Source organism: Pholcus phalangioides, unplaced genomic scaffold (genome assembly GCF_987345545.1).
Source record: "Pholcus phalangioides strain wild (caught in Gottingen) unplaced genomic scaffold, Ppha-v1.0 ptg000017l_1, whole genome shotgun sequence".
Classification (NCBI taxonomy): Eukaryota; Metazoa; Arthropoda; class Arachnida; order Araneae; family Pholcidae; genus Pholcus; species Pholcus phalangioides.
This window is the reverse complement of record NW_028301610.1, coordinates 15,721,183-15,793,271: the sequence shown is the minus strand read 5'-3', so window position 1 is coordinate 15,793,271 and position 72,089 is coordinate 15,721,183. Positions and strand designations below refer to the sequence as shown.

General features: G+C 37.8%; 1 protein-coding gene across 2 annotated transcripts; it reads right to left on the bottom strand.

The window, feature by feature from the left end:
- Positions 1-32,709: 32,709 nt before the first annotated feature.
- On the bottom strand, positions 32,710-52,740 carry LOC149072445 (acetylcholinesterase-1-like). 2 transcript variants are annotated; one of them, XM_089246976.1, is made up of 3 exons: positions 52,564-52,740; positions 36,466-37,960; positions 32,710-33,114 (listed from the first exon to the last, which is right to left on the bottom strand). In XM_089246976.1, exons 1-3 carry the CDS (start codon positions 52,616-52,618, stop codon positions 32,931-32,933), a joined length of 1,734 nt encoding a protein of 577 aa, XP_089103102.1. In that variant the 5' UTR covers positions 52,619-52,740; the 3' UTR covers positions 32,710-32,930. The 2 variants fall into 2 exon arrangements, with proteins under 2 accessions (XP_089103102.1, XP_089103103.1); XM_089246977.1 differs by lacking the exon at positions 52,564-52,740 and adding an exon at positions 48,327-48,545.
- Positions 52,741-72,089: the final 19,349 nt, after the last annotated feature.

The following is a 72,089-nucleotide window of genomic DNA, read 5'->3' as shown; positions in this document are numbered from 1 at the left end:
CCAGAGATCAAAAGATGACGATGATATAATCGTCACAGAGGGTATTTGAAGAGATAGACAATCGCCATAATTAGACAAACAATATTTCAAGATAAAATATTGAAAATTACAATCCTAAATACTCCGGCAATATTTAGTATTGTAATTATTAATATTTGATTGGGGGTTTTTGGCATCTTTTTGTCGATTGACCTGATTTTTGTTTATGAAAGTATGGTCATTATGTTTTTAGAGTCTGCGATGCCTTTCATGACGTCATCTGCAATAACATGATGTTTCACGTGACGTCAATACGGGTGACATTGGAGAGGAAGAGGATAGTGTCGCATGTTTTTGATGGTGCTCTATCCAGAAAATTTTGGCTGATTTTCAGTACTTGGCAGCTGAATGGTTGATACAACAGCATTTAGTAGTGCAGATCAAGATCGAGAATGTATTTTGGGAATGAATGTATATGTGCAGCAATTGAAATTCGGCTTTAATAGGTCCTGAGATCAAAAGATGACCATGATATAATCGTCACAGAGGGTATTTGAAGAGATAGACAATCGCCATAATTAGACTGACAATATTTCAAGATAAAATATTGAAAATTACAATCCTAAATACTCCGAGAATATTCAGTATTGTAATTATTAATATTTTATTGGGGGTTTTTGGCATCTTTTTGTCGAATGACCTGATTTTTGTTTATCAATGTATGGTCATTGAGTTATTAGAGTCTCCGAAGACGCTCATGACGTCAAATGCAATAACATGATGTTTCACGTGACGTCATAACGGGTGACATTGGAGGGGAAGAGGATAGAGTCGCCTGTTTTTGATGGTGCTCTATCCAGACAAATATGGCTGATTTCCACTACTTGGCAGCTGAATGGTTGTTACAACAGCATTTAGCAGTGCAGATCAAGATCGAGAATGTATTTTGGGAATGAATGTATTTGTGCAGCGATTCAAATTCGGCTTTAATAGGTCCTGAGATCAAAAGATGACCATGATATAATCGTCACAGAGGGTATTTGAAGAGATAGACAATCGCCATAATTAGACTGACAATATTTAAAGATAAAATATTGAAAATTACAATCCTAAGTACTCCGAGAATATTTAGTATTGTAATTTTTAATATTTTATTGGGGGTTTTTGGCATCTTTTTGTCGAATGACCTGATTTTTTTTATGAAAGTATGGTCATTGAGTTTTTAGAGTCTGCGATGCCTCTCATGACGTCATATGCAATAACATGATGTTTCACGTGACGTCATAACGGGTGACTTTGAAGGGGAAGAGGATAGAGTTTTTTTTTTTTGATTGTGCCCTAGCCAGACAAATATGGCTGATTTTGACTAATTGGCAGCTGAATGTTTGATACAACAGCATTTAGCAGTGCAGATCAAGATCGAGAATGTATTTTGGGAATGAATGTATTTGTGCAGCGATTGAAATTCGGCTTTAATAGGTCCTGAGATCAAAAGATGACCATGATATAATCGTCACAGAGGGTATTTGGAGAGATAGACAATCGCCATAATTAGACTGACAATATTTCAAGATAAAATATTGAAAATTACAATCCTAAGTACTCCGAGAACATGTAGTATTGTAATTTTTAATATTTTATTGGGGGTTTTTGGCATCTTTTTGTCGAATGACATGATTTTTTTTATGAAAGAATGGTCATTGAGTTTTTAGAGTCTGCGATGCCTCTCACTACCAAACATGCAATAACATGATGTTTCACGTGACGTGAATACGGTTGACAGTGGAGGGGAAGAGGATAGAGTCGCCTGTTTTTGATGGTGCTCTATCCAGACAAATATGGCTGATTTTCACTACTTGGCAGCTGAATGGTTGATACAACAGCATTTAGCAGTGCAGATCAAGATCGAGAATGTATTTTGGGAATGAATGTATTTGTGCAGCGATTCAAATTCCGCTTTAATAGGTCCAGAGATCAAAAGATGACGATGATATAATCGTCACAGAGGGTATTTGAAGAGATAGACAATCGCCATAATTAGACAAACAATATTTCAAGATAAAATATTGAAAATTACAATCCTAAATACTCCGGCAATATTTAGTATTGTAATTATTAATATTTGATTGGGGGTTTTTGGCATCTTTTTGTCGATTGACCTGATTTTTGTTTATGAAAGTATGGTCATTATGTTTTTAGAGTCTGCGATGCCTTTCATGACGTCATCTGCAATAACATGATGTTTCACGTGACGTCAATACGGGTGACATTGGAGAGGAAGAGGATAGTGTCGCATGTTTTTGATGGTGCTCTATCCAGAAAATTTTGGCTGATTTTCAGTACTTGGCAGCTGAATGGTTGATACAACAGCATTTAGTAGTGCAGATCAAGATCGAGAATGTATTTTGGGAATGAATGTATATGTGCAGCAATTGAAATTCGGCTTTAATAGGTCCTGAGATCAAAAGATGACCATGATATAATCGTCACAGAGGGTATTTGAAGAGATAGACAATCGCCATAATTAGACTGACAATATTTCAAGATAAAATATTGAAAATTACAATCATAAATACTCCGACAATATTTAGGATTGTAGTTTTTAATATTTTATTGGCGGTTATCGGCATCTTTTTGTCGAATGACCTGATTTTTGTTTATCAATGTATGGTCATTAAGTTATTAGAGTCTCCGATGCCGCTCACGACGTCACATGCAATAACATGATGTTTCACGTGACGTCAATACGGGTGACATTGGAGGGGAAGAGGATAGAGTCGCGTGTTTTTGATTGTACCCTATCCAGACAAATATGGCTGATTTTCACTACTTGGCAGCTGAATGGTTGATGCAACAGCATTTAGCAGTGCAGATCTAGATCGAGAACGTATTTTGGGAATGAATGTATTTGTGCAGCGGTTTAAATTCGGCTTTAATACGTCCTGAGATCGACGATGCAGGATCGACATTTCGTCAAAAAAAATGTTATATTCAAGTCTATTTTTACAGATTTTCTTGGTGATAAACCTGCGGGAACCATCGACTCTACTCTACTGTACACTTCTGGGAGGAAAAAATACTCGTCATGCCGTCTCTGGGTTTTTCTCCGCCATCTCCTCCCGATACAAGAGCCGTATCACGTCACCATTCGATTCGGAACGTAGCCGCCAAACCACCCCTCCCCAAGAATGGTCTCGTCTCGCAGCCGTCTCTGGGTTTTTCTCCGCCATCTCCTCCCGATACAAGAGCCGTATGACGTCACCATTCGATTCGGAACGTAGCCGCCAAACCACCCCTCCCCGAGAGTGGTCTCGTCTCGCAACTACTGCTGCCACCTGGATTTCGCTGTCGAAGTGGGCGTTTCACCGCTTGTATTTAAGTGTCGCTACCCATGGACTTTCACGATGCAGGATCGACATTTCGTCAAAAAAATGTTATATTCAAGTCTATTTTTACAGATTTTCTTGGTGATAAACCTGCGGGAACCATCGACTCTACTCTACTGTACACTTCTGGGAGGAAAAAATACTCGTCATGCCGTCTCTGGGTTTTTCTCCGCCATCTCCTCCCGATACAAGAGCCGTATCACGTCACCATTCGATTCGGAACGTAGCCGCCAAACCACCCCTCCCCAAGAATGGTCTCGTCTCGCAGCCGTCTCTGGGTTTTTCTCCGCCATCTCCTCCCGATACAAGAGCCGTATGACGTCGCCATTCGATTCGGAACGTAGCCGCCAAACCACCCCTCCCCGAGAGTGGTCTCGTCTCGCAACTACTGCTGCCACCTGGATTTCGCTGTCGAAGTGGGCGTTTCACCGCTTGTATTTAAGTGTCGCTACCCATGGACTTTCACGATGCAGGATCGACATTTCGTCAAAAAAAATGTTATATTCAAGTCTATTTTTACAGATTTTCTTGGTGATAAACCTGCGGGAACCATCGACTCTACTCTACTGTACACTTCTGGGAGGAAAAAATACTCGTCATGCCGTCTCTGGGTTTTTCTCCGCCATCTCCTCCCGATACAAGAGCCGTATCACGTCACCATTCGATTCGGAACGTAGCCGCCAAACCACCCCTCCCCAAGAATGGTCTCGTCTCGCAGCCGTCTCTGGGTTTTTCTCCGCCATCTCCTCCCGATACAAGAGCCGTATGACGTCACCATTCGATTCGGAACGTAGCCGCCAAACCACCCCTCCCCGAGAGTGGTCTCGTCTCGCAACTACTGCTGCCACCTGGATTTCGCTGTCGAAGTGGGCGTTTCACCGCTTGTATTTAAGTGTCGCTACCCATGGACTTTCACGATGCAGGATCGACATTTCGTCAAAAAAAATGTTATATTCAAGTCTATTTTTACAGGTTAGTTCGCTTCACATTTTCATACCAACTTATTTAATCTTTATAAATTTAATATTCTTTGTGTCGATCCTGCATCCGACGTTTAAAATTATTAGTTACTGTGTGTTTCTATTTTTTGCTCAACCATCAATTTTTTACTTAAAATATATGTGTGCTTTAAAGAAAAACCCTTTTCGCTCCGGTCCTTGTTACCACCATTCAAAATTGCTCCATTCAAAACCTCTTCCCTTTTTCCCTCTTGTCCTTTTTACCCACTTGGCTAGCTTGCTTCTACTGGCGGGAGATATCGAATCCAACCCTGGGCCTAGGGTCAGCCACTCCCCAACACGCTCTCAAAATAGATCAAATCCTTCATCTGAATCTTCGACTCTTTCGGATAACTCATCCATTCTCCGTAATATTCAAGACACCCAAGTAGCCATTCTTGACAAACTTACCCTCCTCACCCAAAAACAGGACTCATTCAGTCATCAGCTAAGTGATCTATCCCACCGTCTTAGTGCAGTTGAGGAAAAACTTTCCCCAGTAGAGGAACTCCAAAGCCAAGTCTACGACCTCTCCTCTAATCTCTCTGAACTCCAATCCTCCCTTACCAATAAAGTCATCGATCTTGAGGATCGTTCTCGACGGGATAACTTGATTTTCCGAAACATTCCTGAAGAATCTGACTTCGAGTCCTCCTCCACCCTCGAATCCAAAATCATCCAATGCTGTTCTGATCACCTTGACGTAAATATTACAGCTAGTGAGATAGACCGCTGTCACAGATTAGGTTCCAAAAAGACCCACGGATCCAGACTTACCATAATAAAATTCAACAAATTTAAAATAAAAAGTGAGATTCTAAAAAATGCCTCGAAACTTAAAAACAGCAACATATCTATCTCAGAAGATTTCTCTTTCGATACACGCAAGCTTCGTGGTCAAATTTGGAGAGCCAGTCAAAAATACCGTGACGAAGGCATTAAAGTAAAACTTATCCACAATTTTGCACTCATAAATAATACCAAATATGTCTGGGATCCCGATATTAATGATATCCGCCCCATCTTCCCCGCTCATACTGCTTCGAACCTTTCTATGCCCTCCCTCTCCTCCCATATTTCCTCGGTACCCCCTTTAGGCTACTCCCCCCGAGCAACCCTTCCATCTACACAACCTCCAAATTAAAAAATACCTACCAGTTGGGAACTATTAACACTCGCAGCCTGAAAAACAAAACTGATTTTCTAGAATCATTCTTACTCATCCATAATCCCCATTTTCTTGGTGTTACAGAGTCATGGCTAAATAATACAATCTCTAATTCCGAAATTTTGCCACCCGATTACAATGCTTTTCGAAAGGATAGAAACTCTCGGGGGGGGGCGGGGTCTTACTTATTTTCAAAAAATCTATCCCTTTAACTGAAATTCTATTAGATTCCGAACTCGAAATTGTTGGAGCCGAATGGCTTCAACCCAACTGTCCCCCACTTGCCATCTTTTCTGTCTATTTCCCTCCCTCTCCTGATTTCCACCTTTTTGAACAACTGGAAATTATTCTTGAAAAATTTTATAAAACACATTCTATTCTTATCTCCGGAGACTGGAATCTTCCCGGCATTGACTGGAAAAATATGGAATCCCTGTCCGGCAATCACGGAATTAATAACAAAGTCCTAGATATCTTCCTTAAATTTAACTTGGTCCAATCCATTTTTGAACCCACAAGAACCACCCTCTACTCCAGCTCTACCTTAGATCTCATTGCTACCTCCAATCGAATTTCAGTCCTTTCCACCTCCATCTTTGAGGGTTGCTCCGACCATAATATCCCAGTCATTAACTTTTCCCTCCGCCACTCTATCCCATCCTACAAACTCGCCCCTAAACGTAATTTCAACAAGGCAAATTATCCACTTATGCAAAATATTTTTCGCTCTCACTTCAATGATTTCTTATCCATATCCTCTTCTAACAATATCCACACCCTCTGGACCTCTTTTAAATGTATTATAGACAAATGCTTAACTACAGTTCCAATTAAAAATGTTTCTCCTAAGTCTTTTTTTAATCCATGGATCACCAGAGATATTATTCATTTAAAGAGGAAAATCCGCCGAATCGCCTTCAAATATAAAACTAACAAATCCAATTCACTCAAATCCATAATTTCAGCCTCCACCCGAGACCTCAGAAACCTCATTTCCGTCCAAAAGTCCAGATACCTCTCTCATTCTCTACCCCATTACTTAAAAACCAATCCAACAAAATTCTGGAGTTATCTTAGACCTAAATCTGTTGGTCCCACTTCCCTGAGAAGTTCAAATAAATATACATTTTCTCCTTCAGAGATGGCTACCGAATTCAATTTAGCTTTCTGCTCGGTTTTCTCAATAGACCCCTCTCCTCCCCAATACTCTTTTTTTGATTCTATCCACAACTCACCCCCTATATCCTTCTCCAAACAAGGTATCCTAAAACTTTTGAAAAAACTGAAACCCCATTCTGTTGGCCCTGACGACATCCCAAATTCTATTCTTAAATTCTGTGCTGATGAAGTCGCCGACTATCTTTTAATCCTGTTCAATGTTTCACTAAATTCTGCTACCCTCCCGAACGACTGGAAAATCAATAAAATTATTCCTATCCACAAAACGGGTTCACTTTCCAATCCCCTTAACTTCAGGCCAATAGCAATCACTTCCTCCTGCTGTAAAATCTTCGAGCATATTGTAGCAAAAGAAATCCGTATCCACTTAGACTCCATCAGCTTCTTTTTCCCCAACCAACACGGCTTTAGACAATCTCTCTCTACTACCTCTCAACTGGCCCTCTTCATCCACGACCTCTCTGAAGCCATTGATAAAAACCTACAAACTGATGTCGTATTCCTAGATTTCTCTAAAGCCTTTGATAAAGTTCCCCACGATAAACTTCTTCTCAAACTCTCCCGCCTTGGCCTTAACGTTCAATTACTTAATTGGGTGGAGGCTTTCCTAAAACACCGTAAACAGTTTGTTCATTTTAATGATCATAACTCGTCATCCGCCTCCGTAAAGTCTGGGACCCCTCAAGGATCGGTCCTCTCCCCGTTACTTTTCCTAATTTATATCAATGACCTTCCTCAATCCCTCAACTGCACCACTAGACTTTTTGCTGATGACTGTGTAATTTACCGTATCATTCTCCATCAATCTGATCAAGAACTTCTCCAACATAACCTGGCTTCCATCGCCGACTGGTGTTCCGTATGGTAAATGCCAATGAATATCTCAAAAACGGTTCACATGAAAGTTACCCGTAAACTTCTTCCTCTTGAATACTCCTACTCCATCAATCATTTACCGTTATCCCAAGTTTCACATATCAAATACCTTGGTGTCATTATTTCAGCCGACCTACGTTGGAACAAACACATCGACTACATTTACCAGAAGTGTCTTAACAAACTTTTCTTCCTCCGCCGCAATCTTAAACACTCTACTCGGGATATCAGACTTCTCTGTTACCAAACTTATATATCCCCCGTCCTCTCCTACGCCGCTGAAATCTGGGACCCTTACACCTCCAGTAATATAGACAAACTTGAATCTATTCAAAATAAATCCGCCCGATTTGTTCACGACTGCTGGTCATCTTTCATTTCTGTGTCCGAACTTAAAAATGAACTTCATCTCCTCCCTCTCTCTACTCTTCGTTTCATCTCTCGATTAACATTGCTTTATAAAATTTTCCATGGTCAGTTCAACATGGATACTTCTGGTATCTTAGCCAAACCATCCTACATCTCTAGAAGACTCGACCATTCCCTTAAAATAAAACCTATTTTTGCTTCCACTGACTGCTTTAAATACAGCTTCTTTCCTCATACCATTGGTGAATGGAACAAACTCCCAAGCTCTATTGTTGAATCTCCCTCTATCACTAGTTTTTTATCCAACATCAAACAATATCTTTGTCATTCTCAATCGCATCCTCTTGTATAGGCCCAAGGGCCAACAATATTGTATAAATAAATAAATAAAGATGACCATGATATAATCGTCACAGGGGGTATTTGAAGAGATAGACCAATCGCCATAATTAGACTGACTATATTTCAAGATAAAATATTGAAAATTACCATCATAAATACTCCGACAATATTTAGGATTGTAATTTTTAATATTTTATTGGGGGTTATTGGCATCTTTTTGTCGAATGACCTGATTTTTGTTTATTAAAGTATGGTCATTATGTTTTTAGAGTTTTCGATGCTGCTCACGACGTAAGATGCAATAACATGATGTTTCACGTGACGTCATAACGGGTGACATTGGAGGGGAAGAGGATAGCGTCTCCTGTTTTTGATGGTGCTCTATCCAGACAAATATGGCTGATTTTCACTACTTGGCAGCTGAATGGTTTATACAACAGCATTTAGAGGTGCAGATCTAGATCGAGAACTTATTTTGGGAATGAATGTATTTGTGCAGCGGTTCAAATTCGGCTTTAATAGGTCCTGAGATCAAAAGATGACCATGATATAATCGTCACAGAGGGTATTTGGAGAGATAGACAATCGCCATAATTAGACTGACAATATTTCAAGATAAAATATTGAAAATTACAATCCTAAGTACTCCGAGAACATGTAGTATTGTAATTTTTAATATTTTATTGGGGGTTTTTGGCATCTTTTTGTCGAATGACATGATTTTTTTTATGAAAGAATGGTCATTGAGTTTTTAGAGTCTGCGATGCCTCTCACTACCAAACATGCAATAACATGATGTTTCACGTGACGTGAATACGGTTGACAGTGGAGGGGAAGAGGATAGAGTCGCCTGTTTTTGATGGTGCTCTATCCAGACAAATATGGCTGATTTTCACTACTTGGCAGCTGAATGGTTGATACAACAGCATTTAGCAGTGCAGATCAAGATCGAGAATGTATTTTGGGAATGAATGTATTTGTGCAGCGATTCAAATTCCGCTTTAATAGGTCCAGAGATCAAAAGATGACGATGATATAATCGTCACAGAGGGTATTTGAAGAGATAGACAATCGCCATAATTAGACAAACAATATTTCAAGATAAAATATTGAAAATTACAATCCTAAATACTCCGGCAATATTTAGTATTGTAATTATTAATATTTGATTGGGGGTTTTTGGCATCTTTTTGTCGATTGACCTGATTTTTGTTTATGAAAGTATGGTCATTATGTTTTTAGAGTCTGCGATGCCTTTCATGACGTCATCTGCAATAACATGATGTTTCACGTGACGTCAATACGGGTGACATTGGAGAGGAAGAGGATAGTGTCGCATGTTTTTGATGGTGCTCTATCCAGAAAATTTTGGCTGATTTTCAGTACTTGGCAGCTGAATGGTTGATACAACAGCATTTAGTAGTGCAGATCAAGATCGAGAATGTATTTTGGGAATGAATGTATATGTGCAGCAATTGAAATTCGGCTTTAATAGGTCCTGAGATCAAAAGATGACCATGATATAATCGTCACAGAGGGTATTTGAAGAGATAGACAATCGCCATAATTAGACTGACAATATTTCAAGATAAAATATTGAAAATTACAATCCTAAATACTCCGAGAATATTCAGTATTGTAATTATTAATATTTTATTGGGGGTTTTTGGCATCTTTTTGTCGAATGACCTGATTTTTGTTTATCAATGTATGGTCATTGAGTTATTAGAGTCTCCGAAGACGCTCATGACGTCAAATGCAATAACATGATGTTTCACGTGACGTCATAACGGGTGACATTGGAGGGGAAGAGGATAGAGTCGCCTGTTTTTGATGGTGCTCTATCCAGACAAATATGGCTGATTTCCACTACTTGGCAGCTGAATGGTTGTTACAACAGCATTTAGCAGTGCAGATCAAGATCGAGAATGTATTTTGGGAATGAATGTATTTGTGCAGCGATTCAAATTCGGCTTTAATAGGTCCTGAGATCAAAAGATGACCATGATATAATCGTCACAGAGGGTATTTGAAGAGATAGACAATCGCCATAATTAGACTGACAATATTTAAAGATAAAATATTGAAAATTACAATCCTAAGTACTCCGAGAATATTTAGTATTGTAATTTTTAATATTTTATTGGGGGTTTTTGGCATCTTTTTGTCGAATGACCTGATTTTTTTTATGAAAGTATGGTCATTGAGTTTTTAGAGTCTGCGATGCCTCTCATGACGTCATATGCAATAACATGATGTTTCACGTGACGTCATAACGGGTGACTTTGAAGGGGAAGAGGATAGAGTTTTTTTTTTTTGATTGTGCCCTAGCCAGACAAATATGGCTGATTTTGACTAATTGGCAGCTGAATGTTTGATACAACAGCATTTAGCAGTGCAGATCAAGATCGAGAATGTATTTTGGGAATGAATGTATTTGTGCAGCGATTGAAATTCGGCTTTAATAGGTCCTGAGATCAAAAGATGACCATGATATAATCGTCACAGAGGGTATTTGGAGAGATAGACAATCGCCATAATTAGACTGACAATATTTCAAGATAAAATATTGAAAATTACAATCCTAAGTACTCCGAGAACATGTAGTATTGTAATTTTTAATATTTTATTGGGGGTTTTTGGCATCTTTTTGTCGAATGACATGATTTTTTTTATGAAAGAATGGTCATTGAGTTTTTAGAGTCTGCGATGCCTCTCACTACCAAACATGCAATAACATGATGTTTCACGTGACGTGAATACGGTTGACAGTGGAGGGGAAGAGGATAGAGTCGCCTGTTTTTGATGGTGCTCTATCCAGACAAATATGGCTGATTTTCACTACTTGGCAGCTGAATGGTTGATACAACAGCATTTAGCAGTGCAGATCAAGATCGAGAATGTATTTTGGGAATGAATGTATTTGTGCAGCGATTCAAATTCCGCTTTAATAGGTCCAGAGATCAAAAGATGACGATGATATAATCGTCACAGAGGGTATTTGAAGAGATAGACAATCGCCATAATTAGACAAACAATATTTCAAGATAAAATATTGAAAATTACAATCCTAAATACTCCGGCAATATTTAGTATTGTAATTATTAATATTTGATTGGGGGTTTTTGGCATCTTTTTGTCGATTGACCTGATTTTTGTTTATGAAAGTATGGTCATTATGTTTTTAGAGTCTGCGATGCCTTTCATGACGTCATCTGCAATAACATGATGTTTCACGTGACGTCAATACGGGTGACATTGGAGAGGAAGAGGATAGTGTCGCATGTTTTTGATGGTGCTCTATCCAGAAAATTTTGGCTGATTTTCAGTACTTGGCAGCTGAATGGTTGATACAACAGCATTTAGTAGTGCAGATCAAGATCGAGAATGTATTTTGGGAATGAATGTATATGTGCAGCAATTGAAATTCGGCTTTAATAGGTCCTGAGATCAAAAGATGACCATGATATAATCGTCACAGAGGGTATTTGAAGAGATAGACAATCGCCATAATTAGACTGACAATATTTCAAGATAAAATATTGAAAATTACAATCCTAAATACTCCGAGAATATTCAGTATTGTAATTATTAATATTTTATTGGGGGTTTTTGGCATCTTTTTGTCGAATGACCTGATTTTTGTTTATCAATGTATGGTCATTGAGTTATTAGAGTCTCCGAAGACGCTCATGACGTCAAATGCAATAACATGATGTTTCACGTGACGTCATAACGGGTGACATTGGAGGGGAAGAGGATAGAGTCGCCTGTTTTTGATGGTGCTCTATCCAGACAAATATGGCTGATTTCCACTACTTGGCAGCTGAATGGTTGTTACAACAGCATTTAGCAGTGCAGATCAAGATCGAGAATGTATTTTGGGAATGAATGTATTTGTGCAGCGATTCAAATTCGGCTTTAATAGGTCCTGAGATCAAAAGATGACCATGATATAATCGTCACAGAGGGTATTTGAAGAGATAGACAATCGCCATAATTAGACTGACAATATTTAAAGATAAAATATTGAAAATTACAATCCTAAGTACTCCGAGAATATTTAGTATTGTAATTTTTAATATTTTATTGGGGGTTTTTGGCATCTTTTTGTCGAATGACCTGATTTTTTTTATGAAAGTATGGTCATTGAGTTTTTAGAGTCTGCGATGCCTCTCATGACATCATATGCAATAACATGATGTTTCACGTGACGTCATAACGGGTGACTTTGAAGGGGAAGAGGATAGAGTTTTTTTTTTTTGATTGTGCCCTAGCCAGACAAATATGGCTGATTTTGACTAATTGGCAGCTGAATGTTTGATACAACAGCATTTAGCAGTGCAGATCAAGATGGAGAATGTATTTTGGGAATGAATGTATTTGTGCAGCGATTGAAATTCGGCTTTAATAGGTCCTGAGATCAAAAGATGACCATGATATAATCGTCACAGAGGGTATTTGAAGAGATAGACAATCGCCATAATTAGACTGACAATATTTCAAGATAAAATATTGAAAATTACAATCCTAAATACTCCGAGAATATTCAGTATTGTAATTTTTAATATTTTATTGGGGGTTATTGGCATCTTTTTGTCGAATGACCTGATTTTTGTTTATTAAAGTATGGTCATTATGTTTTTAGAGTCTTCGATGCCGCTCACGACGTCAGATGCAATAACATGATGTTTCACGTGACGTCATAACGGGTGACATTGGAGGGGAAGAGGATAGAGTCGCCTGTTTTTGATGCTGCTCTATCCAGACAAATATGGCTGATTTTCAGTACTTGGCAGCTGAATGGTTAACAACAGCATTTAGCAGTGCAGATCTAGATCGAGAATGTATTTTGGGAATGAATGTATTTGTGCAGCGTTTTAAATTCGGCTTTAATAGGTCCTGAGATCAAAAGATGACGATGATATAATCGTCACAGAGGGTATTTGAAAAGATAGACAATCGACATAATTGCTTTTTTTTTCAAGATAAAATATTGTAAATTACCATCATAAATACTCCAACAATATTTAGGATTGTAATTTTTAATATTTTATTGGGAGTTATTGGCATCTTTTCATCGAATGACCTGATTTTTGTTTATTAAAGTATGGTCATTATGTTTTTAGAGTCTTCGATGCCGCTCAAGACGTCAGATGCAATAACATGATGTTTCACGTGACGTCATAACGGGTGACATTGGAGGGGAAGAGGATTGAGTTTTTTTTTTGATTGTGCCCTAGCCAGACAAATATGGCTGATTTTGACTAATTGGCAGCTGAATGGTTGATACAACAGCATTTAGCAGTGCAGATCTAGATCGAGAATGTATTTTGGGAATGAATGTATTTGTGCAGCGATTGAAATTCAGCTTTAAAAGGTCCTGAGATCAAAAGATGACCATGATATAATCGTCACAGAGGGTATTTGAAGAGATAGACAATCGCCATAATTAGACTGACAATATTTAAAGATAAAATATTGAAAATTACAATCCTAAATAACCCGACAATACTTAGGATGGTAATTTTTAATATTTGATTGGGGGTTTTTGGCATCTGTTTGTGGATTGGCCCGATTTTTGTTTATGAAAGTATGGTCATGGAGTTTTCAGAGTCTTCGATGCCTCTCATGACGTCATATGCAATAACATGATGTTTCACGTGACGTCATAACGGGTGACATTGGAGGGGAAGAGGATAGAATCGCCTGTTTTTGATGGTGCTCCATCCAGACAAATATGGCTGATTTTCAGTACTTGGCAGCTGAATGGTTAACAACAGCATTTAGCAGTGCAGATCTAGATCGAGAATGTATTTTGGGAATGAATGTATTTGTGCAGCGGTTTAAATTCGGCTTTAATAGGTCCTGAGATCAAAAGATGACGATGATATAATCGTCACAGAGGGTATTTGAAAAGATAGACAATCGACATAATTGCTTTTTTTTTTCAAGATAAAATATTGTAAATTACCATCATAAATACTCCAACAATATTTAGGATTGTAATTTTTAATATTTTATTGGGAGTTATTGGCATCTTTTCATCGAATGACCTGATTTTTGTTTATTAAAGTATGGTCATTATGTTTTTAGAGTCTTCGATGCCGCTCAAGACGTCAGATGCAATAACATGATGTTTCACGTGACGTCATAACGGGTGACATTGGAGGGGAAGAGGATAGAGTCGCCTGTTTTTGATGGTGCTCTATCCAGACAAATATGGCTGATTTTCAGCACTTGGCAGCTGAATGGTTGATACAACAGCATTTAGCAGTGCAGATCTAGATCGAGAATGTATTTTGGGAATGAATGTATTTGTGCAGCGATTGAAATTCAGCTTTAATAGGTCCTGAGATCAAAAGATGACCATGATATAATCGTCACAGAGGGTATTTGAAGAGATAGACAATCGCCATAATTAGACTGACAATATTTCAAGATAAAATATTGAAAATTACAATCCTAAATAACCCGACAATACTTAGGATGGTAATTTTTAATATTTGATTGGGGGTTTTTGGCATCTGTTTGTGGATTGGCCCGATTTTTGTTTATGAAAGTATGGTCATGGAGTTTTCAGAGTCTTCGATGCCTCTCATGACGTCATATGCAATAACATGATGTTTCACGTGACGTCATAACGGGTGACTTTGAAGGGGAAGAGGATAGAGTTTTTTTTTTTTGATTGTGCCCTAGCCAGACAAATATGGCTGATTTTGACTAATTGGCAGCTGAATGTTTGATACAACAGCATTTAGCAGTGCAGATCAAGATCGAGAATGTATTTTGGGAATGAATGTATTTGTGCAGCGATTGAAATTCGGCTTTAATAGGTCCTGAGATCAAAAGATGACCATGATAAAATCGTCACAGAGGGTATTTGAAGAGATAGACAATCGCCATAATTAGACTGACAATATTTCAAGATAAAATATTGAAAATTACAATCCTAAATACTCCGAGAATATTCAGTATTGTAATTTTTAATATTTTATTGGGGGTTATTGGCATCTTTTTGTCGAATGACCTGATTTTTGTTTATTAAAGTATGGTCATTATGTTTTTAGAGTCTTCGATGCCGCTCACGACGTCAGATGCAATAACATGATGTTTCACGTGACGTCATAACGGGTGACATTGGAGGGGAAGAGGATAGAGTCGCCTGTTTTTGATGCTGCTCTATCCAGACAAATATGGCTGATTTTCAGTACTTGGCAGCTGAATGGTTAACAACAGCATTTAGCAGTGCAGATCTAGATCGAGAATGTATTTTGGGAATGAATGTATTTGTGCAGCGTTTTAAATTCGGCTTTAATAGGTCCTGAGATCAAAAGATGACGATGATATAATCGTCACAGAGGGTATTTGAAAAGATAGACAATCGACATAATTGCTTTTTTTTTCAAGATAAAATATTGTAAATTACCATCATAAATACTCCAACAATATTTAGGATTGTAATTTTTAATATTTTATTGGGAGTTATTGGCATCTTTTCATCGAATGACCTGATTTTTGTTTATTAAAGTATGGTCATTATGTTTTTAGAGTCTTCGATGCCGCTCAAGACGTCAGATGCAATAACATGATGTTTCACGTGACGTCATAACGGGTGACATTGGAGGGGAAGAGGATAGAGTTTTTTTTTTGATTGTGCCCTAGCCAGACAAATATGGCTGATTTTGACTAATTGGCAGCTGAATGGTTGATACAACAGCATTTAGCAGTGCAGATCTAGATCGAGAATGTATTTTGGGAATGAATGTATTTGTGCAGCGATTGAAATTCAGCTTTAAAAGGTCCTGAGATCAAAAGATGACCATGATATAATCGTCACAGAGGGTATTTGAAGAGATAGACAATCGCCATAATTAGACTGACAATATTTAAAGATAAAATATTGAAAATTACAATCCTAAATACTCCGACAATACTTAGGATGGTAATTTTTAATATTTGATTGGGGGTTTTTGGCATCTTTTTGTCGATTGACCTGATTTTTGTTTATGAAAGTATGGTCATGGAGTTTTTAGAGTCTTCGATGCCTCTCATGACGTCATATGCAATAACATGATGTTTCACGTGACGTCATAACGGGTGACTTTGAAGGGGAAGAGGATAGAGTTTTTTTTTTTGATTGTGCCCTAGCCAGACAAATATGGCTGATTTTGACTAATTGGCAGCTGAATGTTTGATACAACAGTATTTAGCAGTGCAGATCAAGATCGAGAATGTATTTTGGGAATGAATGTATTTGTGCAGCGATTGAAATTCGGCTTTAATAGGTCCTGAGATCAAAAGATGACCATGATATAATCGTCACAGAGGGTATTTGAAGAGATAGACAATCGCCATAATTAGACTGACAATATTTCAAGATAAAATATTGAAAATTACAATCCTAAATACTCCGACAATATTTAGTATTGTAATTATTAATATTTGATTGGGGGTTTTTGGCATCTTTTTGTCGATTGACCTGATTTTTGTTTATGAAAGTATGGTCATGGAGTTTTTAGAGTCTTCGATGCCTCTCATGAAGTCATATGCAATAACATGATGTTTCACGTGACGTCATAACGGGTGACTTTGAAGGGGAAGAGGATAGAGTTTTTTTTTTTTGATTGTGCCCTAGCCAGACAAATATGGCTGATTTTGACTAATTGGCAGCTGAATGTTTGATACAACAGCATTTAGCAGTGCAGATCAAGATCGAGAATGTATTTTGGGAATGAATGTATTTGTGCAGCGATTGAAATTCGGCTTTAATAGGTCCTGAGATCAAAAGATGACCATGATATAATCGTCACAGAGGGTATTTGAAGAGATAGACAATCGCCATAATTAGACTGACAATATTTCAAGATAAAATATTGAAAATTACAATCCTAAATACTCCGAGAATATTCAGTATTGTAATTTTTAATATTTTATTGGGGGTTATTGGCATCTTTTTGTCGAATGACCTGATTATTGTTTATTAAAGTATGGTCATTATGTTTTTAGAGTCTTCGATGCCGCTCACGACGTCAGATGCAATAACATGATGTTTCACGTGACGTCATAACGGGTGACATTGGAGGGGAAGAGGATAGCGTCGCCTGTTTTTGATGGTGCTCTATCCAGACAAATATGGCTGATTTTCAGTACTTGGCAGCTGAATGGTTAACAACAGCATTTAGCAGTGCAGATCTAGATTGAGAATGTATTTTGGGAATGAATGTATTTGTGCAGCGGTTTGAATTCGGCTTTAATAGGTCCTGAGATCAAAAGATGACGATGATATAATCGTCACAGAGGGTATTTGAAAAGATAGACAATCGACATAATTGTTTTTTTTTCAAGATAAAATATTGAAAATTACAATCCTAAATACTCCGGCAATATTTAGGATTGTAATTTTTAATATTTTATTGGGGGTTTTTGGCATCTTTCTGTCGAATGACCTGATTTTTGTTTATGAAAATATGGTCATTGAGTTATTAGAGTCTTCGATGCCGCTCACGACGTCAGATGCAATAACATGATGTTTCACGTGACGTCATAACGGGTGACATTGGAGGGGAAGAGGATAGAGTCGCCTGTTTTTGATGGTGCTCTATCCAGACAAATATGGCTGATCTTCAGTACTTGGCAGCTGAATGGTTAACAACAGCATTTAGCAGTGCAGATCTAGATCGAGAATGTATTTTGGGAATGAATGTATTTGTGCAGCGGTTTAAATTCGGCTTTAATAGGTCCTCAGATCAAAAGATGACGATGATATAATCGTCACAGAGGGTATTTGAAAAGATAGACAATCGACATAATTGTTTTTTTTTTCAAGATAAAATATTGAAAATTACCATCATAAATACTCCAACAATATTTAGGATTGTAATTTTTAATAATTTATTGGGAGTTATTGACATCTTTTCGTCGAATGACCTGATTTTTGTTTATTAAAGTATGGTCATTATGTGTTTAGAGTCTTCGATGCCGCTCAAGAAGTCAGATGCAATAACATGATGTTTCACGTGACGTCATAACGGGTGACATTGGAGGGGAAGAGGATAGAGTCGCCTATTTTTGATGGTGCTCTATCCAGACAAATATGGATGGTCATGGAGTTTTCAGAGTCTGCGATGCCTCTCATGACGTCATATGCAATAACATGATTGTTCACGTGACGTCAATACGGGTGACTTTGAAGGGGAAGAGGATAGAGTTTTTTTTTTTGATTGTGCCCTAGCCAGACAAATATGGCTGATTTTGACTAATTGGCAGCTGAATGTTTGATACAACAGCATTTAGCAGTGCAGATCAAGATCGAGAATGTATTTTGGGAATGAATGTATTTGTGCAGCGATTGAAATTCGGCTTTAATAGGTCCTGAGATCAAAAGATGACCATGATATAATCGTCACAGAGGGTATTTGAAAAGATAGACAATCGACATAATTGGTTTTTTTTTTCAACATAAAATATTGAAAATTACCATGATAAATACTCCAACAATATTTAGGATTGTAATTTTTAATATTTTATTGGGGGTTATTGGCATCTTTTTGTCGAATGACCTGATTTTTGTTTATTAATGTATGGTCATTATGTTTTTAGAGTCTTCGATGCCGCTCACGACGTCAGATGCAATAACATGATGTTTCACGTGACGTCATAACGGGTGACATTGGAGGGGAAGAGGATAGAGTTTTTTTTTTGATTGTGCCCTAGCCAGACAAATATGGCTGATTTTGACTAATTGGCAGCTGAATGTTTGATACAACAGCATTTAGCAGTGCAGATCAAGATCGAGAATGTATTTTGGGAATGAATGTATTTGTGCAGCGATTGAAATTCGGCTTTAATAGGTCCTGAGATCAAAAGATGACCATGATATAATCGTCACAGAGGGTATTTGAAGAGATAGACAATCGACATAATTGGTTTTTTTTTTCAACATAAAATATTGAAAATTACCATGATAAATACTCCAACAATATTTAGGATTGTAATTTTTAATATTTTATTGGGGGTTATTGGCATCTTTTTGTCGAATGACCTGATTTTTGTTTATTAAAGTATGGTCATTATGTTTTTAGAGTCTTCGATGCCGCTCACGACGTCAGATGCAATAACATGATGTTTCACGTGACGTCATAACGGGTGACATTGGAGGGGAAGAGGATAGAGTCGCCTGTTTTTGATGGTGCTCTATCCAGACAAATATGGCTGATTTTCAGCACTTGGCAGCTGAATGGTTGATACAACAGCATTTAGCAGTGCAGATCTAGATCGAGAATGTATTTTGGGAATGAATGTATTTGTGCAGCGATTGAAATTCAGCTTTAATAGGTCCTGAGATCAAAAGATGACCATGATATAATCGTCACAGAGGGTATTTGAAGAGATAGACAATCGCCATAATTAGACTGACAATATTTCAAGATAAAATATTGAAAATTACAATCCTAAATACTCCGACAATACTTAGGATGGTAATTTTTAATATTTGATTGGGGGTTTTTGGCATCTGTTTGTGGATTGGCCCGATTTTTGTTTATGAAAGTATGGTCATGGAGTTTTCAGAGTCTGCGATGCCTCTCATGACGTCATATGCAATAACATGATTGTTCACGTGACGTCAATACGGGTGACTTTGAAGGGGAAGAGGATAGAGTTTTTTTTTTTGATTGTGCCCTAGCCAGACAAATATGGCTGATTTTGACTAATTGGCAGCTGAATGTTTGATACAACAGCATTTAGCAGTGCAGATCAAGATCGAGAATGTATTTTGGGAATGAATGTATTTGTGCAGCGATTGAAATTCGGCTTTAATAGGTCCTGAGATCAAAAGATGACCATGATATAATCGTCACAGAGGGTATTTGAAGAGATAGACAATCGCCATAATTAGACTGACAATATTTAAAGATAAAATATTGAAAATTACAATCCTAAATACTCCGACAATATTTAGTATTGTAATTATTAATATTTGATTGGGGGTTTTTGGCATCTTTTTGTCGATTGACCTGATTTTTGTTTATGAAAGTATGGTCATGGAGTTTTTAGAGTCTTCGATGCCTCTCATGACGTCATATGCAATAACATGATGTTTCACGTGACGTCATAACGGGTGACTTTGAAGGGGAAGAGGATAGAATTTTTTTTTTTGATTGTGCCCTAGCCAGACAAATATGGCTGATTTTGACTAATTGGCAGCTGAATGTTTGATACAACAGTATTTAGCAGTGCAGATCAAGATCGAGAATGTATTTTGGGAATGAATGTATTTGTGCAGCGATTGAAATTCGGCTTTAATAGGTCCTGAGATCAAAAGATGACCATGATATAATCGTCACAGAGGGTATTTGAAGAGATAGACAATCGCCATAATTAGACTGACAATATTTCAAGATAAAATATTGAAAATTACAATCCTAAATACTCCGAGAATATTCAGTATTGTAATTTTTAATATTTTATTGGGGGTTATTGGCATCTTTTTGTCGAATGACCTGATTTTTGTTTATTAAAGTATGGTCATTATGTTTTTAGAGTCTTCGATGCCGCTCATGACGTCAGATGCAATAACATGATGTTTCACGTGACGTCATAACGGGTGACATTGGAGGGGAAGAGGATAGAGTCGCCTGTTTTTGATGGTGCTCTATCCAGACAAATATGGCTGATTTTGACTAATTGGCAGCTGAATGTTTGATACAACAGCATTTAGCAGTGCAGATCAAGATCGAGAATGTATTTTGGGAATGAATGTATTTGTGCAGCGATTGAAATTCGGCTTTAATAGGTCCTGAGATCAAAAGATGACCATGATATAATCGTCACAGAGTGTATTTGAAGAGATAGACAATCGCCATAATTAGACTGACAATATTTCAAGATAAAATATTGAAAATTACAATCCTAAGTACTCCGAGAATATTTAGTATTGTAATTTTTAATATTTTATTGGGGGTTTTTGGCATCTTTTTGTCGAATGACCTGATTTTTTCTATGAAAGTATGGTCATTGAGTTTTTAGAGTCTGCGATGCCTCTCACTACCAAACATGCAATAACATGATGTTTCACGTGACGTGAATACGGTTGACATTGGAGGGGAAGAGGATAGAGTCGCATGTTTTTGATGGTGCTCTATCCAGACAAATATGGCTGATTTTCACTACTTGGCAGCTGAATGGTTGATACAACAGCATTTAGCGGTGCAGATCAAGATCGAGAATGTATTTTGGGAATGAATGTATTTGTGCAGCGATTGAAATTCGGCTTTAATAGGTCCTGAGAACAAAAGATGACCATGACATAATCGTCACAGAGGGTATTTGAATGATAAACAATCGCCATAATTAGACTGACCATATATCAAGATAAAATATTGAAAATTACAATCCTAAATACTCCGGCAATATTTAGGATTGTAATTTTTAATATTTTATTGGGGGTTTTTGGCATCTTTCTGTCGAATGACCTGATTTTTTTTATGAAAATATGGTCATTAAGTTTTTAGAGTCTCCTATGCCTCTCATGACGTCACATGCAATAACATGATGGTTCACGTGACGTCTATACTAGGCTGACCATATTTCCTCGAGAGAAATACGGGACATCGCGATTCCAAATACGGGAAAATACGGGACTTCGCCAATTATCGCCAAAAACGACGCTAAAACCAAACAAAGTTGCCAAATATTGTTGAAATTACGGAAAAATCACAATGGCGGGAAATGATGCATTACTGCAAATTGCAGTGGATTAAAATGTATTCCACGGAAAAAAAACGTTTGCCAAGGCAAATGTGGGACATTAATATCCCATATATAGTTGTAACTATCATAAAATAATTTGAGTTGAAAAATAATTTCAATCTTCGACTTTAATAAAGAATAAAAATTCAAGTAGGCTTCGTGTGAAATAAGGGAAAAACCGGGACACTTTTGCCAAAAAGTCGGGACGGCCAAAAAAAGAGAAAATACCGGGACTGTCCCGGGAAATACGGGACGTATGGTCACCCTAGTCTATACGGGTGACATTGGAGGGGCGGGTGACATTGGAGGGGAAGAGGATAGAGTCGCGTGTTTTTGATTGTGCCCTATCCAGACAAATATGGCTGATTTTGACTAATTGGCAGCTGAATGTTTGATACAACATCATTTAGCGGTGCAGATTTGGATCGAGAACATATTTTGGGATTGAATGTATTTGTGGAGCGGTTCAAATTCGGCATTAATAGGTCCTGAGATCAAAAGATGACGATGATATAATCGTCACAGAGGGTATTTGAAGAGATAGATAATCGCCATAATTAGACTGACCATATTTCAAGATAAAATATTGAAAATTACAATCCTAAATACTGGAAATCACAAATAATTGGAGATTTCCAAAAATATTTTGCTTACTTTTGGTGACAATTGTTGTCGCCAAAGGTAAGAAAAGTTGTTATAATTTCAAAAACTCGCCAGTCGTGGGAAATAAAGCACTGCTGCAAATCGCAGTTGATTTAAAAGAATTCAATTAATGAATTAATTGAATGAATTAATGTCTCTACTGGAATCGAACCCAAGTCCTCTTGCAAACTGGGAATCTACGATATACACCATTAGATAAGGCTGGGGGGGACCAGTCTCCATCCGAAATGTGAAAAAATGGCTGAAAAAAGAAAAAAGTTGACAAAAGCTATTGTCCTATTACTTTGGTCGCCTTCCAAACAAAATTTCTGGTTACGGGCCTGTGCCACTGGAGACCGCATCTCTCATCTGGTCCCACCTGAGAGGGGGGGGGGGGGTCAGTTGTTGAAGTTGAAGGAGGCTACTAATTCCTCTACTTCAGAATCTCCTGCCACAGGGCATGAAATATGATAGGCAGAGTAGTGTCTCTAGTGCCGTATATGGTCCGCAGTAGTGGCTGACTGGTCATAGTGATTGACTCACATCATAAGGACACGGAGAACCAAACTTTAACAATTCCACAGTGGTGGTCAGGTGAAATTGGTTTTTCTGTGGTTCCTAACTTTGAGAAGCGAATGTGAGTCGATCTCCCCATTAAAAGTCAGGCCACAGCGAACAATAGGCTCACAACGATACACATATTCAATCATTACACTTCACTCATAATTTGAAATACAGATGACAGCAATAAAAAATCAGACACAACACTAGATACACACTCAGACTGTTAGATTAACACACATTGTTCTAGACACTCTGCCACGAAGAGATCTCGGCAATGGGTAAAGTCTGGTGGCAGAGTAATTTTTTGTTCATTCAGGGCGGATGGATAAGAGATCAACACATAGATTGGGTAAAAACCTGATTTTAACCAATCCGTGTTGATCTCCTATCAAAAAACTGACTAGTTCAAATTATGTCAGTGAATACCGCCCTCAGTGGTGTATAAGGTGACACATTTGCCCGGTTTGCAAGAGGATTCGATACTTGGCAGAGACCAGATGACTTGTTTCCAAGTTCACCTCAGCATAATTTACAAAAAATTGTCCTTTCCTTGATCTTAAAATAATGTGTACATGGTCTGACATGTAATTGGTTTAATGTAATTTTATTAAGCAGGTTTTTTTAGCCTCTTTTTTCCAATTCAATGATTGAAGCTAAAATAAAATGATGAAATAGGAGAGAAATGAAATTTCATCTGGGAACAAGCTAGAAAGGGATGATGAGTCAAGAACTCACAGAGATACATCCATTGATGGTTATTTTAGTCTTTTTGAGCCATGGTTGTTGACCATTGTGAAAAGAATAGATCGATTATGTGAGCGCATTTTATCTTCCCTTATTCAATAGATAGCCATCAGCTGGCCGAATCGGGAAATAAACACAAGCAAGGAGAGCGACCTGTCAATTTTAGAAAGTTCTAGATGCAAGTGAGTGATAAGGAGATGAGAAAATGAAAGAAAAACCAATATAAAACTATATGATTGATTTTAAATAAAAAAAATACATCCCGTTTTAAACGGGACTGTCCCGTTTTTATAACCAAATTTGTGACATTCATAGAGCAGTTTTGTAGTATGATGAATATTCAATTCTAGTATGATAAATATGAAGTAAATATACAGTTATATATTACTGCTTGCAATTTAACCCACTGTCAGTGGTTATTGGCATCTTTTTGTCGAATGACCTGATTTTTTTGTTTATCAAAGTATAGTCATTTAGTTTTTAGAGTCTCCGATGCCTCTCGTGACGTCACATGCAATAACATGATGTTTTACGTGACGTCTATATGGGTGACATTGGAGGAGAAGAGGATAGAGTCGCGTGTTTTTGATGGTGCTCTATCCAGACAAATATGGCTGATTTTCACTACTTGGCAGCTGAACGGTTTATACAACAGCATTTAGCGATGCAGATCTAGATCGAGAACCTATTTTGGTAATGAATGTATTTGTGCAGCGGTTTAAATTCGGCTTTAATAGGTCCTGAGATCAAAAGATGACCATGAATAATCGTCACAGAGGGTATTTGAATGATAAACAATCGCCATAATTAGACTGACCATATATCAAGATAAAATATTGAAAATTACAATCCTAAATACTCCGGCAATATTTAGGATTGTAATTTTTAATATTTTATTGGGGGTTTTTGGCATCTTTCTGTCGAATGACCTGATTTTTGTTTATGAAAATATGGTCATTGAGTTATTAGAGTTTTCGAAGACGCTCATGACGTCACATGCAATAACATGATGGTTCACGTGACGTCTATACGGGTGACATTGGAGGGGAAGAGAATAGAGTCGCGTGTTTTTGATGGTGCTCTATCCAGACAAATATGGCTGATTTTCACTACTTGGCAGCTGAACGGTTGATACAACAGCATTTAGCGGTGCAGATCTAGATCGAGAACCTATTTTGGTAATGAATGTATTTGTGCAGCGGTTTAAATTCGGCTTTAATAGGTCCTGAGATCAAAAGATGACCATGACATAATCGTCACAGAGGGTATTTGAATAATAAACAATCGCCATAATTAGACTGACCATATTTCAAGATAAAATATTGAAAATTACAATCCTAAATACTGGAAATCACAAATAATTGGAGATTTCCAAAAATATTTTGCTTACTTTTGGTGACAATTGTTGTCGCCAAAGGTAAGAAAAGTTGTTATAATTTCAAAAACTCGCCAGTCGTGGGAAATAAAGCACTGCCGCAAATCACAGTTGATTAAAATGAATTCAACGAAAAAAACATGATTTTTTTTACATGACAAATATGTGAGACGAATATTTATGTTTATTGTCATAATTATCATAATATTATATAAAAATTTAATCCTTGATTTCTTTCCATGAGGAATAAAAATTCATGTTGGTTTCGCTGAAAATAGGGAAATAGCGGGACTTTTTTACAAAAGAAGTCAAAGATGGGCCAAGACTCTTAAAAGAGGCTTCTATCCCTCCTCCATGGATGGAGATACGAGGGGGGGGGCGAGGGAGCATTGCTCCCCTAGCGCCAAAGGTGCAGTTGACTGATCTAATGTATATATGCATATATGAATTCACATCATCATCATCGTGCCTCCCCAGACTTCCAAGTCTATCTCCGCGTATGTCCTCCTGTAAGCCAAAACTATGGAAAAATAGGGAATGCCCGATAAATACGGGTCATATCATAACCCTAGCCGTATAATAATACAAATACAAAGGCCATAACAGACAAAATGCCCAACGAGGGAGCAAAAAAAAGATGCCCATAAAAAATATGGATGCCGAATACATATCTAAACTATATCATATGAACAGCAACCTAATAAGAGCAATAAAAAGCGAATAACTATGATAAAATATAAATATGCTACCCATAAAAAATTATGGTTGCATCAACCAAGGGTGGATAGCTTCTCGATTCATCTATGTCTATCGTACTTCTTTTTAAATGTATTAATTGTGATAGAATTCACAACCCCCGGAGGTAAGATATTCCATGTATTGACAACCCTATTAGAGAAAGACTCTAACACTTGACTAATATAACACCATAACTTGGAATTGTCCCTTAATAAACGATACTGGGGTTTTGCCTTGTCGAAGCAGTTGATTGACGGTGTATTAATAACGCATGTGGTGCATCCTATTCATCCTGTTGAAAATTTTAAACTTTTTTACCACATCCCCCGACACCTGCGTTCCTCCAATGTAAACATATTCAAGCAATCAAGTCTTTCTTCATAGCTCAGACTTATGTGCCCAAGAAGAGCACGTGTAGTTCTTCTCTGCACCCCCTCAACCAAGACTGTGTCCCTCTCTAGGCATGGTCTTCAAAACTTGACGGCATACTCCATACCAGGACGAACTAAACCCAGTGGAAGGAACACTTTAGGAGAACGCAAAGAGACCTTTTTGAGAATGAAACCGAATGAAACCGAAAAAACCAAAAAACTATTTGATTTTTTGACCACCGCTGAACAATGTTCAGAAAACCTAAACCGCTCGTTCATGAGAATTCTCAAATCGGTGACCCTAGTTGCATCCGGAATAATAACACCATTCAACTCATTGCCATTACACAATTAATCGTCTGGTGTTTTTGAAAATTCCAAATATACCAACCATACATCATAAAAAACTGCAAGTGTAAAACAAAATTAAAACTCTAAATTAAAAAAAGTTTAAATCTATTACAGCAAAATTAAGGAGCAAAATCTGCATTGAATTGTAATGTATATAATAAGAAAAATTAAATATATTCGTATTTGTAGTTATGAAGGTATACATGAAAATTCAAGCGTTCACCACCTTCACTTCAAAACAAAGACAGATGGTAGCACCAGCAAGAACACGAAACAAGCACAACTCTGGCAACATAAATACGTTAGAGACAACACACACACACATACATACGCACGCACAAAAGAAAACCCGTTCCTACATATACCGATTCATCGGAAATTCCGCAGAGGAATGTGTACGAGTTGCATATAAGGGTGAGTAGTAGTCATAAAGTTATGCAAATTATCTTTATTCAGTATTTCATTGAAAATAGTGAATGCAAAATGTGTTCGTTGAAAAAATAGAGAGAGAGGACAATTCCTTGTTTAAAAAGTTATATAGAACGGCTGAAAAAAGTGAAGTATACAGTGCATATGGTCATCCGATGCTTGCATGAGATTTGGGTTTGAAATGTCACATTCGTAGATAGCTGGTTTTTCTTCTTTTTCTTTTGAAATCATATGCAAATATTTTAGTCTGCCCAAGATGTTGGTGTACCGATACCGTATAAATTTTCAATAAAACTCTTGTGTGCATACGAATACGATATGTGTTTTTCTGAACACGCCGAATTGCGTGAATTCTCACACTCTACTGAGGTCCCTAAATTATTATTTATTTTTACATTTGCCCAGTGACATCGGAAGTTCTTTAGACGTCCAGGTGCTCGGTTTAAGCTATATGGAGGATATTTTGAATTCTGAATTAATTCTGGGTGTTCGGCCCAGTGATAAAAAGTATTGAGTGTGGTCCATTACTCACTCTCTGCCACCATTTCTAACAATTTAAATTTGACGTGCGTGAACCTGTTTCTTCTGTGCGCGGAATGGCAATACGCCATATGCACTTATGGTATATACGAAGGCCATTTAAGTATCTCGTAAGCACCCCTTCCCCCATGGGTATTGATTTTTCATGACAAGGCGGCAGGAGGGGTTCGAATGATGATTACGTGAGTAGCAGTAGCAATATGGTTATGAACAGTGAGATTTTAACTCATGGGCCCGGGAGCCTCAATTGAATGAAGGACCCCCATGATAATGAAATCTGGTGCTATGATTTTCGAGAGAAAGTGTAGAAATTTATAAGCAGTTACTTATCCAGCTAATTAGGGGCCTCAAGATATCACTTTGACTGAGTCACTGGGAACCCATAGTTAAGACGGCTGTGGGTATGAATATATGAAATTGGGAAATGAGATTTCGGTTCCGAAAGTATGTACGTGAATTTGTGTGGAAGGCCTTATCCTTCTGGTTCTTGCGATCAGGTAGAGGGGCCCTAGAACATCACTTGGTCTGGGGACCATATGGTGCTGTTAAGTTTTACGGACGGGGGTTATAGCATGATCGGGGCTAGACGGGGGTAATGAAGATTACACATTGTGCGTGGCAATCTTGAGAAGAAAAATTTTAGGAAACGGGGTTATTTTAAAGTTTTTCTTTGGGGAAGGGGCACAATGGTGAACCGAAGGTTTTTTTTTGGGGGGGGGATAGGTAAATCTTCCAGAGAAGTTTCAAGTTATTCGACTATCTCGGTGAATATAATTATCATTATTGAAAAAGAATATTGCACTTATAGAAACATGACATTTTTTTCTTGTCCTCAAGAGAGACAGAGCAACAACTTTCTAATTGGAAGTCAGAAGACACAGGGACTGTATAAAAATTTAGATTTTTTAGATTTTTTACTGTATTTTCACCCTCGAAACTGTTACACAGTGTTTTCTGACCACATTTTGAGCATTTTTTAAATTAGAACCATACCTCTACGACGAACGGTTGATGAAATAGAGGCCGAATCAGGATTTACAGGACACCCTGCATAGTATAAAGACACATTGAATATTTGTGGGCGGGGAAATCACTAAACAGGAGTATAGAAAGAACAGGGAGGGGGGAAGAACAACTAATGATCATAGGGTTACAATTAAAATTTGCGATGATGAGAAAAGAGGTAGAAAAATAAAAAAAAGGGAGAGCGAGAATGAATTTCTTGCATTTGCGTTAGGATGAGATATCTCGTCCCTGATAGTACAGGAGCTAAAATGTGAGTATTAATCTAAAGCCATTCAAAAGATATGTAATAGATTCGCCAGTAGAACCAAGCGTCAAATTGATTTAAACTGGGCCTAATCCTATAAGCTTATGTAATATTTCTCCTCCCCCATCCACCGCCAACCTCATAGTAAGCATGAAAACTAGGTGATTTAAAGATATAAAAGGCATTGTCATTTTATAGATGAGGAGAAAAAATTGTGGATGTGTTTATTGAGAAATTTCTTTTTTTCTTTTCCCCCTTTCTTTTCTTTCTTCCGTCGTTGTTCACGGCAGTCATCATTGATTCACTCGATGTCCTCGCGATACGCTCGGTTACTACGAGTGGGATATAGATCAGGACCAAGCATGGAAGAAGAGAATGTATATGCTACTGTCAAAGCCCGAAATTGGCCAATTCGCGAACTGGCCAGCCAGTTGAACCAGCCAGTGTCCGAAATTCGGGCTGTTGAAGGGCTTTAGCAATATCTCCTAGATAGCTTAGACGTAGTATCTAGGAGGTATTGGTTTTGCCTTTTGCGAGATGGCTGGAGATCCCTGACCAAAGAAAACACCTAAATCAGGGTCATCGTCAATTTGGCGTATTTTTTGTGATAATTATGGCCACACAAAGGTTTTTAAGAGCTGGCTGATGTGAAGATATATTTTGGAAAGAGAAAATTCAACTGCCCCTGCGGGGGGAATCAAACCCACGTCCTTTCACTTTCCGGGTGAAAGCCCTCTAGACTACAGAGGCAACGAATATCTCAATCTTTCCTTGGAGCTCGTGAGACATCATTCTCGGATAATTATGGCCGTTTATAATTATGTGGGCTATGGCAACTCTAAAGATCAAAGAAATCGGAATAACGTCCGAAATTCCCCAAAATTTCGGACATTGGCCAGGTCGAATGGTTGGCCAGTTCGAGAACTGGCCAGTTTTGGGCTTTGGCAGTAATATATTCATATTTCCACGAGGACTAGAGGAACAAGCAAAAAGAAAGTATTCATGCTTATAGAAAAAGTTGGGGCTTTTTATGAAAAATATTCAAATCCAACCACACTAATTTGATACATCTTTCCCGAAATGTTACTCCAGGAGCAATTATTCTGATTACTCATCATGGTTAGAGATAGACTTGAAAGGAACATGAGAAGACATGAGACGATGATGACGTAGGAATATATATATATATATATGTACAGGGTGGTCATAAAATAATTCCTCTTCTCTTCATAATGTGAAGAATATGAATGAAAATTTCAAATATACTTATTTTGGAGGACAATCAAAAGTCATGTTAATGTGACTAATGAAGCACTAAAAATTACGGCTGCAGTGAACTAAATTCGGAAGAAAAAAATTAGGGACACCCTATTTTATTTTGGTCGCTATGTCATCCCCGTTTAAAACCATTAAAAACATTTAAATTTTTGTTTTACTTCGAACGCAACACAGTTGCACAGTAGCACGATGAAGAATACAAGTTATGCCAGAAGATCCGCTGTTTGCGTTCCGCTAACTGCAGCACACAAGAGAGCGCGTTTAGCATGGAGCAGACAACATCAGCCTTGGACCAGATCTGGTCAATGATTATCTGGAAATTAAGGATATTCGGAGTATGGATTGGCCAGCCAGATCTCCTGACCTAAATCCTATAGAACATGTCTGAGACGCTCTTGGGAGGGCAATTGCATCTCGCCATTCCCCTCCGAGAACCATCCCGGAACTGAAAAAAAACTGCATTGCTGAAGGAGTGGGACCGATTGCCACAGGGACTCCTCAACTGCCTCGTGTCCAGTATGCCGTCGCGCTGTGCGACCTGTCTGACTGTGAGAGGGGACCATACCCCATATTAGACTCATTTTCGGTTCGATCCCGCAACGTAGATTTTGGATATTCCTGCAATGATGAGCTTTATGGTACATCTTTTTCTCTGTTATAACTGTACATTCGTACCAATTTCATTAAAATCTATCCACTAGTTTTTTTCAGAAATTTGACATAATGTGCTAATTCTCTTAATTTTTCACACGAGTGTGTGTAATAATAATATATAAATATAAAAAATATATAATAATATATAAATATATAATATAATTAGATGAGTCTCTTATACAGTATATCGTGATGATATTATATACCGTATGTATGTTAACGCGTGGCATTGTTTTTATTGTAAACGGGTGTGACCCCACTGCAACATTGATTCTAATCCTCCCACTAATGTAAACATCCCAAAATGCCGTGATCGAATTTTATTCATAATCTTACGAATTTTGTGCTCCATAGATATCATTGCACTGTGAAACTAAGTCAATAACCACAGGCCCGTGTAAATGACAAGTCCAAGGAAACAAAGATAAAACAGTTAATTATTCTTTAATTATTAGGCTACTATAAATAAGGGCTTTAAATATACGATTTACAAATATAAGCTAGGATAGTGCATTACATATTTTCAATTTACATGGAGAGTGATAAATGGTTCGTAAAGTCGGAAGTGTGACTTACCCCAAATCCGGTGAAGATCAACTTCACTCCTTCGTTGGTGCCCATCTCACACTTATCTTGTGGACTTCCACAACCTCTCTCTATCTCACTCACTCAGTCTCCCTCTAACTCTCTGTATATCCCTCAAACTTCATATATATATTTTCCTTTGGCTATCCGCCTACTCCTACTTATATTCCATAAACTTCATCTCATTCGCTAATTCCGATTTTCTTTCCTAAATTTTCTTTACCGAACTTCTCTTCACTTTACATTATTGGATAACATTTTCCTATGGACATGCGTTTCATTGGCTACTGCTATCCCTTTAGTTCGGTTGACGTTCCTGTGGGAACTATTCCCGGAATTCGCAAATCTCCTTTCACCTAATACCATCTGCTCTAACCCTGGACTTTCTCACGCTTTTACATGTATACAAAATTCTGACCAGCTGCAAATATCATTGAAATATGAGCGCGGCCGCTGAATTTTATTACCATATTCTTCTTATACAACTTATACCGATTTCTTTCATAATGTCCTGCACCCTTTATACGATTCATTTCAGTCCCCATATTTATAGATCTGTTTATCGCTACTTTTTATACTACTTCTTCGATTCTGTATTCCTTACGTGCTACGCGCCAAATTTATAGGTTTCTTTCATGATCCATATTCTTTGGGACTCTAACTCCTAACACCTGGATAACACCTGGCTGGTATGGCTTTGAAATACATAATTTCAAAGTCCATCCTTTCATACCATTATTCCTCGAACGATACTATTATTTAACTTTGCTAATTCCTTTACAGTGTAACATTCCTCCCCCTGACGCTAACATGTATATTTTTTCCTCATTTTAAATTAGATAAAGAGAAGAGTAGGAAAAAAGACCCAATTCGAACATTTCTTTTCCCCAGTTTTGAAAATATGAGGAAGGATACGCTACACTTGACCATTTTTTGCCGCTGAAGAACGAGTTTTAAATTCCTGTCAGAAGAGGTTGGACTGCTGAGATTTCAGTTCCCTACTCTCAGTCCCCTACTTGCAATGCGTTAATAATAAACACGCAAAGACAAGTAATTTCCCCCCCCCCCACAAAAAAAACGAACGGGTAATGCAGAATATACAGAATATTGCTACAGAAATATTTATAAAAAAGCAACATTTTATTTTCACACATATTAATGCAAGTAAAATCACATTTTGTTCATGTAACAGTTTCGTGGAGCATGTAAAAATCACAGATGTTTTCAAAGTCATTCACTTCAGGAAAAGCAGAGTGGCGAGGAATAAGTAACGCTGCTTATCGCTAAGGATATAAAAACTTGGTCATATATAAAAATTGTATAGTAATTATCATTTTGAATTACACTTTGGTCGACTTTATTTCTCGTGGAGATGCGACACTGAAATGTTTTTGCCAGAAGTTGCACTCTTCGTCTTTAATAGCACTTTCTACTCTACGGCTTCTAGGATTCAGTTCTTGATATCTAGGATTTGAAGCAGTGAATTTCGGCCAGTATTCATTAGATTTTGATAGTCCTGGAGATCTGAAAATTAAAGGAAAAAAAAATTCATATTGAAAAAAATCTATGCACACATTAACAATTCCATTCGTGTCAAGGCTGGCCTAATACGTTTCAAGGTTAGCCATGGGCAAGTAGTGTGGCCGCTCCATCACTGGCAATAATCTTCAAATGTTGGGGGATGGAAGGCTGGTAGAACAAAACGACCAATACCTTCCAGTTTTCAACCCAAATCAAAGGTGTCACCTTCCTTCCCGATCTTAAAATCCGTCTGGCCACACATTGGTCAAAGAACACCAATAGTCACAACACGGAGAGTGTTTTCGGAAGCCAATATTCGCTAAGGAACATTGGGCTAGGCCGGGCCAATGTGTAGCCACACTATGCCGTTGCGCTGCTGCTTCTTTATATCAGGGAAAGGCAAATATTGGAAGCAAACATTTGCGAATGACTATTGGGCCAGGCTTGACACAAGTTTGGTCCTTGCTTTACCCTATGAACCGAAGTCGTTTCCTCCCGTTTTTCTATACTTCTGTTAGCGATTTTTTTCCCACATATACTGTATCCCTCTACTATGTACAAGTACATCGGCAATCAACCGCTTCGACAAGGGGAAGGTTAATGATGTCATCGTGGGGTGGTAAATCGTGAAGTTAGAAATGAAGCGGAGGCCTGAGTTCAAACTCACCCACAGCAAAACTACAATATTTTTCACCTTTTTGGGTATTTTTCCTGTTATAGCCTTGTATTTGTAAGAGCGAAAGAGAGAACACACGTAGAGAGGCGAAAAGAGAAAAATCTCTGCATACTTTCTTACAAAGTATCCCACAATCGACTGATGATTTTCAAAATGGAATAGTAAGAAAACGGTGACAGATATTAGAGCCATTCTTGAATAACATTAATGTACAAAGTGAGGAATTTCAGCTACGTCATTCACGTTGTAAGGAGTTGTATAGTTATTAAAATAAAAAAAAAAACTTTTTATATACTCGTGTCAAGTGTGGTCGATTGTGGGACACTCTGTATCTATCTACCATACTCTTATCTATATATATTATACTGTTTTTTCCCCCTTTTTTTTCTATTTATTTTTTTCTTCCTTTTATTCTATTTGTTGTTTCCCCTTCTTCAATGGAGGTAGTCGGGAATCAAAGTGATAGGGAGTCGCTCCAGACCAACCTAAACAAGATTGCAGCGTGGGCAAATAAATGGAGCATGTATTTTAGTGTTGACAAGTGCATGGTTGCTCATTTTGGTTCGAACAACCCACGTTTATCTTACGCGTTGAGTGGTGTCACTGTCCCGGATGCAACTGGAGTGACCGATTTGGGAATTCTCATTGACGAGCGGCTTAGGTTTTCTGAATATTGTTCAGTGGTGGTAAAAAAAAGCGAATAGAATGCTTGGTTTCATTTTCAAAAAGGTCAAGAGTTCTCCTAAAGTGATTCTTCCACTTTTCCGGGCTTAGTTCGTCCTGCAATGGAGTACGTCGTCAGGTTTTGGATAACATACCTACATAGGGACATGGACTTGGTTGAGGGGGTGCAGAGAAGAGCTACACGTGTTCTTCGTGTTCACGTTCTTCTTGGCACACAAGGCCTGAGCTATGAAGAAAGACTTGATTGCATGAATATGTTTACATTAGAGGAACGCAGGTGTCGGGAAGATACTGCCAAAACGTTAAAAATTTTCAACAGAATCAATAGGATGTACCACACATGCGTTATTAATACACCGTCAATCAACTGCTTCGACAAGGGAACACCAGTATAGTTTACCAAGTTATGGTGTCGCAGGGAGTATTTCTCTAATAGGGTTGCCAATAAATGGAATAGCTAACCTCCGGGGGTTGCGAATTGTAACACAACTGATTCCTTTAAAAAGAAATACGATAAACACATTCGGGCAAATCGAAAAGCTATCCATACTTAGATGAGAAAACCATAATTTTTTTTATGGGCAGTATGTATATTCATATTTTAATCATAATTATTGGTATTTTAATGCTCTTATTAGGTTGCTGCATTTTTGATGTAGTTTACTTATATATTTGACATCCATATTTTTTATCGGCGTCTTTTTTTCAGCCCCCACATTGGGCATTTTGTCTGTTGTGGCCTTTGTATTTGTAAATATGGACACCCTGTCCCGAAAAACAAAGTTAGAAAGTTGTTACTCTGTCTTTCCTGATGCTAGCAAAAGAAATTTCCACGTTTCTAAGTGAAATATTCTCTGAGATATTCTCGTGTTCCAAAAATTGGAGGAAAGTTGTGAAAGAAGCGTTGTCCATTAGTTTTTGTTGTTCTTTTCCAACTTTTCTCAGATTTTGAATTCAAATATCCTACCGAATATTACTTTTAGAAACGTGGAAATTTTTGTTGCCATCATTGAGACGGGTTGTTTTGGTTTTTTGGGCACAGGGTGTCCGTATAAAAAGTTAATTTTTGGTCATTTTTGTCGCACCGCGGTAATTTTCTGCACACGAGGGCTAATTAGACCGGGACCTACAATTTATTGCCGATCCCGAACGGCAGGCTGGTTTTTTATACTCATCGAGAGGTTGGTGCGCTAACCCCTCGATGGGGGCTCCCTGCGGTAGCAATTTTTTCCTGCTGTCAAGTCACCGTTTTTTTTGTTGTACCCCTGTGTCAGGAAAGTTTTCTGACAAGGACGAACCGGGTATCGAACTCGCGACACCTCTAAACATCCTTTTGTACTTTAGGCGAGTATCTTATCGCCCGTTAATTTTTGTATTTTGATAACTATAAACGGTGCAAAATCCCTTGCAACATGAATGACGTAGCTGAAATTCCTGAAATGCTGAAATTCTCTTCACACATTTATATTCCGCAAAAAAAGAATACCTTTAATTTTTCTTCTATTTTTTTGTTTCCCTTTCTTCTAACGTGCGGTTAGGTTAGGACAAGGTTACTAGATTTATCGCATTACTAGATCAATACTAGATTATATATAGGTTTGTCAAATAGAGGTAATTCTAATTTGTTGCCATAAGCAAGGGGTTAATTCACGATTTTCATGATGCCGCTGGTTTGAAAATGTAACCACGAATGTAGTTTGCATCTGCTTCCATCTGTCTGAGAGGCATTTAAAATTAATAATAACCCGGTGAATTCTTATGCGTTATTGAAATTGGTTTTTAGTATAAAGTATGAAGTTGTGTGTTTTTGATTTAATTTCTTTGTGCTCAAAGATTTATTAACGACATATTTCTAGAGGTTGATAGGCTTTTTTGCTGCTTCCAGAGGATGATTTGATACAAGCAATCAAAAAAGAAATGACATTCTACTGTTTTCTTTCACGCGGTTTTATTATTTTGATTCAAAATAACATAAATTTAAAATTTATACTTACCCGGTGTGAGCAAAATTTCCCCATTTCTGGACGATATTCTGACTGAATCGCCCTTCTTCAGCTGTGTAGTGGTAAGGGATTCTGAGAGGTACACCAAAAACGAATGGAATCTCGTCAAAATGAGCTGTCCCCATCCAGTCACCCCATTTTGTGTTAGTCGGCCGATGAGTATAGTGATAGAAGTACACGTCGTCTTTATTTTTTCTAGCGAAAAGAAGACTTGGACAAGCGAACAGAAAATCTCCGAAAGAGTCATAGACTGATTTGGCGATAGCGCCACTATCTTGGGGATCAACATTTCTTAAATAAAAGTTCGCTACGACATCAGGAGTGGGAGATGTACTATTTTGAAACAAGGTAGATATAAGCATATACCCGTCCGTAGAGGTAAGTGGTGGCAAGAATTGCCTATTAAAAATTTGTGGCATTATGTAATTCACGAGAAACGATCCTTCATCTTTCACAAAACCTATGAGAAGGTTTTTGTACCCTACATCTCCAGAATCCATATATTCAATCGGAGATTTCGGCATGAACTCATTTCCAGAAGTAGGAATGAAAAAAAATGGAACGGTTTCCAAGATTGCACTTTCAGTCATAGCAAGTTTCTCCGCTTCGATGCTTTTTAAACATGCAATAACTCCTTGTGGATCAGTGACGAGGTTCCAAGTATCGTTAGAACATCCCACGTGCGTTGCAAATAAACTGCCTTTCATTTTTACAACAAGCGGTGGGAGCCCTAAGTGTGGGTGGTAAGGACTTCCACTTTCCATTATTGCTTGGTGAAATAAATCCCTAGATAAAGGTGACATCATATGTAAGCCAACGGATATTGCACCCGCACTCTGTCCGAACAAAGTGATCATGTTTGAATTTCCTCCAAAATATTCAATATTATCTTTGACCCACTTCAGTGCCAATGTTTGATCCAGAAGTCCCATGTTTCCTGGAGCATCATCTGTACCTGCATCCAAGAATCCAAATACTCCTAATCTGTAATTCATTGAAACAACAATAACGTTGGCGCTATCGGCTAGAATGCTTCCATCATAAATATCCTGTCCACCTGAACCATACTGAAATGCTCCCCCATGTATCCATACCATCACTGGAAACTTGGAAGAATGTGCCGTAGGATGCCCACATGGAACCCATATATTTAGGTACAAGCAGTCCTCGCTCACATTCTCTTGATCTATCCAAGGGTAGTCTTTTGAGCTCATCTGCATACACGATGGTTGTTTCATTGTAGCATCAAAAATTCCAGACCACGTTCTCGCAGGTACGGGTTTTTTGAAACGGTGGTTTGCAACCGGAGGTTTAGCGTATGGTATTCCGAAGAAGATTGATAGATCGTTGCTTGGCATCCTAATAATCTGTCCTCTAACGATACCATTTTTTGTAGTAACAACAGGAGCTTCAGGTGATGCGTATGGATTATATCCTTCCCCGTGACAAAGCACCAGTAATTCCATAAAAATCAAAATGATGGATGCTACAAAAAAAAGAAAAAAAAAGAAACTAAATGAAGCTAGATGAGTTCATCTTTCTATATAAATTAAAAAATTGTATAATAGAAACTGTGTAATAATGTAATAGAGAGCATAAAGTATGCTTTGTTGGATTTTGGTAAATATTTGAAACAGTCCTTCATTCAGAACATCCTCACTGATCATATTTCCTACACCAAAAAGAAGAAAAAAAATCTGAGTACAGGAGCAATATTTCCCCCTGTTTTTCATAGTATACTAGATTTCTATTCTTTTAAAACCAATCATTAAAATTCATTTATATGCCAGAGGACGTCATCGTTATCATAGTCTTCTCTGTATTGGTTCATTTTTGCGAGGCCCCTGGGCAGTGCCCGGGTGAGCCCATGCGTTAAGACGGCACTCTGCACTTGGTAAGAGAATATCTGCCAGTACTGTGAGCCGAAGGTTCCACATGAAGGGACTGTCGCCTGAGTACCACTTGTTTGTGTTCCATTAACCTTCTCCAATCCAGAGGGGCAAGATTAAAGTGGTGTCGTTATGTTATATAAGCTAAGTCTTTAACTTTTGAAAGACAGCGGACAAAAAAATCCCTGCATTGAGAATGGATTAGAGAATGACGATGAATGACAAAACGAACTGGCTATAACATGTTCAAATGCAGGCAACAAGAGCTTAGGCACTACAACAGCGGATAAATACGACAGGAACGAGATGGGAATAAAGACGCGAATATGAAAGGCATTTAGCACCGTGTTCTAGCGAGAACAATAGGGATGAGCGATAAACAATGAAACTAATAATTCGGGCATGGACATAGGTGTACGCAGAATTTTCTCAAGGGGGGATTTTTAAGTTTTTTCTTGCAAAATAACACTATAATCTCCGCTTGAGGGGGGTTAGAACCCCAAAATCCTCCTTTGCGTACACCAGTGGGCATGGATGTCTACTAACACTAACAAATTCCCTGGACGGATCATGCTGATCCCTTGGGAATGTGTGAGGATCACGTTATTATTAAACAAAACAAAATATTATTGACAGCAGACATGGGTCATTTTTTTTTCTTGGAACACGATTCATCAAATTAAGAGACTTTCTGGATATTATTGCTAATGTGAACTTGGGAGCAAAAGCTTGTTGCCTCCATCGGGTATTGAACTATCGGGTATTGAACCATCGGGTATTGATTACAGGACCGCTTGCAAAACGATAAAACACAATGACCATTACTACACAGAGACGTGACCTTCCTTCCCTTAAAATACGTACAGTAGCGTGACTTACTGAGTTGAGAAATTGCAGCCTTTCGTATCTTCAGTGATTGGCCTCCAGGTAGCAGCAGCAGAAATGAATGATTTTTTCTCGGCATACGTACGGGAGTCTCACGACAGTAAGTCATTTGTTACAATGTGCATGCGCAAACGTAGAAAGGTAATTTCTTCAAATGAAATGGCGACTTATCGCCAAATGATAGGTCAGTAGGGGCTTTTTCGATCTGCCAAGAATTCAAGAGGTTAACGATTTAGCTTTTATTTTGTCACGACGGCTCACGCATAAGCGCAAATAATGATATTAACATATGATAAATGCAGCAGTTTGCCGCCACGCAAATTTTATTTTAATATTTCATTATGAACCAATAACCAAGAAATGGGTTGGCTTCCTGCGGTCGCCTACTTATAGCCCCCGTACTCTCATCTCGCCACTTTCGAGGTTTAGGGGAACAGCCCCCTTATCCAGTGTATCTCGCAATTGGTAATGAAATATAAAAAAAAGAATGTATTGAGAGAGAGAGAGAGAGAGAGAGAGAGAACTTCTTGTAAGTCTTTTCAGAATTTTTGAATGGAGAGGAAAAAACCCAAAGAACACTACTGTTACGAGCGGGTTTTGAATCATCAAATTTCGGATTGACATTCATACGTCCTTCCCACCTTTGAGACAAATGAATCTAAACTTCGTTACATTCTAGTATTAAAAATGAACTGCATTCAACTTGTACAACGTTTTTAAAAAATCACGATGAAGAAAAATAAATTTAAGATCGTCACAAGAAACGAAAATTAAAAAGGAGGAAGAAAAACAAACTTCTGAAGTCTGAGAGGGTATCGAACCATCAACCTTCGCTATGGAAATCTCATACTCTGCCCACTGCACAAAGTCCAGGTACCGGGTTCAGCCGTAATAGAATATATCAATTCATAAACATCTGCTAAAAAATGTGGCACCAATAACTGTTTCCCTAATAAAAAGTTCCCGTAATAAGATTCAGATTTTGAATGTTACACCTTGATCCTACAACACCATCTACTTTACACCATCAACCTGTGGATCAAGGTGTATCATTCAAACATTATGTTGTCATTGAACAACATAACGGTATCATATAGTACACATTATTCCATGCACTTCAGTTGAAGAATGTTAAAATGGGCAATAAATTATCAAAGAAAGAGTAGAGAAAAACAGAATTTTCAAACTTATTTGTCTTTAAAGATTTGTTGTTTGATAACTTGATCGAGAAAAGCAAAGTCTGATTTCTTGTAGAATTTTTCCAAACTAAATTTGCTCATACAAAAATTGTGATTTTTTTCAATTCTAATTATCGAAAAATTTGAAAAAAAATCGAATTAAACAAGAACTTTTAACATTAAATTAGATTGAAAACCTCAAGGGGAGTTCGTAAAAGTTCGAATTATCCAAAATTTCAATAAGACAAGTTCTACTGTACTTATAGGGTTCTTGGATACCATTTCTACAGGGTGTAATTCACCTGATTTGAAATGCCTATATTACGAGAAATATGGAACATAGACACTTGAAATTAATTTTATATTACATGGCTAATCATAAATTTTTTTACAAACCAAATTAAAGGTATGTCCACCTTTGGATGCACGGCATATGTCTATACGGTAGTCAAATTCGTCCTAAACTTTTGCGAGCATGTTTGCATCCACTACGAATGGATTTTTGTGCACTACACACGTGCGAAAAACTCTGTTGGATGCGCTCCACATTTTCTTCTGACTTGCGGGTACGGCCAGGGGATTTCCCTTTACACAGACAAGCCGTGTCTCGGAATTGTTTATACCATCGCCTAATGCTCTGAACGGTAGGAAGTTCAACACCAGGGTATTGTCTACGAAAAGCACGATGAACAGTTGTTACGAACTCACACTTCGCGAAGCTTAGAACACAAAATGATTTCTGTTGTGCAGTCGTTATCTTGAGAAACACTGAAGTGGCGGCCGAAGGTAGAGCGTTTAGCGCTACCTGCCGGCAACTGCATGAAAGAGATTTCCCTCTTTTTACCTATACATTGTTCGATTAAAATGAATTAAAAGCTGAATAGTTACGACTTTTTAAATCGGATGATTCTTTTTAAAACACCCTGTATATCTAAGTCACCAGACTGAAATTTCCATTTTAACCTCTTCAGTCCTCAAGACCTTCTTGAATTTCACGTATCTTACGTTTATTTTTAACTGTGAAACTGCCTAAAATTAATTTCTGCCGACAGATAAGTATGAATATGGTATAACCAAATGTTTACGACATCTGGAACTAATTTTGATGTCTCTGTGAGAATTTCATTTAGTTACGTGGACTTAAAGTGTTGTTTAATGTCTTCCACAGGCGACGTTGTGACTGAGGTGATTAAAAAGCACTCAGAACTTGGGTTTTTGAGAAATCGTTAGTGTGATGTCAAAAAGACAACGTGACGAGCATAGTCCCCACATCCTGCAGCAGGGCCCCTAGGCTGGGATCTTGGGCAGGCCGAAGGCCAGGTTTTCCCCGATGCTCTGTGTAGTGAATTTATAGAGCAAAAAAGAAAAAAACAATAATTGCTCCAGGCTGGAGCCCTGTTAGCCCCACTCTTGTGGTTGCCATGATGACGAGAACACGTTCAGGTATGACTTGCCGTTTTCTACGGCAGAGTTCAAGCAAATACACTGTATGATAGTTTTTAGATAATTTCAAATTATTAGTACATATTTTCTTCAGACTGATTTGAGGCTTAGTTGGAGATAATTGTAGACGATAATCTTAGTTGTTGACAGTTTTCATTATTAATGATATAAAAGGGTCACTTACGGAAACTACTCTATCAAGCGTGATTCACCTGATTTGGTGAGATCATGAAACCACAAATCATTAACAGAAATAGTAATTTATCATTATAATGGCAGTAATTTTCACGCAATCACTAGTAGAAAAACAGTTCGATGATCCAAAGTTTGATAATGTTTTGCGGTTTCTTGACGTTATTAAAGACATGAGTTGTATAACGTGTGTCTGATGGAAGTTTTATATCTTCTTCCATTAAAATGAGCGCAAACATACTCTGTAACTATTCAGCTATTTCAAAAGGTTAACCCTTAATGGCCGTATTCACCGACAGAGTAAACTACAATCGCAGGTTAAAGTATTAGCGATCGACACGGATTAGTTAAAATCCCCAATTTAACCAATCCGTTTCGATCTTCAATCCTTTCACCTGCGATTGCAGTTTGAACTATATTGGTGAATACGGCCGTAAATGCATGATTTCATGATCTCTCTTTTTCGAGCTGATAATTTTTTTTCAGTTACTGAAACGCATGGAAAACCTGAATTCAAAGTTTCAAATGTAATATTCGCTGAGATATTTCAATTCAAAAAATCAAAAAAAAATTGGGAAAGGACAGTGTAAATGAGAGAAAGGAGCGTTGCGTGTCCGTTAGTTTTGGCGGTTCTTTCATAACTTTTCTCCAATTTTTGAATTCAAATACCTTAGTGCAAAATTACTTAGCGCATATCGCACTTAAAAACATAGAATTTTTTCTGTTGGACTCAGGAGATGCAGGGAAACAACTTTCTAACTGAAAGTTAGAGAACAAGAGAACCGTACAAAAAGTTAGATTTTTTATTTAGTGACACACTGTATTTTCACTCTCAAAACTGCCACAGGTTAGTTCTTGAACGCCTCTTGGCCATTTTTTAAATTAGAATGATACCTCTACGACGGACGGTTGATGAGATAAAGGCTGAATTAGCACTTGCTGGACACCCTGTATAACGTGGGAGTATTTGTGGTTCTCGCAAGGCTCCTAGAGGCGTCGCCAACCTGCGTCGCGGTGAGCCAGACATATTGACTTGTGTGCCTATTCGTGCTTTGAAGTGGTTCTTTTATAGCGAGGGTGGACCTTTTGGAGAGTGCGGGCCACTTCATTAATTTAAAAACGTGTCGCGGGCCACTGCAGTGATCTGGAACTGCACCACGGGTAGCTTAAGAGCTTTGTAACTGTGCCGCAGGTCACTTGGGTGATCTGTAAATAGGCTGCGGGTCACTTAAGTAATTATGTGCACTCAATTACAAGCACTACAATTATATCTGCATTGTGTCACTTGAGTGATTGTTGAATGTGTTCAGGGTCCCTTGGATGATCTGTAACTGGGACGCGGGTTGTTCAAGTGATCTGTAAATATGCCATGGCTCACTTAAGTGGTCTTTAAATGTGACGCGAGTTACTAAAGTGATCTGAGAATGTACTGCAGGCCACTTAAGTCATCTGTAAATGTGCTATGGTCCCTTAAGTATTTTCGAAATGTGCCACAGTTCATTTTTACAAAATTGGGTTTGAGGTCGCGGGCCACAGGAGATGACTCGGAGGGACACATTTCGCCCGTAGGCCATGGTTTGAGCATGTATGCTTCATAACGTAAAATATCTACTTAAATATTCCGGGAAGCCGCTTTATTTCATTAATTGGGTAAGGTAACGGCGGTTGACAAAAGTTTGAGAACCATTGATTTAAGACTGTTCTAGTCACAACAGTACCAGAGTAAAACCTTTTTAAGAAACCAAGTCCAATAGTGAAATGACAATCGAGCTAGGAAAAAAAATTAAAAAATTTCAAAATGGTTTTTTAAAGGGATTTCAACACTGTTAAGCATCATATACTAGTCAAACCTCTTTAGCAGGTCACCTGTATAACGCGCTACTCCGCTTACCGGGTCACTTTTTTGAAATATCGTTTTTCCTCTATGGCGCGCGCGCATTCTTATGTTACTAAACTCCCGATAATGCGTTTCCACACTTCGCTTAATGAGTCACTTTTCTTCTAACGTACGGCTTTAATCATTTTTTTTTTGTAGAAATCGAAATTTTTCATACAACGTATTATGATAACCTCAACGCGCGATAATTTAGAATCTTATCTACATAAATACAGATACAATGGCCACAGCAGAGAAAATCCAAACACGACAGGTCCAACGAGGTGGCTGAAAAAGATTTCCATAAAAAAATATGAGTGTCGTATACGCTGTTCCAAAATGAAACATTATTCAGATTTTAGTCTCATCAATACGAGGCCATTATAGGGAGCCTGGAGACTCCAGGCCATACCCAGAGGGACGCATCCGTTAAGAGAGCCAAGTATGGTAAATTCAACCCCCAAATATGACCCCTTATTATTTATTATTTTTTTAATATTAAAAGAAATTTCTTAGTTATTCCATAATGCTTCCAATTTTGTGTTTTCTCTAAATTTTGAAGAGTCTACCACTTCCCCCTTCTCAAAAATGGCGAATTAGGCATTCATGCGTGTCATGAAAATGATATTGTTACGTCATTTTCATCATTTATGGACATTGTTTCGGTAGATATTCAGATATTTCATCACTAAAATATGATTACAAAAGCGAAAATTTTTTTAAAAAAAATCAAATTTCAAAAATGAACGCAAATAAGTTTTGAAACACTTTTTGTATTTCTTAGTAAACGTGGGTAGTTGTTTTAATTGTAATTTTAATTGATAATTACTGGTCAAATGAATGTAATTTTCATTCCTTTCAATACATTTTGATGTCCTGAACAAAATTTTAATTTTAATACTGGGGCTGTTTTTAGCATAAAACTATAAAAAATCGACTGCAGCCGAAGAATGACCCTATCTTTTGTGAAATTCCACGATTTTGTGATGGAAACAAAAATTAGGGTAAATAATATAAATTAAAAAATCAAATTAACTTAAATTAATAAAGACTATATATTCCAAGACTATACTCATTTGAATAACGAAAAGTTGATTTTAAGTGCACGAGTGCAAGGTCGGAGCAGAGGAAATAGTGATATCGCTGGTAACTCCGTTTATTGGGTCATTCCGCTTACGGGGTGAAATTTTCGCTCCCCCCAATAGTGACCGATTAACAAAGTTTGACTGTATATTGAGGTAAATTTTGGGTAAGATTCCTGCAAGGACTTTTTTATAGGCTTATCAGGTGAGTTCAAGGACAAAATGTTTCGTTAAAGACCATTGGCCTTTCTTGTGGTTACGTACGTGACAGGGGGAATGGTGGTGGCCTTCACTATTGCTACCTTCAAGATCGAAAGAATTTTCAGTGATAGTATCAATTTGTGTGAACATTAAGGCCAACGTTCAAAATTACCTTGCTTTCTTCTTGTATAACGTGCACGTGTTTTTTTAAACTAAAGTACACATAGTCAGTTCGTTGCCAAGATTTTTTCTTCTCTCTCTCTCTCTCTATGTGTTTAGTTTCATTTTTGTATAAATTAATATATTTCGTAAAATTGCTTGAAGCTTCCAAAGCCTTGATGCAACGTTGAAAATATTATGGAGTGACCAGAAAGATATTATCTCGTGATATTTATTGCAGTATTTTCAATGATCAAAACTTGATCTTGAAGCAAATGATTAATCTTCTTAGCGTTGATCTCTGCCATTGTCTTATCCCAAGGGTGCTCGACATTTAGGAGAGTGAGGACCACTTCACTGATTTTAAAATCTGTCGCGGGTCACTTAAATGACCTGTTAATAAGTCACGGATCACTTGAGACTTACGTGATCTAGAAATGTGTAGCGGGATGCTTAAGTGCTCTGTAAATGTGCCACGGGTCATTCAAGTGCTCCGTAGATGTACCACTGGTTATTCAAGGACTCTGTAAATGTGCCACCGGTCATTCAAGTGCTCTGTAAATGTATCACAGGCCATTAAAGTGCTCTGTAAATATTCCATCAGTGATAGAGCATTCAAGAGCTCTGTAAATGTGACACCGTCCATTCGAGTGCTCTTTAAATGTGCCATGGGTCATTCAAGTGCCCTGTAAATGCTTTTTTAGGAATTCTTGACGGCTTTTCACATACAACATGAAGTTGACATCTTAATGTGACTTTACCCTCGATTCGAAAGTATCATCAGCATATTTGACATGCAAGGAGATATTACAAACTGATATTTTTAAATTAGGAAATAATGACCACCGGCCATTCAAGTGCTCTGCAAATGTGCGACGGGGTCAGTTGAGTGATCTATAAATGTCCCATTATGTTCATTTTCACAAAATTTGGTTTGAGGTCGCGGGCATCATGAAATGACTCCGAGGGCCACATTTGGCTCACGGGTCATGGGTTGAGCATATATGCCTTATCCTCTTTGTTCCACAGGTCAACATATATGGACCCTCAGGTGTGTAAGGGTTTTAAATGGTTTTCAATGATTCTTTTTTTCAAGTTGAGACCTGAAGTATACATATATATACCTAATTCCAATGGTTTTAGTAAAAATATCGATTTAAATTAAATTTAAAAAAACAAAATAAATGTTCTTTTTAAGGGGCATTTTTGACAAAACAATTTTGTAATAAACACAAATCAATCAATACAAGTTTTTTTTTGATAGTCAGTTTTTGCTAAGGGGTGTAGAAGTTATAGCACCGCTTAAATAGGTGGACTGCATCTTCTGTACGCTGTCATATACAGGGTGTCCTGTAAGTGCTATAATGCGGCCTTTATCTCATCAACCGTCCGTGCGTCGTAGGGGAATGATTCCAATTTAAAAAATGCTCAAAAGGCGTTCAAAAACTACCCTGTACCAGTTTTGAGAGTGAAAATACAGTGTGCCACAAAGTAAAAAATCTAAATTTTTGTATGGTCCTCTTGTCCTCCAACTTCCAATTAGAAAGTTGTTGTGCTGTATCTCCTTAGGATAACAGAAAAAAATTCCATGTCTCTAAGTGCAATATCCGCTAAGGTATTTGAATGTAAAAATTCGGGGAAAAGTTGGAGAAAGGATAGCAAAAACTAACGTACAGCATTCCTGATGTCTCTAGCTACAAATAAAGCGGGAGCAGACATATCCAGCAGCGAATGTAGCCTAGGCAGATATCTTCAGCTGCGATTAAAATCAAGCAGACACTATACATTGCGAATAAACTGAAGGCAGCCATCTTTAGCTTCGAATGGAGCTAAGGCAAACATATTGAGTTTATCATTTTTGTCGCACCACGATCATTTTCTGCACACGAAAGCTAGTTGGACCGGGACCTACAATTTATTGGCGATTCCGAACGGCAGCCTTTTTTTACGCTCACGAGAGGTTGGTGCGTTAACCCCTCGATGTGACACTCCCTACGGCAGCAATCTTTTTTCTGTGGTGATGTCGCCGTTTCTGATGTACCCCTGCGTCATTAAAGTTTCTGACAAGGACGAACCGGGTATCGAACTCACGACACCTCTAAACATCCTTTGGTACTTTAGGCGAGTATCTTATCGACCTGGCTACTCCACCCAGGCATATTCAGCTTCGCACTGAGTGGAAACTGACATCATCAGCTGTGAATGAAGTGCCGAGGCGGACACCATCAGTCAAACGAATGTAGTGAAGGAAGACACCATTTAGCAACTCGTCCCGTATTTTACGGGGTTTTTGGCTCTTGGGAGGGGCGATCGCTCCCACTGCTCTCAATCCGCGCATGTTGCAGAGCGATTTCTAATAACATGCATTTTAAAGATGCATATTATTAGAATTCAATCTGTTTTTGATTGAATAAGAAAAAACCTAGTAAAAAACCTTTCGACTACTGGAAACAATGTTGCCAGAGCATGAAAAATTTAAGCACATTTTCGGAGAAACCCCAGTGTAAATACACTTACAAATATATTAGATTAGACATGCATAAATTTATAATAGTAGGCCTATATGCGCTGCACCTACCATTGGCTTCTTTCTGTAGGAGGAATGTCCCGTCAAACATGCGATTAAAAATTGCTATTATGATGATGTGCGTACAAACAATTTTCAGGCCAAAAATTTCATTTACGTATTTATCTCTTTCGGTTGAAAGTTTCAAATGTTTTAAGCACTTCGCTTACAAGCTATTGACAAGAAATTCGGATGATCTCTATTAGACGAATCAGAAATAAATAAGGTAAGCTTGTCCTAACCTAACCGCACGTTAGAAAAAGGGAAAAGAAGAAGGACAAAAAAGTGGAAGAGGAAAAAAAGGAAGGAAAGGAAAAATAAATGAAAGAGTAAAAGTGTATAATAGATAAGTTAATAGAAGTTGATCTCTTTTCACCCTACCTGTTCTCTTTCGCTCTTATTCTCTTTGCCGCCTCTACCTGTTCTCTTTTGCCGCTGTGGTGGTCGAGTGGTTATAGTGACGGACTCGCGATGCGAGGATCCGGGTTCGAACCCCACAGTGGTGGTCGGCTGAAGTTGGTTTTCTGTGGTTCCCAACTTCAAGGCGCAAATGCGAGCCGATCTCCCCGTTAAAAAGTCTCGCCACAGAGAGCAACAGTCCTACAACGATAAATCATTCAATCATAACACTTCACTCATAGTTAGAAAAACTGGTGGCAGATGACAGCACTACACATAACAAGCATTACAGAGAAACAAAAAACTTCACATCAGGTTTCACTACACGTACACGCACATTCCCGCATGTACCGATTCGTTGGGGGGGTTCCGCGGGGGGAGGTGTGGGCGGGGTGCACGTGTGGTGTAGCAGTAGTAGGTAGGGCCTCCAAAAAAAAATGGCTCGGGGATCCATGATGTTCTTAAGTCAGCCACCTCGTTGGACAATTTGCCTGTTGTGGCGTGGTATTTGTATATGTATATAGTAGAAGGATACATCACATGTGTGAAAAAAATCACTAATAAGAGCATAGGAATAAACGGAGGTAAAAATAACTTTTTTCATAGGGTTACAACAAAGCTTCACGATTATGAGAAGAGAGGAAACTTGTTTGAATTTATTCCACGGGCGTTTGGACGCAATATTACATCCTTGATTGTAAAGTGGTTAAATAATATCTCACCAGCAAATGCTTTCCTATGTACAGTACCTCGAAAAACTTTTATTGGTTAATTTTTGATGTGTTTTAAGCAATGGTTCAGTATTTCTCAACCGTTTTGATGTCGCGGACACCTTGTAGTGAAAGTTAACGCACCGGACCCTAATAAAAAACAGACTGATGGGTCGCCAGGTGGGCCGTGTTGGTTATTTGGGTCACAGCTGAAAAAAGTTAAGAACCCATGTTCTATACACAGTACCTGTTTTTCTGGACTTTAGTTTTCAAAACTGCTAGAGAATGGTAGAAACTGCAAATAGATAGTAGTCTTACTTCATGGAAACAAATACAGTCAAACTCGGTCGGAATTTTGTCGATATAATCGAGGTGTCCTTACAACCGAGGTTGACGTTTAATAAGACTTTTTTAAGTATAAAAAATATAATCAGATGGTTAATATGCTATGCATGAAACTTTCATTCTGTGCGATATGCTAGGCATTATTGATTATGATAAACAAATAGTAACAAAAATAAACGAAGCCTTTTTTGATAAAATCAGTGTTTCCCAAAGTGTGCGCCACTGCTCTTAGGGGCATCGCGACGAGCTAGAAATATTGATGTGTGTGCTTTTTATTTATGCTTACGATTAGGGCAAGGGGGAGTCGAGATTGACAAAAGTATAAGAACGCCTGGATAAAATGATAAACCTGTGTAATGTATAGGGTGATTTAATTGAAGTTTCCGTATATCGGAGTAATTTTTTCTCAAAAACTTTTCTTTCTTATCCGAATACCACCAGATTTGTAGGATATCTTAATGAGACCATGGGAGAGAGATTTATGAAATAGAAAAAAAGGCTCGATTTTCGATCACGAGGTGAAAAAGTGGCGCTTTTTTATTGCATTTTACATTTTCCCCGATGGCATATATACCAAGTTTCAATGAAATACGTCCTCCAGAACGGGCGTTACATGGGAATTCGCTATATGGTCCATGAAAAAATTAGAATTTTCAATAAAAAAAAGCTCCACTTTTTCACCTGGTGGTCGAAAATTGAGGTTTTTTTAAACAAATTTATTTCATAAATCTTTCTCAGATATCCTAAAAACTTGGCTGTATATTCGGATAAGCAGTTTCTGAGGAAAAACTACTCAGAGTACGGGAACTTTAATTACAATCACCCTGTATAACTGGAAGAAAATATTCGATTTTATGTAATCCTTAGTAACAAAAACCCCAAACACTCCCTCAATTGGTATTAAATCCATTGATTAATTAACCCTTTATTTGGCAGTGTTGCTTTTTATATTTTGAGTTCGTTTCGGCAGTGACGCTTATAAGTAACTCTTAAACATTCGATTTTTTACTTGTGAATTGTTCGTGAAGTTTCTATACTTACCAGCAGAATAGCCCAATGATACAAATGTCTCCTACTTTTAGACAAGCCAAGCAAGCACGATTTTTGACCTTTGCATCTTGGAGGGAAATACCATGTGTGGAGGAGACACATTGCTCACATTGCTGTGCATTCTTCAACAATGATAGAAACGTTGGCAACCACAATAAATTTGTATACTATTTAAATGCATGTAAACCATATGAATACGGTGTATTCTCGTGAAGTGCAACATCCCGAATTTTTTTAAATATTGAAAATAATTTTTTTTGTGATGTAATAGCATTCGGGGGGGGGGGGGTAGTCCCTCATTTGTTTAATCTATAACACCTGAAAATTTTTCTCCTCTGGATATTTCAATGTTTGCCAATTAAAGGATTAACTCATTAGTGATGTTGAATTTATCTTCCAAAGTGAGAATCTTCCTCTTAATTTTCCTATCCAGTGGAACTGCATGTGACCAGATCGCTTGACAAAATTAACGAGTGGTGAGTGATTTTTGGCTGCTGTAGTGGTTGAGTGGCCACGATGACAGATTCGCGTCGTGAGTACCCGGAATCAAACATCACCATCGGCACCGTGGTGGTCGGCTGAAGTTGGCTTCTTTTCGTGGTTCCCACCTTGGAGGCGCGAATGGGAAGCGACCTTCCCGTTGAAAAGTCTCACCACAGAGAGCAACAGGCCTCTCTTAAAACAATACACTTATTCAAACGTTATACTTCACTCATAGTTAGAAAAATTCACGGCAGAACAACTAGCATTACTCAGAAACAGACTTCACGTTAGGTTCACGACACATGCATGCACATATTCCGGCATGGCCCAGGTCTTTGATCAGCTGCTAAAATCTCCTCATTGAGACAGAGTGGTGGGCCATGACCTGGTTAGGAGGTGAAAGTTGTTTGCTGCCCTTATGATAGAATCAAAAGGAGAAAAAACAAGCCGATATGAAAAAAAAAAATCACCTCCCCGTTTGGGTTGTATGGAGCTATCATGCAAAACACACTTTTAGAAAAACTTTCCACATAGGGACAAGCAATTGGTCGGAACCCTTGGGAAAAACAGTTCCTGCCGTATTCTTTGAAGTGGATGAGCTTTGGAATTATTTCCGTACATTCTCTGTAAACGAAATACAAAGCTCGAAGAAATAACGAATCCAGATAAGAGATAACGATAACGGATCCGGATTCTTGGGAAGATACCATAGTTTGCTATGCATACTAGAAATAAAAGCTACATCAATAGAGACCAATGGCTTCTAGGAGCACTACCAATAGTTCTACATGGAATGGAGGGAGACAACAATGAGCACGTCCAGCGATAAACGTGGGAAAAATGTTTTTTTCCCATGGTTATGTGCGTGTGTCAATAGAACAATGGAAAAACATTTCCTTCATGTTCTGGACTTTAATTCTAGGGATTTCTTTAAGTCTAGGAATAGGCGAAAAAAGTCATAAATACGAAACAAAAATAGCGAAAAATGTGTCGTATTCAATATTGTTGCATTTCGTTGACGTTATAAGCAAGGTTCAGTAGCATTACTCTCTATGGCAGTGTTTCTCGACCTTTGGAAGCCCGCGGCCTGGTCAAATTCTCTTTTTTTGAGTGGAAGGCTCGGCCATTTACACGACTAATGAGAAATGAACGGGGAAATATGAAATGAATCACTTCTCACTGCCCGGTTTGACTGATGCCAGGGACCGGCGGTTGACAATCACTGCTCTACCAGTTACAGCCTCAATTTAAACTCGCTATAGCCGAGGTGTCGCTACAACCGAGTTTGACCGTATCTTAATCTGGGCGCTTCATCTATATCAGTGATTCTCAACCTTTTCAAGCCCGCGGCCCGGTTTCATTCATTTTTGGGAGTCGAAACCTCGGTCAAACACACGAGCAATGGAAAATGAATGAGGAAAAATGAAACGGCTAATCACTCGCGGCCCGGTATGAATGATATCAGGGCCCGGTGGTTGAGAAACACTGATCTATATGAACTCGCTAGACATTTTACACCAGTGAAAACCCATAGTAATAGTTGTAGAAAGTGAATCTATACAAAATGTTGAATATTCTAAGTTAGCTCTTTCTCGATAAATGCCAAAAAAAAAATTTTTTCTTCTACTCACCTTGATTCAAAATGATCATCTTTGACCGAGTTGATGTCAAATGATGGGGCAGCATGAAATGAGATGGTTTTTAATGGATGATAGATACGAGGAGTATCTTCTCGAAGACAATGATTCCCGTTTGATTATACTCGATTGTTTTGTTCATACTCTGACACTGATCTTCGGGGTATGGAATATCTAGAAGAGGCGTGTTCGCTGAAAACCACATCCGTCATCTGAATGGAAATGAACTATCCAATCAGGAGATCAAAAAATGATTACTCGTTCCCTCACATTATACGTCATAGACCTGGCTAACAAGAAAACTCGAACAGTAAAACAACTTTTTCCGTTATCTCGCACAACGTTTTCTCTTTCTTTCCTCTATCTTTCAGTTTTTTTTTTTTCTTTCAGTCTTTGGTGTTGTCATTTCATTAACACGTGCATGGCCCGAGAAAAAAAAATATAATGATAAATAATAATAGAGCATGTGGCCCAAGTAATTCTCTTACCTGTATGCAATGTCGATAGCTCTACCCCACTACGGGCCTTTCGGCCAAGTACCTGGGTGTAATTCATTTTTAAAGCATGTCTGTATATCAACTGAAGTAAAATTTAAAATTGAAGCTCTCTTCCAAGAGGTCGAATGTGTCTACCTGTCAAATCTTGTTCTTGGACGATCCATCATGAAATAGATTATAATGATAGATGAATCAAGGTAGGGCAAAGCTTCTACGTTTGTGTTGCCTTACTAATGTATTATTTGCTTTATATTTTTGCGCAGTAAAATTTTAGATTCGATTTTTTTAAAGATTTCTTCGGTGGAACTTAATAGTGCTTCATTTAAGCAGCTTGCAGTCGTGAGGTGAATACTGAATTCTCACAAGCGAAGTGTGTCTTGATTCGATCTCAGTGACCGTACAGTGTTGGCTTATCGTCGTACTATCGTTATTTACCCTGAGCCAGGGGTGTTTCCTCGGAGTCAACAGATTGGCTGAATTTGGTTTTCAGTAATTTCCCAACTCTCTGTGACTTAAATGATAACCCAATGATGTGCGATTGCACGGCAACGCTTTCTTCAAATCCAAAACAAAATACGTAGGTCAAGAGGCGCATTTATGGTTTTGCCGCCTGCGGGCTACGTGAATTTTGCTGCCCTTCTCCCATTCTAGTCTGATTTTCTTGACTACTCTTTCCTCAAATTCGCCACCTTGTGCTACAACACACTTAGTCTCCTTCCATTCCTGCAAATACATTTGTGTTTCTGAGTCACTCTTTTGGTCACTCCCATGCTCAAACACTATCTAAGTCAATCTTTTAGTCATTCACATGCTTGCACATTGTTTTGGTGACTCACATGCTTGCACACGCTCAAGGTCACTCTTTTGATTGCTCACTGACATGGTTCGTTGCTGGGTCACTTTTTTGATCATTTATATTTTTACACCACCTCTTGGTCATTCTTTTGGTTATTCACATAATTTCACAAGCTCTAGATCACTCTTTTAGTCATTGACATGCTTACACGCTCTCCAGGGCAGTCTTTTGGTCATCGACATGTTTATACGCACTCTAGGTCACTCTTTTGGCCGTTCACAAGCTTGTACACACTCTAGGTCCCTCGATCTGTAGGTCATTCCTTTTTGGTCATTCACATGTTTGCTCATGCTCCAAGTCACTCTTTTGCTCACTCACGTGCTTGCAAACTCTCTAGGTCACTTTCTTAGTCACTCACTGACCTAGCCCCTAGCTGTTTGCGCAGAGGTGGATTTATTGAGAGTTATACAAATTTCGCCGCCCTTCTCCCATTCTACTAATTTTCTTAGCCAATCATTCGTCAAATTTGCTGCCCCTCTGAACTTGCGACCCTGGGCTATAGCCCGCTAAGCTCCCCTGTAAAATACGCCACTGCGTAGGTCACTGCAAACGTGACCTAAGCAGTGGCGTAACGTTTTTAACAGAAAATTCATCAGAACAGTTGCAGAGCTGAAACCTTAGTTTTTAACTAAAGTTAACTCAAAGTTTTTAACTCAAACGGTTTTTAACTTTCCAGCAGGCTCGCGTATGCGGAAGATAGGCGTTTTCCTTGTTAACGCGTATCTCTCACATACGCACATCCACTGGAAGGTTAACTCCTTGACACTGTAATTTATTTCAGAAAAAAATGCACCAAAAATGTAAATATCTTTTCCTTGTTTGTTTTTGTGCATTATATTAACACAAAGAAAGATAAACATACCAAATTCGTGCTTCACGGAAAAGAAAACAGTATTTTTTGTCACAAATATAATCATCAAATCACAAATATAAAATTTTTCTGTTGCCCGAACTAGACTCGGGCGTCACTGTGAAAGGGTTAAGTATTTCCTCCTAACATGAATACAGTTTTGCATTATTTTAAACCTTTCTAATAGGGGATAAAAATAATTCAGACCGATTAATAATAGAGACAGAATATTCCTTAATTCTGGAACACCCAACTGTTCAAAATGTCTTTCATTTCCCCATCAACCGCTGCTTCTTCATCTGCATATCACTTGCCATGATCTATCTTTCGATTCAAGAGAACAGAAAAAGTCGCACACCCCAGACCTGGACTGTAGTGGGATGAGGCAACAATTGAATACAAATACAAATACAAGGCCACAACCGACAAAATGTCTAATGAGATGGCTGAGAAAAAGATGCCCATAACAAATATGGGTGTCATATATTTCTAAAATACGGCAACCTAATTAAAAACGCAACTATAAAAACTAAAGACTATACACCCAGTGGCAAAAAAAATTAGGTACACCCCGCTGCTCGCCACTAACATCGTGTGGGACCTCCTCTGGCTTTGATGGCAGCAGATATTCTTCTAGGCATGGACTCTACGAGTTGCTGAAACCGTTGAGGAGGAATACTAGCCCATACTAACGAAATGGCAGCTCTTAATTCCCTTAGATTAGAAAAAGTGGTGTTTCGGAGCTTTTAACTGACCTTTCAACCTTGTCCCACAAATTCTCAATTGGTTTGAGATCGAGTGACTTGGGGGGGGGGGGCATTTAAGCAATTGCAGCTCTGAATCACGTTCCTCAAACCAATCTGAGATAATTCCAGCCCTATGGGAGGGTGCATTGTCCTGTTGGTAAAAGCCATTATCATCAAGAAACATTATGGCTGTAAACGGGTGCACGTGGTCAGCAACAATGTGGAGGTAGCCACTGGCATTACGGATGTTTCCAATGGAAATAAGGGACCAAAAGTATACCAGAAAAATACTCCCCAGAACGTGATTCCGCCACCACCCGCTTGAACAGTTGTCAAGTAGCATGCCGGATAAATGCCAGGGGTGTTCTTAATTTTTTGGCCATTGAGTGTATATGTACAAACTTTTAGGGACGGTGAAAACACAATAACAAAATAGAATCACAAAGGAATGTATGACCGGAAACCCCAACCTGATCAGCTGGATGATAAACGAAGATGCGGAAATGACCTGCTAATAATGGGTGGAAAAGCTCTTTATTTAGCGATACTTTTGCACGAGGACAGTGCGCGTACACGTCAAGTTTCACAACAAGTGCTCAAAGTTCTTACCATCCACAGCTATGCACGCTTCACAACGGCGACGCATTGATTGCCGAACCCTTTCGAAAATGCCCGGCATTTCACGGACGTTTGCAGCTGCGACGGAGATTCTACACACAATTGGTAATTATTTGAAGAAAATATATCCAAGATGGAGTTTATGCAAGAGTGAAATAAAACCTATGCAGTGGGTCATCGGGGGAACCCCAGGCATGGTTTGAAAAGAGTAGGCGTTTCTAAAGGGTAGCTATGCCTGATTGCACTGAAAATACCAGCCCTTGTTCCCCGACGCCTGCCTTCTCAAAAACATGTTGGACGAAAAAAATGGAATGAAAAATTAGAAAACCATATTGAAGAAATACATTATTTGAAAATATACAGTTCTTCAGTTTGTAAGCAAAATGAAGCATGAGGAAAATATATACAAAATCACAAAATATACAGAAAATTACATTTTCAGGCCACTTGAGTGACCCAGAGTGCATTCTTAGATCACTTGAGTGAACCATTCTATATTTATAGATCACTTTTGTGAACCATTCTATATTTACAGATCACTTAAGTGGCCCGCGACACAGTGTCAGAGTACTTAAGCGACCCGTGGTGCACTTATAGGTGATTTAAGTGACCCGCAGCACATCTCCAGATCACTCACTGCAGATTTTCAGACCATTTAAGGGGTTTGCGGCATAGTTCCAGATTATTTGTGTGACCCACAGCATATTTACAGATCAGCGCAGCACAGTTCCAGTGCACTTAAGCGACCTGTGGTGCACACAGTTCCAGTGCACTTAAGCGACCTGTGGTGCACACAGTTCCAGTGCACTTAAGCGACCTGTGGCGCACACATCCCAGATCACATTAGTGGCCCAAGCGATATTTACACATCATTCGAGTGACCTGGGGCACGGTACCAGAGATAACTAATCCTCTTCACATTTTATGAGCCAAAACTTGACTATAAAAAAAACGTTTTTTCGATTGATCTGGGTTTTTAGCGTGCGTCAAATGCCCTGAAAAAGATTTTTTCTAATTAATTAATTAATAAATACAGTCGGCATCTTTACTAGGACCATTTGAGTTAGACACAACTGTGTACGTCAGGTCTTAACTTGAAAAAAAGAGTACTCTGGGAGGGAAGAGGTTAATGAAGTGGCCCGCACTGTCCTAAAGATTGAGCACCCTTATGTTAGATTATGATTTGGTTTGTATAAGGTCGAATCTTGAAAACGAAAACCTTAGACTCTTTAGAGCATTTAGAGTCCAGTAAACTCGAAACTCATCTCTCTCCTACACTCATCAGCATTCACCTTAATATAGCCTTGGAAATCTTTTTTTTTTGTAATTTAAATCACAAAATGGATGCATGTCCTATTTCGAAAGAAACAAGCTCGGTCAGGGTATACAAACAATTTCATATTCAATAGGCGTTCCACTCCCTTGGTAACTAACCTTTTACCTCGATCCTTTGTGATGCAACAAATTATAAAGACAGGTTTAAAATAAAGAATGGATATAGACTCGAAATTAGATTTTTAAAGAAATCTTTTCATCTCACATAAATAAACGGATAGAATGGAATTAAAGTAGAACTTCGTTAGTACGTCGCTCAGTTATACGACTTTCACATTTATACGACATTTGGCTTCGATCGCAACTACTGGTTCCCATGCATCAAGAATACTCAACCTTTTGGAGAGTGCGGGCCACTTCATTGGTTTGCAAACGTGTCGCGGGCCACTTAAGTTATCTGAAAATGTGACGCGGGGCCAACTGAGTTATCAGAAAATGTGACACGAGTCACTAAGATGATCTGACAATGTGCAGTGGGCAGTTTGAGTTATCTGGAAATGTGCCGTGATAAAAATACGGGGTATTATCGAACAAACTGTCGAAGGCAAGTAAAATTGCTATTTACAGCCGAAACAATTTCTAAAGGCAAGTGAATGTCAAAGGCAAGTAAAATTGCTGTTTACAGCCGAAACAATTGCCAAAGGCAATTAAAATTTCTGTTTACAGCCGAGACATTTGTCAAAGGCAAGTCAAATTGCCAATTATCGCTAAAACTGCTGAAAAATCGGCAATTGCGGAAAACGATTGCAAGTCAAAAAATGTAATTCACCAAAAAAAAAGGAACCATATGTGTGTGTTGGGCAAATATTTCCATATGTGAGATGAATATACTTATATGGCTAGAACTAATTATGATAACTAGAGCATATAACTATCATATAATTTATAAGCAAGGCCCGGATGTTGTTTCCTTAAAAAATCTTTAAAAAAAATTGAAAAAACCCCCTTTTTTTAAATTTTTTTTCCCTCTCTCGTTTAGATTTCATTAAAAATAACAACTTTCCTAATAAAGGAATTATAATTTATGAATCGATTAGGAAAACTGGTGTTATGGTCCCCCCACAAGGGCATAGGGCTGACAGGGCCTCTGCTTGCGGGGGGAGACCTGAGACGCTTCCTATCATTTTTTGTTTTTCCACAAGAAATTTACTATTGAGAGGCCCGTGAAGAATCTGATCGTAGGGTCCTTTTGTTAGATGGGGGAGGGGGTGGTCACATGGCGTACTGGTGGAGGGGAAAATTGGGTTTTTTTCTGCAGGAAAAAAAAGGAAAAATGAAAACTCCCTACGAGAAAACCCTGTGTATGCCTATGGTTAGGAAGCCAAAAAAAAGCATCTTTATTTATTTTCCAAAAAATACAAGAATATTTCTTGATAAGTGCTCTTAATGCAATCAGTACTCCTATAATTTTTTCGATCTTTCTCATCGTCAAAAAAATTTTAAAGTAAAAAAAATATCGTAAAAATGCCAGAAAATACCTCAAAATTAAAAAAAATTCCCTAACAGTGAAAAAAAAAAAATGCAATGCAAATTTCATCAACATCCGGGCCCTTCTTATAAGTCACGAAAATAATCAAGTTCTTAATTTCAAAAATCTAGCCCAGTGGTCTGGAGACCAATCGTATTTACAAAATTTTTTGTTCAGTATATATTTACTGAAAAAATCATTTCAATACGTAGGAAGGATCTCGCTTCTAGAGGAGGGTCGAAGACCCTGGGTAAAACAGGAGAGCCAAGAGAAAAAAATATGGTCCAAAGGGGCCACGGGCAAAAAAGGTTAAAAAACACTGCTCTAAGCGTCTAAGGGATTTTATATATGCGACATTGAAATTCATTTTTTCCCCTCAAATATGATTAAAATCATTTTTTATAACAGAATTGAAAATACAATTGCACACATTTAATTTTAAAATATTTTACATGTCTGTTGGGAGGGGGGGGGCGTTAATTTCTTAACAACATGATAACTAAACATAAACTAAACATTCGCATAATAAGTTAAGCTTAGTAACACTGATTTATGTTATCTACGGTTAAGGCGACTACGTTCAAATGCCGATTTTTTTTAAAATCTTCGAAAATGGGTTTATATATTTATTTGGAAGAATGTTTTATACACGGAATCCAAAAAATGTTTTATTCTTATACATGCAATAAGTAAAAACAAAGTTATGGCTGATTTAAATAATCTAAAACACACAATGGTTTTTTTCAAAAGCAACAAACAATTTTCGAACGCGCGTTTTTGAAGATTCATTTTTTCCTTACTTCATTCCCCGCGAAATTAAATTTCTCAAAAACTGTTCAAGATATTTTCATGAAATTTTTCAACACAGCGTTCCGGATAACATTAGTTGTGCAATGAACGAGTATCTTGGCCATATATTTAGAATTAAATATTTTACAGCTGTTCGAATAAAAAATTTTGAATTAAAAAAAAAATATTTACGTATTGTTTCACGAAAACTTCCATATCTCAGAGAATACAGACTATTTCAAAAAGAATCATCCGCTTAAAAAAAAAAAATCATAACTATTCAGCTTTTAATCCATTTTGATCGAATAATGTATAGGTAGAAAGAGGGGAATCTCGAGTTTCACGCAATTGACGACAGGTAGCGCTAACGCTCTTCCTTCGGCGGCCACTTCTGTGTTTGTCAAGATTGGCTTTTCCCACAGTTAGAAACCGATTCTGATGACTTCATTTTCCTGCAGGATGGGGCACCACCACACTGGAGCTTGGACGTTCGACAATTTTGAACAATCGAATTCCTGAACGATAGATCAGCTGTACGGGACCTGCCGATTCAGTTAAACATCACTGGCCTCCAAGATAGCCAGACCTCACAGTGTGCGATTTCTTCTTGTGGGGGTTTATAAAAAACTACGTTTATGTGCATCCCCTTCCAGCTACATCAGCCAAACTGAAGGCACACATAACAGCAGCCGCGGAAGCAGTGGATGCAAACATGCTCGCAAAAGTTTGGGACGAATTTGACTACCTTTTATACATATGCCGTGCATCCCAAGGTGAACATATTGAGTGCCTTTAATTTGGTTTGTGAAAAAACTTTATGATTAGCCATGTAATATAAAATTAATCTTAAGTGTCTATGCTCAATATTTTTCGTAATATACGCATTCAAATCGGGTGATTCTTTTTGAAACACCCTGTATTTTGTGTACCTTCATTGCACAGACAACAGCCAAAGCAACATACAGCACCAAAACTGTTCGAATACATGCTGTAGTTTTCAGTGTACGATGTCTGGCGTAAGTGCAGAAAATAAGCTAATGTTGATAACATAATATAAAATATCTCAAAAAAAGTTATAGAAACATTTCAGATATCTCAGTGAATTTTCTTGTTTTGTGCAGTGTTATGATTAAAACCACACGTTTTGTAAAAATCACACTGTTTCGAAGAAGAAAAAAAAGTGTCCCGCACGTAGTCAGTTGCCTTAAAGAAGTCTCAGATATGCGACTTAGTCATTTATACGACGTTCTGACCCGGCTTCTCGAAAGTCGCATAAACGAGGTTCCACTGTAATTTCGAGACGGGGGCAAGACTATAAAGAACTATGAGCCATTCAAGAGAATACGAGTTTCACTTTTATTTTGTATGCCAATATATGACTTTATAATGCGGACCTAAAACACACACACACACAAAAAAACCTGATTTTGGAAATTTATTAGTTGATGCCATTGGCCTAGAAAGTTCGTTTTCACCGATCGGTTTTGGTTATATTTTATTTTTGTGTTACAGCCACCGGATTTTCTGGTACAAACACGTGTATGTAAGTTTCAGTTTCAGACAATTGTTTGCTGAACTTCCTCCACGTGTAGGACTCGTAAGATGATTTGCCATTCCCTCAGCAAATAATATAAGATGGATTTGATGTATTTCCTTGAGAATTTCTATTTTGTTCTTTTTTTATTTTTCCGCTTCTCTTTTACGTCAATCTTATCTCATTTATCTTTGTGGGAAAGGTTGTGTTTACAGTGCTTCGATATTCTGATGCGGTTTCAGGTGATATTTTTGTTTTGCTTTTTTTGAAGTTTGGCTCATGGAAAGAAATGAATGTTTCGGTTTTACGCCTAACCCCGTGACAAAAGTTATCACTCTTAGGCCGGCATTACACTATAAAAGTTTTGCAAAAGTCCGCTTTGATAAAACCTGAAAAAACAACCAATAAGCCTAAACCAAAAGTTATTGGTTGCATTTGTCTAGTTTTATAAAAAACTTTTATAAAACTTTTATAGTGTAATCCCGGCCTTAAAATAATACAGCGATACCTCGACTAACGAATGACTCGGCTTACGAATTTTTCGGCTGACGAAGATTGCTTTCGTGATTTTTCTGCCTCGGCTAATGAATATGGATTTGACTAACGAACATTTTCATTGATATTAATGCACGCACTAAGACCGGGATTACACTATAAAAGTTTTATTAATGTTCTTTTGTAAAACTTGCGAAATGCAACCAATAAGCGTATCGTTTACATTCGGGTGGATGTAACCAATAGGCTTATTGGCGGTTTTTTCAAGTTTTACAAAAGAACTTTCATAAAACCTTTATAGTGCAATCCCAACCTAATATAAAATAGCCACGTCGTGAGCTGAATTTTGACGTCAATCATCATCAGCATTACTGTCACTATAGGTCCGGAATAAGGCTACACTATAAGAATTACGCTATAAAAATTTATACAAATAAATACAAATACAAATACAATACAACGCCACAACAGGCAAATTGCCCAACGAGGTGGCTGACTTAAGAACATCATGGATCCCCGAGCCATTTTTTGGAGGCCCTACCTACTACTGCTACACCACACATGCACCCCGCCTACACAACAAATGAAAAATATTCATTTGTTGAGATTGATATTAAAAATATCCATATGGGTTCAAATAAAAATTGTACCTTCATATTTCGGTTCACCATACATCATCGAGGAAAATCCTGGAAATTGCGATCCTAAATTTGGGATATCACTAATTGTAGTCAAAAGATGCAATTTACGACAAGTTGGCTAATTACCGCAAAAATGAGTGAAAGATAAGGGAAATGACGGGCAGCTACAAATCACAGCAGGAAAAAAAATTATTTGCGAAAGAAACATTCGAATGACCAGATGACCATATTTCATAGGGAAAAATGAGGGGAACTGGGATCTTGAATACGGCAAAATACGGAACGTCACCAATTGCCATCAAAATCGTTGCCATAAGTCGACAAAATCCCTATTGCAGTTAAAATCGCTGAAAAATTCACGAAAACACGTTGAACTTGATAAATATGTAAAATGAATATTTGCATTCACAGCTATAATTATCATAAGTTGTGAAAACGCCATTTATTCACGATTTTAGTAAACATTGCAAATTCAAATAAACATGGATAAAAAAAGAGACAAATGTATATATAAACAATTCGGAACAACTAAAAATACACGAATGGCTTTTAATACGGGACACAAGGGGGTCCGTCGAATTGTTTCAGACATTTCCCTGGTCCTTGGGTTTAGGAAGGGGTTGAGAAACACTGTCTTATTACATGCTAATTTTAGATTTTTCTTCTTTTACGAATACAATTTCCACAACAGGTAAAATTTCGAATGAGGGGTCTGAAAAGAGATACTTACAAAAATACAGCAGCCCACCCCATAAAAGAGCGATTATCTCGAAAAACAAAAATGATAAAATAATACGCTGCCCATGCAAACAAACATAGTATTCTCATCTAAGTATGGATAGATTTTCGATTTATCTCAATATGTTTATCGCATTTCTTTTTAACGTGTCAATTGTGCTAGATTTTACGACGCCCGGGGGTAAGCTATTCCATTCAATAACAAGCCCCCAGATCTAATCAAAACTGGTGCAGTATAATTTTTGAACACCTATTGAGCATTTTTAAAATTGAAATCATACCTCTACGACGGACGGTTGATGAGATAAAGGCCATGCTATCACTTACAGGACACCCTGTATGTGCTTTGGCAATAGCAAATTGCTAATTGCCCAAAGCACGGCCAATCCGCAACGAGGCCGGCCACTTCACGAATTTATCAAGAGTTTTGGCCAACGTCCAAATAGCAGAAATGATTCGAACTTTAGCCGGCCATTTCGCGAAGTGACTGGAGATCCCTGGCCAAAGCTGAATGTGCTGATGTGAGACGGCAAGGGAGACAAATCAAAATTTTTTTAATTCCCAACGTATGATACATGTCTATATATAGCAGCTCTATTGGATTAGCTCCACGTGACAAGAGAAAAAAAGAGTGAAATTTGACAGAAAAAGCTATAAAAATAATTATATAAACATACAGTTTTTTCTACAAAATTTTGGAGAAAAAAATGATCACAGCATCTTGATTGCGGTTTGATGGGTTGCCATAATCTAGCGTGAATATAATTATCAAGAAAAAAATACTCCAACTTGGCGATGATCCCGAATCATGTCTTTTGTCGGGATTTTTGTCAGGGATCACTGGCCCACTTCATGAACTGGTCGGGTCAATATTTAACGAAATTGAATAATTCGGAAAGTGGCCAATTTCTGGCTTTGGCAGTAACATATATAAAACACCCTTAGGAAGTCTTTGCAAGTCATCTTATATGTAAGGTGACCTTCCCTAAGGGTTATAACATCTAATTCTCGCACATTGAATCAGCTTGAACAGTAAGGTTTTCCTGTATATCAAGCCGGTACTCCAAAAGACCATTGCTTATAGTTGATAGAGACAAGGTCATGAGAATTGTTTTCTGAACTTCAATAGTTTTTAAATATATCCTATTTGGTGATTTTGTTGATAAGTTTTTTTCCTTAATTAATTCATACAGCGTTCTTCTCTTTATTCTTCTCATGTATGTATCACTTTACTCGTATTCATGACATACAAGGTTTTGTATCAACTTAAAGCAAATTACAGATTAAGAACGTATTTGATAAAAAGTTCGAGAGCTGTCCACTTCACCAAATAATAATTCAAAGTGAATTAAAAAAATTTTCATTCTATATGGGATATTGAGAGACAGGACTTTCACCACTGACGGTGCACTTCAATACAAAGGACACAACAGACGAAATGCCCAACGAGGTAGCTGCAAAAAGATGCCTATAAAAAATATGGATGTCGAATATATATCTAAACTATATAAAAAATACCGCAACCCAATAATAGCAATAAAAACCAATAATGATAAAATATAATATACTTCCCATACGAAAAATTATGGGTATGGATAGTGCACTGCATACCATCAAGAGCACGCGTGGCTCTTCTCTGCACGCCTCGACCAAGTCAATGTCTTTCTGTAAGTATGGTATCAAAAAGCCTAAAGGCATACTTTAATCAAGGACGAACTAAGCCCCGGAAAAGTGGTAGGACCACTTCCACTTTACGGGGAACGCGAAGAGACTTTTTTGAGAATGAAACCGAGCATTCTGTATGCTTCTTTTTAACCAATGTCGAACAATGTTCAGAAAACCTAAGGAGCTCATAAATGAGAATTCCCAAATCGATGATCCTAGTTGCATCCGGAATGACATCCCCCATTGCATTCGTAAGTGAAATGTGGACTGCTCGAATTGTAACATGATGACCTGGGATCCTTCACAAATTCTTTCATTTCAATTAATTCTTTATTCTAGTTTAGGCCCCAGGGACTTCTCAGTTACCGGAAACCACCCGAGGTACCCGCTGGCATTCCGGCTCGGGCCAGTTATGTTCGCTAAGACTGGCAGTTGGGAGGTGGGGTCTCGTGACTGTCGGACGACAACGGGACCAGAGGTCGGGCTACTGATGTCCCACATAAATTACGCTTACACCCGTGTGGAGGATCCTGGAGCTTGTCATATTACCTTCCTCTCCCGGTCTTAGGTTCCCGCGGTGGGGATCCCGCAGAGTCACCGTCCAACTCCGTATAAAGAAAATGAAAATATTATTGTGGAATATCAAATTGTGTGTGTGATAAATGTTTTGCAATGTAATTATACAAGAAATAGGGGCAATGTTTTTACCTTCATGCCGTCTGTGGGCCGTGGATAACTTCACGGTTAATAAACTACATGAGAATTTCAATGTGCGATAGGTCTATTGTTGCGGACCCTGGCCAGGTCTTCAATGTTTACTTTTTCTATGCTGCCAACTTCCATATATCGAAAGTTGAAAATAGTGTTTTATTCCGTATGATATGTAAATGAGTTTTACTATTCAGTATACTAAGTTTTTACAGGATTGTATTGATTCTGCTGTCTGATTGGTTCTTGGAATGGGAAGTTTTCCCTTAAAAGCTTCCAGTGTACTGAGAAAGGTCGAGATCTAACTAACACACCCAACGGTCAGTATTTAACAAGGCGTCTCACCTCGTGCAGAGTACGTCACCATGTTCTAGCGAATAGACAGTCTAATCAAGTTGAACGCAGCGACCTAAGGCCTTCGAGCTCTTATTCCTGTCAGCCGTACGACGAGCGAGATAGAGCACTAGCCTTCTCTTCGGGACATCGAGACCTGGTCTTGTAAAGCTCACGTGGAGAAGGGAGATCTCGGCTGGGACAACGGAGCAGAGCTGATGTCGACACAGAGCCTCCACCACATGGGATACTGAGCAGGTGCCGCCTCGATAACTTGGGATACAAGTCGGTGACGTCCATACAGTTGAAGGAGACGCTGATGCGTGGATATAACGAACTTCGACTAACAGACTGACAGATTGGTGAGATAATGACAATTTAACGTGCAATATTTACTAAAGTTAAAACTCTAAAAAATTGGTGCATTTATGTCTTAATCCTTTTTAACTGGTTAAATTATGTAAAAAAAACAACTGTAATGTTGTAATAAATCTTATTAGTAGAAAGAAAACGGTTTCATTGTTGTCATTCGCAAATGCTAATTTTATGTTGGGAAAGATAAAAATAGAATCCGGGATGTAACGACTGCCGGTACGTTATAGAATCAAAGTGAGCGACTATGCACTTGTCAATGGTTATGCTCGAATCGTTAGGCCATGCTGCAATAATATTCAAGTTTGTCTGGAGCCTCTCCCTTTTACTTTGATTCCCGACTACCCTATAAGCTTCACGTCATCTCCAATTTCCTCACAATTCCATCCATACCCTGATCGAGCTTATCGATAAAAAGTAAAAAAATAATGGGACTATGGAGACTTACTTCAGGGACTCCACTTTTAACACCTGTCTAATCAGAAAATTTTCCGTTCACAATAACCCGCTGTTACCTATCAACCTATGGTTGACGGTGCCATGGATGGTCTGCAGGCAGACTTGATAAAATTATTCATCCGTTGTAATTAATATTAGTCATGTGTGCATATGGGTTTAAATAAAATTATACCTTCATACTTAGGTTCACCATACATCATCGGAGAGAATGCAAGAAATTGTATCCTAAATACGGAATATCTCTAAATTTTGTCGAAAATATGTAGTTCATTGCTTTAAATGCAATTTGCTAACTACTGCCAAAATTGCTGAAGGGCGTGGAAATAAAGGGCTGCTACGAATCGCAGAAAAGAAAATTTCATGAAAAAAATATTCAAATGATCTGATGATCATATTTCATCGAGAAAAATATTATTCGGTTAACTGGGATTTTAAATAAAAATCCGTAAAATATATACGGGACATCGCCAATTGTCATCAAAAACACTGACAGAGGTAGGCACAATCACCAATCATAAAACTCCAAAAAAAAAAAAAAAAAAATTGAGAATATTAAACTTGACAAATATGTGAGAAGAATATAATATAATTTTTGCCATAATTATCATAATATAATGTATATTATAAAAACGCTGTGTGCGTGTGTATTCACGACTTTGGAAAATATTAGAAATTCAAATAAGTATCGTCGAAAAAACGGGACAAATGTATAAAAAAAAATCTTAACGAAAATTACAGGAATGTCCCCTAATACGCGACACAAGTGGTTCGTCAAATTGTTTCAGACATTGTTTTCAAAAATGTAGAGAAACACCGTTTTAGGTCAACAACATCTGCGCCTTGCTTATCATATAAAAACTTGTATTCTCTTTAATACATCATTGTGACTGCCTGGTAATTAATTAACTTATTAAGAAAAAGTCGTGTCATCGTTGTTGATTGATGTTATCTCGAAAGAAAAAGTCAACTGGTTTCGGGATGTACTTTTTTTAATGATATACGTGAGAGTTTCTTCTTCCTCTTCTTGTTTTCATGGACGTTAAGAATGAAAAAGTATTTCCCCTTCATTTTTCATTTTTTACACAAATCGAAAATTTATACTAGATTAGCTACGGCACGTGATACGAGTTATCCTCATGCGCCCTTGAAAAACAAAAAAAATTCATGGGGTTTTCAAGGCCAACTACTATCATTATAATTTGACAGAAGAAATATAGAATATATTAATATCTTTATAGCATTCGTCATGAGTTTCGAGCATCAAAGAATTTTCCTTGTTTTATAAATTAAGGATAATAGATTAAATAAAAAATAAATGAAGAAAATTGCATGGTAATAAACTTTCGGACGATTATCGTGTTTTCGAGATCGGCACGTGTATGAAATTGACAAATGTCAAAAAGTTCGTTTGGCATGGTGAAAGTGTATGTGGATAGTATCTTCATTATGGTGTATGATTACTTCCCCCGAGCAGCAATAAACACGTCTACAGCGTTGTTCCCATGCTGTCGATGATGACATTTATGCGCCTAATAGGAAGTGAAAGCCATTCTTCTTGCAAAGAATGTTGTCAGCTTGGAAAAGAGGGTATTAAGAAATGGAATGGGATCAGCAACACGTTTCCTCATCCAAAACATGCTCGATGAGATTTAAGTTAAGAAGATCGAGATGGCTGCTCCAGCGCTGCATTATTTGTTGTTGATAATCTTCCAAGATTCGAGTTTAATGTAGTTGAGCTTTGTCGTCTTGTAAGATGAAATTTTCACCTTTTGCACCGGTGTCGTGTGAAAACCTTTTCCTATAAGTACGTTTAGTAGACTTTATATCTTTTTATGCCTCTTGTATAGGCCTCTAGGCCAATAATATTGCATAAATAAACAAATAAATTTCTTTTCATGAATAATGAGTGGAATTAAGACTCAAATACTCTCTCTCTCTCTTTTCTTTTTCTTTTAAAGTTTTTTATCTTTGGCGAAAGCCTTTTGAAATCCTCTATAACAAACTGCTTTGTTCTCCTTGGTTTGATCAGTAGTTACAAGAAAGTTTTTCTGTGAAGCCTATACGAATTCCGAAAGAATCACCATGTAATCACCTTTAGCCAATAGGCATCCCCGACTGAAAAAATATCTTTAGGTGTGATTCTTAATAACGTCACTCACTCTGTCATGCTTTTCTCGTGGTAGGATCGGATCAGTAAGGCAGTTGCCCGCTAAGGTTACCTTTCTGCGTCTTAAAAATAAATTGTAAATTGTTGAGTACATAAAAGTATATCCCACCACAGAGGCCTTGAAGAGGAGTAGGTAAGTGGTGAAGTTTTGAGAGGTAATAATTGTTTTTTTTGTTTTTATATGGAAATTATTCTCGATTTAAATTGTCTATTCAATTGATAGATGAGTTAGATTAATTACAGTAAATATTTGAATCAATTGATTAAAAGTTTATATTGCGGCACACAACGGTACAGACGTTTTCAATGCGTAATGTTTATTTATTTTATTTGAATATGTTATTGACAAATGTTATACGTTCGTTTGGTATGGGGAAAGTGTATGTGGATAGTATCTCCATTATGGTGTTATTTCTCCCCGAGAAACAATAACAACATCTATAGCGTTGTTCCCGTTGCTGACAATGACATCTATGCGCTTAATAGGAAGTGAAAGCCACTCTTCTTGCAAAGCTGTTGTCTACGTGGAAAAAAGGATATCAAGAAATGGAATGGGATCAGCAACACATATCCGCATCCTAAACATGCTCGATGAGATAGATTTAAGTTAAGGAGATTGAGATGGCGGCTACCTTGGCGTTCGAGTTTCATGTGGTTGAGCGATGTTGTAAGATAAGTTTTCACCTATTACCCTGACATAAGGGCACTCACGAACATCAAGGATATCATCTCTATAATCTTTAGCAGTGATGGTTCCATACGTAGATGTGTGAGTGGTCCTTTTCCAGGTGGAATCACAGACGCCGCCTTTTGTGGATGCACATTATTTGATGACATGAAATAAACTTTGGTGGCTGCTGCAAGAGATGACCTCAGTTGGGATCCAAGAACTATTTTTCGATCCCATCATGCACATATCGGGTTTGCACTCGTTGTAGCTCTTAACTGTTCTTGGCTTAACCTTTGATATTATGGTTGCCGAACTTGTAGTTAGGAATCGTTGCTAAAGCTTACGAACCCTACAAAGACTCGCATCTAATCATCTGAATGATTAATACCTGCGCTTAATACCTCTATCACAGTTCGTCAGGCAAATGATGCATAAAAGTAATACAGGGTGATTGAAATTGCTTGTCCATTGGACTGCTTCTGCAATCGTTGACTTTAGAAGTATGTCTCTCCTGAGGCCAACAAAAAAATTCCACGTTTCCAAGTGCAGTATTCGCTGAGATATTTGAATTGAAAAAAATCAGAGAAAAGGTGGGGAAGAACAGCATGGACTAACGAACAACACTTCTTTCCCTTATTTACGCTGTTCTTCCTCAACTTTCTCCGATTTTTAAAACCAAATATCTTAGCGAATACTTACAAGGAAAGGGTCCAAAGGTGTCCTCCTCAAAAAATTATGAGAAAATCTAAGTACATTCATCTCACCCAGAAACACATAAAAACAAAAAGTTAGCAGAGGAATGTAATTATTAAATCCGCAAAAAATTACTAAAAATTGTAACAGGTATTCATCGCCTTTCGCGTTTCTTTACGATATTTATAAAAAACCCTTCTTTTCACTTTCTTTTCCTTTCTTTCTTCTAGCTTCCCTGTTTCTACAAACCAATTAGTTCTCTTTTTTTTGTCTGTGCTGTGCTTGATCTAGAGCCCTTTTAATAACTATACTGAGTAGTAACCATCGACCGACCAATAATTACACACGTGATTCCTTGTGAAAAACTAATATGGAAAAGCGTTTTCCGATTTGGGATCAGACAAATATTTAGTGAGTCATAACGTTGCGAATTTTTGTGACGTGTCATTTTTGTAACGGTCACTTATGCGCCAAACAACCAACGAAAGTAAAATTCTTCCCCAGCAGAGGGTTGCCGGCTTTTGATTAAAAGCCAAGTACAGTTATCTTCTTTCAAGATTGGCGCTTTTTCTCTTCGAGAAGAGTAATGTGATAACCTTGTTATTGCGTAATAATCTGGCACTCCATGTTGACAAATTTGTCACCAAATTTGTAAAATGTTAGCCAAATGAGATCAATTTGAAAAATTGTTTTCCCAAAATCAACACTTTGTTTGTCAAGACGTGGTAATTTTTTCTCTTTTACTATAGTCCAATTTTTTGAGGGAAGGTGCATACATTGCATAGGTGTTTACTGGATCGTTTTTTTACACACGCTGTCGTCTTAATTACATTACATATTGCTCAATGAAATAGGGAAATATTTTTTTTGAGCAATTTTAAAATTTCATCGAAATTGTCGCGGTAAAAAGCTTTAAAGAAGGGTGTAAAAATTGTAGATTGACAAAGGTGACTGGTGGAAACAGTAAAATAATAAAAATGATTCAGACAGAAACTTTTAATCGAACTGGCTATTTTATTAATTGGCATATTCAATATAATTAGTGATTTCGAATTTTTCCTATTGATTATTCATCGAGTCACATTTTCATACCGATTCATACATGTTGCAAGGAAGATTTTTAATTTCCTTGTGACTGCTATTGGTTTTTATCGCGTTGAAAATTTTAATAAATTTTTACTTTACCCTTTTATGAGACAGATTTTAATGATTTCGAAATTTATTTCAGTCTACGTGATTCGCGCAGAATTTGGTAATTTTTTCAGATAAATTTTCATTTTCCGGCGTATTTATAAGGGGGCTATTGCCTCAGGCCTTTCTTAGCAGAGACGGACTTCAGGCTCTCGCCGCCCTAGGCACTGCTAATTTTGCCGCCCCTTTGAGATACTCTTATATTTCGTTTCTTATTTTCCCCGACAAATCATGCCTCCCCTATATATAACTCTCAATTTTCAAAATGAAAGCCACCTCTTTACTGTTTGTTTTTCTAAATATGGCTTTTAATATTGTTTCATACACACACTCATAACATAAATGAGATGCCGTACAAACTGTAAGCGTTAGACTTCCTCATGGCAATTTGTAACTGTGACCGATTTCATTCAACAAGCTTATTGTGGTAATCAAGTTAATTGTGTTGCAGAATTACAATCAAAAGCTGTGATGCAACATGTAAATCTTCCAAAACTTTTGAATTGGAACAAGCGAAAAAAAAAAAATCTCATCCAAAAGTTACTAGTCACACTTTATTCATTGAAAGGATGTACGACCCCTGAAGTCGTTTTTTGAAACATGACATAAAAATATTTCATGAAATTGAAAATCAAATACAAAAAATTCGAGTCAATCGGGTTTTAATTTGTTTTTACAAAATAAAATAACAAAAT

Excerpts from the sequence above, each read along its gene's own strand:
- LOC149072445 (XM_089246976.1), bottom strand. The coding sequence starts at position 52,618 with ATGCTGCCCCATCATTTGACATCAACTCGGTCAAAGATGATCATTTTG. Across the intron at positions 37,961-52,563 it reads GATGATCATTTTGAATCAAG|CATCCATCATTTTGATTTTT; the intron begins GTGAGTAGAAGA and ends TTTTTTTTGTAG. Across the intron at positions 33,115-36,465 it reads GGAAATTTTGCTCACACCGG|ATCTCCAGGACTATCAAAAT; the intron begins GTAAGTATAAAT and ends TTTAATTTTCAG.